The sequence below is a fragment of the Aotus nancymaae genome, unplaced genomic scaffold, assembly GCF_030222135.1.
Source record: "Aotus nancymaae isolate 86718 unplaced genomic scaffold, 86718_ANA_hifiasm-v0.15.2.pri h1tg000106l, whole genome shotgun sequence".
Taxonomy (NCBI): domain Eukaryota; kingdom Metazoa; phylum Chordata; class Mammalia; order Primates; family Aotidae; genus Aotus; species Aotus nancymaae.
Window position 1 is genome coordinate 2,128,855 of NW_026988521.1, and position 70,731 is coordinate 2,199,585.

Sequence of the window (70,731 nt, forward strand, 5' to 3'; positions counted from 1 at the left end):
ATCTTTAGCTATTCTTGTTACATTGATCCTTTTACCATTATGCAATGTCCTTCTTTGCCTCTTTTGATCTTTGTTGCTTTAAAGTCTACTTTATCAGAGGCGAGAATTGCATCTCCTGCTTTTTGTTTATTTGTTTATTTTTACTCTCTGGTTGGTAAATCTTCCTCCTTCTCTTTGAGTCTTTGTGTATCGCTGCATGTAAGATGGGTCTGGATGCCGCATACCGATGGGTTTTGGCTTTTTATTCAATTGAAATATATATAACTTTAATACTGGCGTTTGATGCTAGCTGGCTGTTTTGTCCATTAGTTGATGTAAATTTTTCACTGTATTAATGTTCTTTGTTTTTTGATATATTTTTGGAAAGGCTGATATTGGTTGTTCCTTTATATGTATAGTGCTTCTTTCAGAAGCTCTTGTAAAGCAGGCCTGGTGGTGGTGAACTCTCTAAGTGCTTGTTTGTTCGCAAAGGATTTAATTTTTCCTTCGCTCATAAAGCTTAGTTTGGCTGGATAGGAAATTCTGGGTTGAAAGTTCTTTTCTTTAAGGATATTAAATATTGGTCCCCACTCTTTTCTGGCTTGTAGGGTTTCTGCTGAGAGATCTGCTGTAAGTCTGATAGATTTCCCTTTATGGGTAACCTGACCTTTCTCTCTGGCTGCCCTTAGTATTTTCTCCTTCATTTCAACCCTAATAAATCTGGCAATTATGTGCCTTGGGGTTGGTCTTCTTGAAGAATATCTTTGTGGTGTTCTCTGTATTACCTGGAGTTGAATATTACCTTGCCTTGCTAGGTTGGGAAAGTTTTCCTGAATGATATCCTGAAGAGTATTTTCCAACTTGGATTCATTCTCTTCATCACATTCAGGTACACCTATCAAACGTAGATTAGGTCTTTTCACATAGTCCCATATTTCCTGGAGACTTTGCTCATTCCTTTTTATCCTTTTTTCTCCAATCTTGTCTTCTCGTTTCATTTCACTGAGCTGGTCCTCGACTTCTGATATCCTTTCTTCTGCTTGATCAATTCGACTGTTTAAGCTTGTGCATGCTTCGCGAAGTTCTCGTGTGGTGCTTTTCAGCTCCATCAATTCACTTATATTCCTCTCTAAATTGTCCATTCTCGTTAGCATTTCGTCAAACCTTTTTTTAAGGTTCTTAGTTTCTTTGCATTACGTTAGAACAAGTTCTTTTAATTCACAGAAGTTTCTCATCACCCACGTTTTGAAACCTGCTTCTGTTATTGGAACACACTCGTTCTCCATTAAGCCTTGTTCCGTTACTGATGAGGAATTGCGATCCCCTGTGGAGGGAGAGGCATTCTGATTTTGAGTATTCTCTGCCTTTTTAGGCTGCTTTCTTCCCTTGATTATATATTTATCCATCTGTCGTCTTTGTAATTACCGACTTTCTAACTAGGTCTCTGAGCGGACGTCCAACTTTTTGATTCCCAGCGCCGAAAACTGAGCAATCCACTGCCGCACCGGCCACAAGAGTCGCACTGGCGACCCGTGGGGCTCCTCCGCTGGGAATCTCCTGGTCCGTGAGCTACAAACATTCGTCCGAAAGTGTGGCGTCCTCTCGTTCTCTGCGCTTTCACTGGGAGCTACGTGCCCGAGCTGCTAGTGATCAGCCATCTTGGATCTCTCTCCTTATTTTATTTTTTCTTTTACTTTACGCTCAGGGGTACAAGGTACAGGTTGGCTATGTTGGTAAACTCATGTCACCAGGGTTTGTTTTACAGATGATTTCATACGCAGGTATTTGTTCTCTGCTAGTAACCCCGATACCATGAATCATGTCTGGCAATAATGAGCATTTCCTAATATTTATTCAGTAAGGATTTGGCAGTCTTGGAGGGCAGAAAGAGGGTGGGGAAGATTTTAAAACAACATTTTTTTTAAAGGAACAATGTCTTACAATACCAAATTCTCTTGTATGTTTAGGAAAATTTAGGGTTGTTTTCAAAAACAGGCTGACATCATGGGAAATAAGATGCAAAATTTGCACGAATGTTTAAGACAAAGTCTGAGGTTTCCAAGCGATGTTATGCTGGGGAGGCTGCGTACTCCAAGCTCGCCATGCTCTGGGAGGACAGCTCTTATCCTCCCTCCGTGGAGCCTGTGAGGGGAGGAACCCTGGGGAGCCCCGAGCCTCAGACTTTTAGCATAGAGGGTTCAAGTTCTATAGTTTGGGCTCATGGCGCAGGCAGGCCTTGGGTCTCTGGCTCCCTATGACTTTTACTCTCCTTGCCAAGGGAAAATGTGACCCTCTAAAGCAAGAAACTCAAGGGTGTGGTTCACCCCAACCCTGGCATCTGCCCAGAGCCTGAGAAGGAAAGGAGTGATTCTCCAGCTCCCTCATAAGGCTGGGTGACACAGGCTAGTCAAGAACCTTGCCCTAGGCCAGGTGCAGTGGCTCACCTGTAATCCCAGCACTTTGGGAGGCCGAGGTGGGTGGATCACCTGAGGTCAGGAGTTCAAGACCAGCCTGACCAACATGGTGAAACCTCGTCTCTACTAAAAATACAAAAATTAGCCCCCGCTTAGTTGGTGTCTTCTTTTCCAACCGAGACACCCCAAATCTGGAGCTCCTCCCGCAGGCAACAGCAGACAAACAGAATGCAGTGCGTTGTTGTCCCTGTTGCATTTTGCTTGTTTCTCAGCGTTCTTTCTATTTATGGTAAAGGCATTGGCTCTCCGTTGGTAGCATGAATAGAATATTTCCTGTTTACAGTAACTCTGTTTCATGAGAAATAGTGACGGGATTTGCAGTCGAGGTTTTCAGCTGCCAGTGGCCTGAGAGAGTTTGGGCACAGTCTGCCATCAGGCAGAAGAAGGCATTTGGGAAGTTTAGCTGAGGACAGACCCAGTGATGGTGATGGCCAGTGGGAGTCTGTCCTGGTCACTGGACCCCTGGGTGCTGCCCCCTGCTGGGCACTCCCCACTTATCACTCCTGGTGCTGCCAAGCCCTCTGGGTACAGTGGGCACATCCCCCAGGAGAGACGTGATGAACTTTTTCTCTGGAAATGCACAGATTCCTTGGACATGCCTGGGAGGTCAATTGCGAGAGTCCACTTGGTTTCCTTCCCCTCATTAGGGTTCACGGTGTCAAGTCCACGCTCACGGGCAGCAGGATGACATAGTAAGTGACATCATCACCCCGTTTCAGATGTGCGGATGTCTAGCTGGGTTTGGGATGATTTGAGACCATGCAGCCTTGTGCCACAAAGTCGAATTCCCAGGCCAGAGGGAGACATTCGATTGCCACATTACAATCCTGTCATTGAGGGCAAAGGCAGTCTTGTTTCATTTTGGACTCTTTCTTAAGTTTATATCTTACTTATGTGGGCTGTTTAAATTTCCAAGCGTGTAAGAATTTTTGGTTAGCTTTTATCATTGACTTTTGGCACAATTACATGATCAGAAGCATGCTACGTGATTGGAGTCCTCTGAAATATATTGAGATTTGCTTGATAAACAGCATAAGTCAGGTTCATTTTTGGAAGTGAACCACGTGTGCTAAGAATGGATGCATCTGCAGCATGAGTTCCCAAGGTGGAAGGAAGATGGACGGAGGCGACGTGATGTGAGGGAGATGGCGACTGCTCAGTCCTTCTGTGCCCCGCGGGTGTTCTGTGCTTAGGCTATGAATGGCTGATGGGGAGCCTCCACTCCGCTCGTGTGTGAGCTTCGTCCTGCCGTCCTGCTGTCGTATTTTTTATGTGATGCAGCCGAGACTGGCCATGAGGAACGCTGGGAGCTCAGGAAGGAAGGGGCGGCCCAGAAGCAGGGACGGGGAGGACCAGAAATCAGAAGGTCCCAGAAGGTTCCAGAGAGGACCAGTCCTTGGGATGTGCATGGGGGCCAAGGTGGGGGAGAGGCGCTGGCAGAACATGGGTACCTCATTGAATGTCCACTGTGAGGCACCAGCCACCAGGACTGCAGATTGGTGGAGGAGGAGTACAATGCCCCAGGGTTGCCGAGGCAGCGCCCAGATAGGAGCAACTTTGGTGGACACCAGGGCCCTGGTCTCCATCCAGCTGCCCCGGAGCCTCCCACTGACCACCCCGCGCGTCCTGCTGCTTCTCTGATCGACTTTCCTGGTGACCTGTAGCTAAACCTCCCATCCGAGCTTGAGGACTTAGTTTGAACCTGATCCTTTCCCAGACCCTGTTCTCCTCCTCCTCTCCCTCCAGAAGCCTAGCAGCCCCCCTTCCCACTCCCCCATCTCCTCCCCTCCATTCCTCCCCTCCCCCATTCTCTCCCTAAGCCACCCCTACCTCTGTCCTGGCCGCCAGAACACGCTGCTGCAATGGCTGCCCTTTTGGCTCCTCTTGCTGGGGTTTCCCAGCCATCAGTCCAGCCACGTGTACAGTGGACCTGTGGGGTTCCTTCCTTTTCATTGACTGTGCCCCGGGTGTGAAATGACACGGCTGGAGTCTGTCACCCCAGCACTTTGAGGGGGTCAGGTGGGCAGGTCTCTTGAGTCTAGGAATTTGAGACCAGCCTGGGCATCAGAGCAAAACACCATCTCTACAAAAAAATTAAAAAAAAAAAAAAGAGTTGGACCTGGTGGCGTGGGCATGTAGTCCCAGCTACTGGAGAGGCTGAGGTGGAAGGATCGCTTGGGCCCAGGAGGTGGAGGTTGCAGTGAGCTGAGATCGCCCCACTGCACTCCAGCCTCAGCGACAGAGGAGACCTTGACTCAAGCACAACAAAGTGAAATGTCATTTGAGTTCGGCGTCATCTGGTTTGATGACTTTCTAGGAACTTCGGAGTCATTGTGTCTTCTGCTCCTGGGAGCTGCCTCCAGGAAATCTGTGTCCAGTCAGAGTGATGGGAACCCCAGAAGCCCATCAGACGGGAGAGAAAAGGGCCACACCCTGCGAGGTGTTTGCAATGGGGGAGTCACCAGAAGTGACATGACCAGAGTGTGAACAAGGACTGCATTGCCCTTTGTTCTGTCAACTGTGTCTCCTGCAGATCATTGATTTACCCAAAGCAGAACAGGTCTTAATGTCCTTATGATTATCCAAATAGAAAGAAATCGCAGGTTTCTGCTTTGAAAGTTTTCACCCTCACATTCTAAAACCTCTCCACTCTGCTCAGGAGAGGGCACCTTCTAGAGAAGAGAGTGTTTGTTCTGAGAGGCATGCACCTGATTCTCAGAGAGGGGTCTGGAAAAGTCTAGTGATGGGGAGCAACCACTGCATGGAGGCAGAATCGCCCACAGGAATGCCTCCAATCAAAGGAGAGCCTCTTGATTCTTTTCAGTCTATGAAGGAGGAAATGTCTTTATTATCTTTGTTGGAGTTATTTCCCTTTACCTGGCGGCATTTTCATAAATCAGTTAAACTCTCTTTCCCTCGCTCACCTTTGAAGGCTTGGATAAAGGTTTCTCATTGCATTTTCCACCTCTGCCCTTGCTCATGGCCATCAACTGTCAGAACCTAAGCTTTTCCTGGCCCCATGGAACCTAATCTGGGTAGGAGCCCACTGCTGATAACCTGCCTCCAGATAACTGTCAGATGTGACAAGAGTGCCCAGGTTGGGGGATGTGTTCCTGGTCAATGACAAGATGGCCTTTGTCTTTCTAGTGCATTTGATCCACACCTTTCACCATTGTGCCCAGAGCTCCTGCTTCCTTCCCGAGGGAGGCTCCTCAGGGACAGCACATCCCTCCCAGGAGCCAGGCTGCGGTCACCTCCACTGTGAGGCGGAAGACGAAGGTGCCACAGAGCTCAGAGGCTGCTTTCTAGAGAGGTTTCATTTGCACAAAACTGAGTCTTGGTATGTGGATCGGTCTGAATGGCACTTTGAATTTATTTTGTCCCCCAGTACGTGTAAGTCCAGTGTTTGTAAGATAATGTGCGCCTTGTGTGGTGGTGGCCTACATTCCAGAGTTCATATTGTTTTCCATGAGGATTCCCAGCGTTGCTCCTGAGTGCTTTAGGCGCAATACTCTAAAATATGAAGGTGAACTCTTGCTAGCGTTTACTTGGTACTGTGTTTTTAACTGACCTAAATTCTCACAGTTTTAATCCTAATTCCAGGAAGACTATGTTCTGCAAATGTTTCTGGATTTTGAAAATCTGACATGAAGTGCTCCATTTCAGCAGTAGTTGACATTGATTTTCAAAAGTTAATGTTTCTAGAAACTTGGGCTAAACAACAATCTGTGATTATTTCTGCTGGAATATAGCCTAGGCGTTCTCATTACAGCAGCTGTCCACGCTCAGCTTTGTGTGTAGACAAACATATCTTTATGTAATATTTTCATCTATAACTTTGAGGCTTTTTTCTTATATTTTTCTCATTTTTCCATACAGTGTGGGCATATTTTTGGATATATTTCAAAGAGTGTAATACAGATTTCTAAATATTTAAAAGAAGACCCTGGCTTCCTGGGCAGTGTTTGTGTTTTCTTACCTCCATTTGAAATTGAATTATAATTTCTAGGTAAAGTTCTATAATTATTTAAAAATATTCACAATGTTTTTTCAGGTACTTTAATAGTTTGTGTCTCATTTCCTTCCTACTGTTTAAGTGATGTACAGTCCTGTGTATTAAGTAGCCTCTTTGTAAAGAATATGATTTGCTGACCTTTACATATGGATACAGCAGTTAAAGCATCACCACATTCCAGATTCAAGATCGTAAACACATTCCTCCCTCTTCAAAGTTTCCTCCTGCTTTTGAATCCATCTGTCCTTCTCCCTCCATCCTACTGTCCTGCCCCTGCACTGCCATTTCATGGCGTGGAGTCGTACAGGAGAGGTGTTCTTGCTGTGCTGAATTCTGTAAAGTCAGCAGGATCATGTTCACGTTGATCCATATTGTTTTAAATATTTTTGTTTTATTGCTGAGTAACATTCCTCTGTATGGACACATATATGCCATTGTGTCTGTCCTCTCCCTTGGAAAGAGCTATAAGGCTTGTTTTTCCCATTTGGTCTTCGTCCTGGGAATGAAAACCCAGAAATCAGCACCTCTGCGAGCTTTCCCTGTGTGTACTTGCATTTTGCAACACTGAGACCAACTGACAGAAAAAACATCCAACTGATGTTGCATGTGAAATTGTTCAAACACATAGAACATAAATAATAATTATTCTGGGACTCTTGTTTAAAGGGAGAAAATTACTGACATGACAAGTGATTTTGGCAATGACCATCAACATTTAATTGTAAAAATGTTTCTAAATACAGCGTCAATTTGTTAATGTTTTAATGAACATGACAACACATATGGACCCATCTTTCCATCCCTCCATCCATCAGCCCATCTTATTTTAGATGTATTTCCAACTGAATTGGAGACATCAATGTACTTTCTGCTGAACGGTTTAGCAAAGCTAACATTAACTAGGATTCAATATTTCTTTAGAAAAATTTCTTCTCAAGACGAATGACATAGAACAAACTACACAAATCTTAAGTAACGTTGCTCACTCTGAGGAGTACACACACCGGCATATCCCAACCCCCTTTCAAGATCTACAATGTTATGTCACCCCAGAAAGTGAAAGCCCCCTCTTCCCAGCCAGTCCCTTTCTCATCAGAGGCTGATTTTGCTTCTTTGGAAATGACGTCTATAGATGCATGCCATGCCCTAGGTTCTCTTTTGTGTCTGTCTGATTCTGCTCAACACAACGTTTCTGAAATCCTTCCCATTGTTGCGCGGATCTCTAACTCAGTCCTTTCCATTTCGGACTCTGCATATGCTCAGTCTAACTTGTTGAATACCTATCTCTATTTAATTCACCATCTTGAAAGAAACACTTAAGGTGTTTTCAAGAACATACAGTTCAATCCTGAGGAATCTATGTAGCAATGTTCTCAGAAGTCCTCTCAACTTACTCAGGGTAAGTCTTTGTCTTCATTCACATAAGAGTCTAATGGAATTAATATGAAGAATCTTGGATATTCATGCCATTTTCATGATCCCCACTTTGGCATTTTTAAGCACTAAAATTGATACTTATTTCTAAATGAAGTCATCTCTTTATTATAGTTTTTTGACTTAGGCTGATCTTTTATTTTTGAGACAGAGTCTTGTTCTTTCTCCAGGCTGGAGTGCAGTAGCATGATCTTGGCTCACTGCAACCTCTGATTCTCTGGTTTAAGCAGATTCTCATGCCTCAGCCTCCTGAGCAGCTGAGACTACAGGCATGTGCCACCACACCCAGCTAATTTGTGTATTTTTAGTAGAGATGGGATTTCACCATATTGGCCACAATGGTCTTGACCTCTTGACCTTGTGATTCACCCACCTTGGCCTCCCAAAGTGCTGGGATTACAGGCATGAGCCACCGCGCCTGGTGACTTATGCTAATCTTTGAATGGCAGAGATTCACATAATCTAAGAAAGAAGTGTGATTCACAGGGATTCTTTTATCAGGTGACACATGATAAATACTCCCAATGTTATAGGTCAATTTAAAAAGTAACTTTAAAAAATGATAATTGCTTTATACCTAGCTTGTCCAACCCACAGGTGACAGGCCGCATGCAGCCCAGGACAGCTTTGAATGTGGCATAACACAAATTTGTAAACTTTCTCAAAACATTATGATTTTTTTTTTTGAGACGGAGTCTCGCTCTGTTGCCAGGCTGGAGTGCAGTGGCACGATCTCAGCTCACTGCAACTTCTGCCTCCCGGGTTCAAGCAATTCTCCTGCCTCAGCTTCCCGTGTAGCTGGGACTACAGGTGTGCGCCACCACACCCAGCTAATTTTTGTATTTCTTAGTAGAGACGGGGTTTCACCATGTTGGCCAGGATAGTCTCGATCTCTTGACCTCGTGAGCCACCATGCCTGGCCAACATTATGATTTTTTTTTTTACAATTTTTTTTTTAGCTCATCAGCTATTTTTCATGTTAGTGTATTTTATGTGTGGCTCAAGACAATTCTCCTTTTAATATAGCCTAGAGAGAAGCCAAAAGATTGAACATCCCTGCGTTAGACAAAGATAAAAAGACACCCCACATTCACAATGCCTCAAAACACTACCAGCCATGCAAGAACCATGATACTGTTAACTTCCAATCCTGCTCGAAGCAGTGGGCTCCCTGCTGGTAGCTGGGGGCTGTGGTTCCCTCTTGGAGGAGGTTGAGGGTTTCTAAGGATGATTCCTTGGGACTGGAATATGGTAAATGTCATTTAGCCTTCCATTATTCCAGGTCATTGATGTGCTGCTTGGAAGTTTGCACCCCGGGCCTGGCTTTTCTGAAATTCCCTGGATGCTTATTATAACTACTATTTCCCTGGGAATTTCTTCAGTTGCTGCTTTGCTGTGGATAACTGCCCTCGGTGTGAGTATACTAACTTCCTGTGGAGGTACACTTGTAACCACAAATCAGAAGAAAGTATTTACAACAATTCATGGTTCTCAACTTTACTGTGAATATTGCGTTTTATTTTAAAAAATCAGGGAAATTATTTACTACCCAAAGAATAATGAAACTATCTACCATCTACAGTATGAAAATTAAGTAGGTTGATGATTGTTTAATAGGATGTGAACAGAGCTTTTGGTGAAAAATGCGTTTTTTACCTTTGTGCTGTTTTATCAGAAATGAAGAAAAGGTGAATCCTGGAGTCGTTTTCATTCTGCTTATCACAAGACACTTCTATCTTTTCCCACGCCGCCCTCTCCTGGCCTGGCCTCTCCTCTGCGGGTTCTGGGTGCCTTTTCTGTCTGGCCGTTTTCTTTTCTTTTTCTTTCTTTTTTTTTTTTTCATTATACAGTTATTTTTATTGTATACATACCAGGTACACAGAATAAAAACCTTACTCTCTAGAACATGAGAAGGCCATAGAAAAAAAGATACCTAAATGGAATTAACATAAAAATGACTAAGCATGTGATCTTCAACCACATTCATATAGTTTTTAAACTAATCTTTTACAATTAAAAAGTCACTTATTTGAAACCGTAGAATTGACAGATGATGTGTGCCATGTATTAGTTTAGAAACTTACAAAACAATTTTAGTGGTGGTATTTTTGTGTGAAGAGAAAAATGTGTAACTATCAAGTATTTTAGAAATGCTTTCTAACTAGAATGACATTTATTCAGTATGATATATTCTTTCCCTACTCAATTCTAATTGTTTAAAAACTACCAAGTGAAGTTATAGAAGTTAAACCAATAAATCTGGCAAGTTTTCTTTCTTACACAAAGTATCTTCTCTTACAAATGGGGTTAATTCAGCATCCTTCTTGGTGACCCCAGTTAAAATCAAAAGAGGCCATGAGACCACAGACTACTACCGACAAAAAGAGTGCAGACACTTTCATCAATCAATAGGCAGTCCAAGGGACAACAGAACACAAGTCTGGGTGACATGAATTTGGTGAGAAAGCAAGCTAAACCTCCTGTGTCTTAATATTCAAAGTAAGTCATTCTATACAATTTTTAACTTTCATACTAATCCAAGAAAGCCCCCCCAAAATTATTCTGTTTAAAGGCAGGGAGATGTATCATAACTTTTAAAAACATGTCAGTACAAACATACACATTTTAACTAGAATAACTCATTTTCTAATGATACATCATTACTGTACTTATAGTTGATAAAATGAACAGCCTAGTATTATAACCTATTTATATTCAAGGAACATAGTAAACTAGCTGACAAAATTTACCTATCTTAAAAGAAAAAACTCAGTCAGTTGAGATTGAAACAGTAGGATTAGCTTTCTAATGCAGAGGACAACTCTTGCCATAACATGAATGAAGCTCACTGCTGTGAATACTTAGGATACATAGGTACTTGGCCAACTCCAGACCAAAGGGCAATATAAAGCTACTCCAAACAAAACACCCCAGAAATCCTTTTCAAAGCAACGTCTTCCCAAGAACTTCAGGCTTCTCCATTCCCAGCTGGTCATCTTTGCTGGCACTGCCAGAAGCTGTGCATGCTTACGTGCCAAGGACTGAAGGGCTTCCAGTGTTCTATTTGCAGAAATAACACGAGGCGATGCCACTGAGCTCCACTGCTGGAGGGCTCATGGCCCAGGGAACCCTGACTGATACAGTTTACTCCAAATATTGTGGGGTCCCCTTTTCAAAACATGTAGGGTTTTGTTTTGTGCTGTGATTTTTTCTCTTGTCCTGTAAGGTAGGTGATTAACATTTAGAATATCTGCTGTAATTCCAGAAGTGAAAAAAAGTCAAAACTCATTCATCCAACATGAGTATGTGCTGTGTGTCATTTTGAATACTCTTTGACAGAGTCGATTCCATAATTCATCAGAGTCCCATCTGTCGGTAACTGTGTTGTGCAAAATCGCTCCCATCCCCACCTGGTGGCGCCCTAGATCTAATATTCTAGGTGTAAGAGCTTCCACATTTGTAATAGAAAATGTGCCCTGGCTGTGAGGTAGTGAAGAGTGAGCGTCACTCATTACCTACAAGGACAGTTCCCAATGAAGACCTTCAGCGATGCTCAGTGAAGCTGGTTCCCGTTGGCTTCTGTGGTTTCAAAAGCTACTGAGTCCTCTGATCACACATGATGAGACTTGCACACCTGCAGTGAAACACATTTTTAAAACTTCTGTTGTTTCAAATTCCCACCTCCTTTTTCCAGATAAAAAATTATTATGTTTTATGTCATAGTGCACTTAAAAGTTGGTATTCCCTGGAAATTAAAAGAAACATGATAGCTGTGCCAAACTAACATCTGGACATAGGATTATTCTGTCAGAAACCCTCTCCCAGTGGCTGGTGCCTCACAGTGGTCCTTTATTCACCATGGCCTCTGTGTTGTTAGGTAAAAACAGCAGAGTTGGCTCGGGTGCTGTTCGAGGCTGCTTAACTCCCAAGATCGATGAATGCTCCATAGTTACCCCCAAACAAGCAGTTTTCTCTGACTTCAAGTGAAATGTAGGAAGGTAAAGCAAAGTTGGCAGATGAATGAATGTTAGAAGCAAATGCTTGTTCCTCAGTGCCAAAAAGAAGAACTAGCATTCAGACAAAGAATTTTCTCATCAAGGCAATTTTACTTCCTATGGAAAGGGTGCTTCTCGGAAGCCCGATTGTCACGAGAGCACGTGCGAACAAAGGAATCAGGGGTTTTACCATCACTAATGCAGCTCATCCCAGTTACCATGTCCTGCCTCCATTGGCTGGCATTGGACTGCACAATCTAAGCTAAACCTGGTTGGTTAACTTGAAAAGTGCAGGAATGGGGTTATACTGGTGGGAAGGTGGGAAGATCAGTTTCCAGTTTCAGCAGGAGTTGCTGTTGCAATGAGAGGGACAATTCACAGTGTGGGTAGCAGATGTGGAATGTGGGCTCTGTAGATAAGGACTGGTGGGAAGGTTTTTGTTTTTGTTTTAGTCAGGGCAGGGGCAACACAGGGAGTGAGGAATCTGGCCTTGAAAGCAGGAACAAAGGACAAGGAAACTTATGCAAGCTAAACCTTTGGAGAAGAATTTCTAACTGTATTCAACAATGAATCACCTCCAGGAGCTGCCCTGAGACAGAGGAGCCAGTACTGGTCCTGCAGGCTTTCTGGGAGAGCAGGGCCACAGTGGCTCCAGAACAGCACCCTGCAGGCAGCCTGCCATTGTTCCTGCGGGCACCTGTTGCTGACTTGCACCATCCCTCCTCACCTGCATACTTCTGTCTATCCGCCAATATCAACTGACACGTGCAGCCCCTTTTCCTTCCTTTAATAACCACCTCCAACAAGGTTCACTCCAGCTGACTTTCCCAGGAGTTGTGGTGTGAGTCCTGAGAAGAAGGCCCCACGCCTGTGCTCTACACCTGGGAAGAGGCACGACCCATCGATTTCCTTCCCGTCCTCCTGTCATTACAGATCTCTGCCTGGTTCTTCACACAATGACAGAGGAGATGGCTGAAACACTCCCTTCTGGGCATTTATAAACTGCTGTTGCTGCCTATCTGTGGGTGGAAATGCTCCTGGAGCTGGGAGGGATGTGCTGCCCTGTGAGGCTCCCATCCTCTGAGTCACCAGCCTGCCGTCTCCCCTGGGGACCACAGGTTGCACAAATCTGCATCCATCCATTACCATCCATTATTAGATGGAAGCCTTCCAGTGCCCTAGTGAGAAGCCACAGAACATTAACGTCCACATTGGTACAAAATTATTGACCATGAACTGAGGAAATGTATTTTTTTTCCTTCCCACTTTGATCGGAATTACTAACTTCATCAACATGCAATTCAAATGAAACACTGGGGGAAGGGCCTCTTGAAGTCCAATTTCTATCCCTGGGCTGAGACCATATTATGCAGTGAGCATGCCAGGTTATTTCAAATTAGCTGAGTTAATGGATCTAACTCAGTCCTTGCCTAGATTATTCATGTGTTTTAGGACATTATGAGAGAAAGCATGTGACTGTTTCAGCATAGTGCATTTAGATGAACCCTACAGGCAGGTGGCTTTTTTCTGCCCCAAGCTGGTGTTTTAAAATCTAAGCCATAATAGGGTTCCCTCAAATACACTCACAGTACATTTCACAGTTTCTTATTTTATTTTGTTTGCATTTGAAAACATCTACCTTTCTGCTGTTAAGACTGCAAGAAGTGTTACTTTTTTCTCAAGCACTCAAATGTGTTAAAAAGACTGTCTCATATGCAACCCACTTTTATGATCGTTCTCTTCTAAGTGCCAGAAATTCACAAGTATATACCCAAGAAGAGATTTCTGTGGAAGTCACTGATGGACTACAGTAATTCTAGGTTCTCCAGAAATGCTAAAAGCTGCCTCACTGGTAAGGAAAGAAGGTGAGCCACACCAAGCCCACCTACCAATGCCTCACTCATTGTCTGGAATGAATCCAAGACCACGGGCTCTTCCTGCACATTTAGTGATTGTGCACATTGAACTTGCATTCTTGATGTATTCCTCAAAACTTATTGGAAAATGCTTTCCAGGGAAAAATAGTGATGGTGCTGAGACCAGGTACCGTGGGTGGATACGTAGGCTGTGTAAAGCAGGGTCTGTCATTTTCACCATCTTACAGATTAGAAAATCAAGGTGAGAACTCCCAGTCATCTCATCATGATGGAGCAGAGGGATCACTGCAGGGAAACATTGTTGCTGCCCCAGAACACTGAATTTCTGTGTAATCAGGTAAAATCAGGCCATCTCGGTTGTCACCTTCCTACACAGAGTGTGGAAATAGCTGTTATTCATAGAGAAGGGCTGTGTGGAGGGGCAGAGGTCACAGCTATGGCAGGTCCTCACTTCTGGGCTCCTGGCGGGGTCTGAACTGGGTGCTACATGCAGCCATGGAAAATGGCCTGGACTCTGAGCCAGGAGCTCTGACGTCTTCCCTGCCTTGGCTATCATCTTGCGTCAACACCGCCGAGCCCATGTTGCAGGTCCTGTTGGAATTTGGGATCAGGGACTGGAAAGGACTCAGGGGTTCATGCCATTGCACTGATTTACAAGAAGTGTTGACAGCTAGAAGGAGGATCTAAGTTCATGGACATCACACGGCTACGCTGGGCTCACCTCCTGGTGCCCTGGGCAGCGTCTCCCACTCCAGAGACTGTGGGAGTGCTGGGCCTCCCAGGGAGGTGAGTGCTCAGCCCCACCCTTGGGATCCCTCCGTGTGATGTTTTAAAACAGCCCACCAGTGGTCCTGGGTCCTGAAGGGTCTTTGTCAACAATGGGCAACTCGTTTGGGAGGCCAGGCTGATGCCCAGACCAGGCAGTTTCTTTCCAGAGGCGTCATGGCTTTGTCCTTACTGAGCATGGGAAGTCCAGCCCTGCCATTCCCTCAGTGACCCTGGGGGTGTTGCTGGCTGCTCTGAGCCTCGAGTACTGCTTGGTTTCCTCAGTGAGAACACAGACAGCTGTATTCAAGGCATTTGTAAACAGGAATGGTGTAAATAAATATCTGGTACTATTATGATGCCAGGGCAATTGTTTCTGCTGCAAAAATGGAGATGTTTCTTAACTTGGATAGCAACTGGCTTTCTGAGATTTAATAATCATTGTAACTATATCACTTTAAAAAATATAGCATTTTTCACTCATGGGATGGCTTGATGGGTCTCATTTAATGTCATTTTATGTTTACAAAGTTCTACCTACATGAGCTCGGCAACACTGTGAGGAGTTGCCACCACTTCTGTTTACAGAGGAACATGATACCCCATGAGATGTAGGATGTATCCAAGGTCACACAGTGGCAGAGTCAGGGAGAAATGGGGGACTCCCCAGTTCCAGACCAGTGTCCTCTGTGGCAGACCCCAAACTGTAACTTCCTCAGACTGGAAGACTCCCGTGGCCATTTGCTGCTTTACCTTGGGTGATCTTGATCAAGTCATGGCAAATTGAGGACTAGGCAAGCTGGGGTTCAGGGGTGCAAGAGTTCTTTCCAGATCTAAAATTCTGGATTTCTCTGGTGTTATGTTTATAGATTTTGCCCCTGCCAGCGCTTTATAGGGCCTTGTCTTCCTGCTACGCCAGAAATAAAAGTGAGGACAAGAGCTGAGTCTTGAACATGACTGCTGCACCTCTGTCCACCCAGGGTGGGCTACACACAATATGCTTTTCTTCACTGTCCATTTTAAAGGTGAGAGGTGCCTTACTGGCCATCCCGTGACAGTTTGTTTTGAGTTGTTATTGCCTGTTCTGCGCTCATTAGCAATATGCACGTATTGTGGTGTGTGACCCTGCAAATAAGAGTTTATTACCTCAAATGCTCACACTGCTTGTATCAAAAAGTAACATTAATATCTTACACTTTCCCTCCCTCTGGCTACTGCTAAACCAGCAATCTGTGTTCACCATTTGCTGATGTTCTCACTGGGAGGAAGGAAAAGGACCTCTTAACGCTTCTTGCGAGTATGGCAAACAGCAGAAAGTTAATGGAAAGGTAAATGGAGATTTCAGGGCTTTTTCTTTTTTCAGCTGTGCAGAACCCTTGTGGAAATTCTTGCTGGCCACAAGAGTTGGAGTAGAGAGGAGATGGCTGAAACCTCCTTTCTGGGCACTTACCAACTGCGGTGGCTGCCTATTTTCAAGCAGAAGTGCCCCTGGAGCTGAGAGGGATGTGCTGAGTCTGACTTTACACAAACTTATCTTATTGCCCACACTCAGCTTTGACATGGGATGTCCAGACAAGGACATGGAAAACCATCTGCTGAGAAATGCAAACCCAGAGTCTACTAAACACCAGCAGTGGTCCTGCCCTTTGTGGTTCTGAGCTCTCTGGGGCTGAGAAATGCCAGTCAAGGAAATCAGAGGCAATCTACCACCAGAACTTCTGGAAAGATTATGGAGTGACTTGCCAATCTTAAAGTGGGTCAGGAGTTTTGAGGAAAGGTCAGAGGTAAAGCCTGCAGCATTGAAGAGGCTGGGCTTAGAATCTCAGAGCTCAGGCAACTGGACTTGGAATCTCCAAGTGATGTAGATCCAGTGGATAAAGTAATAGGTAGAAAGAGATCTGCCTGGGCTCCCGTCTTGGTTCAGCTCAGCCAGTGAGTAATCTTGGTCACTTTTTCCTCTTTGAGCCATGGTTGGTGCATTTGGCAAGTGGGAGTGGCACAGCCAGCTTGCCCAGCCCCTCCATACTACAGAGCAGGATACTGTAGCTGACTTGCTCAAATTTATCTAGTGGAATAGTCAGAACCAGGGCTACAACCCACATTCTCACACCCAGGCCAGGACACCTCCTGGGACCTGGTATTGTTTAATTTCAGTGATTCTCCGTCAGGTTTTCTATACCCCTTTGGAGGCCCTTCTTGCTTCGGAGAGTCTACTTTTAATGCATTTTGTATTTTGCTGGGGACAACCACAATATGAGTGACCACAGGAGGAGTGGTTGGGGAGGTGTGAAAGGAAATATCTTGGGGCCCCAAAATCACTAAGGAAAACTCAAGCTGGAAACTTTTTAGGGCAAACCTGCCTCCCATTCTGTTCAAAGTCACTTCTCTGCTCAGGGAGATAGATGCCTATCTGATTTGCCTCCTTTGGAGAGGCTAATCAGAAACTCAAAAGAATGTAATGGTTTGTGTATCACCTATCTATGACCTAAGTTGTCCCACCTTTCCAGAACAAACCAATGGGCTTCTTACATATATTGATTGATGTCTTACGTCTCCCTAAATGTATAAAACCAAGCTGTGCCTTGACCACCTTGGGCACTTGTGGTCAGGACCTCCTGAGGCTGTGTCATGGGCATGTCCTCAACCTTGGCAAAATAAGCTTCCTAAATTAACTGAGACCTGTGTCAGAGTTTCTGGGTTCACAGAGGCCTAGGCGTGAATCGTGACCATTGCTCTTTGTTGGAGGCTGAATTGTGCCCTCCAAATTCATGTCTTAAAGTCCCGACCGCTAGCAGGTGATCATGTTTGGAAACAGGGTCATTGCCAATGGAATTAGTTATAAATATTTATTAGAAATAAATTTTTATTTATAAATATTTATTAGAAATAAATTTTTATTTATAAATATTTATTAGAAATAAATTTTTATTTATAAATATTATAAATATTTTAAATATAAAATATTTATATATTTATTTTATAAATATAAAATATTTATATATAACATATATTTATAAAATATGTATATATGATAAAATTTTATAATTTTATAAATTATAAATTTTATAATTATAATTTTATAATTATATAATTATATATTATATTTTAAAAATTATATAAATTTTATATAATTATAAATTATAATTATAAATTATAAATTTTATAATTTATAAAATATATGTAATATTTTATAATATATTTCTATAAATATAATAGTTATAACTATTTATATTTATAAATATATAAATATTATTATAAATATAATAAAATAAATATATAAATATAAATAAATAAATAAATTATAAATATATAAATATAAATATAAATAAAATAATAAATATATAAATAAATAATAAATATATAAATATACATAAATATTTATAAATATATAAATATATATAATTATATATAATAAATATATAAATATAAATATATAAATATAATAAATGTAATAAATATTTATAACTATATTTATAAATATTTATATAAATATAGAATATATTCATACATTATAAAATTTTAAAATCTTATAATATATGAATATATTTTATAAAATTATAAAATTTATAATTTATAAAATTAAAATTTTATCATAAATATATATATTTTATAAATATATAATGTTATATATATATTTATAAAATAAATATAAATATTTTATATTTATAATATTTTTAAATAAAAAATTATATTATAGTTATAAATATTTATTAGAAATAAATTTTTGGTGCCACAAAAGAAAGGGCACTTGAACATAAATTTTCTCAGCAAGGCAAATTTACTTCTAGAGAAGGGTGTATCTGTTGGATGGAGTGATTGTGAGAGCACCACAAACAAAGGAAAGCGGAGGTTTTGGTTCCTGACGCAACGGGTTTCTACTACTGTGTCCTGTCTCCATTGGCTGGAACTGGACCGCACAATCTAAACTGGTCCTGGTTGGATAATTTGAAGGGTGCAGAGAGGGGGTTACACTGGTGGGAAGGACAGTTTGGGTGAGAGGAACTGTGGTGGCAGGAGGGGCAATTTGTAGAGTGAGTGGAATATGGGCCTTATAGCTAAGGCCTGGCAGGGAAGTTGCTTACTGAGACCAGGACAGGGAGATACAGAGTAAGGAAATCTGGCCTTGAATGCAGGGAACAAAGAACAAGGAAACTTGAACAGGCTAAACCTTTGAAGAATAACTTCTTACTGTATTTAACAGTTAAGGTGAGGTCATAGCTGAGTACGGTGGGGGTCTAATTGGATATGACTGGTGTCCTTATAAAAAGGGGAATTTGGACACAGAACACACACACAGGAAGAAGACCATGTGAAGATGAAGACAGAGATTCAGAGACTGGGATGATGCTTCCACAAGCCGCAGGACATCAGAGATTGCCAGCAAACCTCCACATGCTGGGAGAAGAGCAGGGACAGATTCTCCCTTGAAGTCCTCAGAAGTAAGTGTTGACTTAAATCAGTAGGCGGCTGTTGGCCTAAGGCTGCCTCCATACTTAGAGTTCCTAGGCAGACAGACACAACCTAACTTGAATACATTTTTGTTAAAAAAAAAAAAAAAAAAAGCCACTTTTCAGCCAGTCAGAAGCAGCCAGTGGATCACACCATGCCAAAATAAGGCAAACGCCTAGCTGCTGCCAATCAGGTGATTTCTCTACTTACTTCCTTTGGCCTATAAAAGCTCTCTGATCACACTGTTGGGTGGGGCTGTCTGACCTGCTTAGTCTGAGGGCTGCTCTATTCATGAGTCATTCTTTACGCAAGTAAACTGCTAAATTTAGTGCAATTGAAGTTTACCTTTTAACAGAAGAAACCCTACCAACACTTCTATCTTAGACTTCCAGCCTCCAAAGCTGTGAGTCCGTCAATGTCTGTTGCATAAGCCTCCCATCCTGGGCCTTTGTAACCATGGCCCTGGCAAACTAACGCTCTCCCCTTATTCCATGCTCTTCTCAGGGGAGTCCCTCACTGGTTGTTTACAGTATTGTTTTCTTCAGCTATTTTCTCACCCAAATATGTAATGCTCTCTAATTTTTTTTGTACTGAAAAAGTTTGCTAACAGGCAAAAAAATAGTAATAATAAAATTTTAAAAATTAAATTAAAAAGTAAACACCCCATTTAATTTTCAGATTTTTAGTTTTATTTTAGTGCGGTTTTTTTTAGACGCTGAAAATGCAAACACTCTTTCTGAAGCAATGCATTTGACACTTTTTCTCAGGGACTTTATTGACACTCTGCTACTGAGGTGAATAACCTGGGGTTACTGACTCCCCAGTCCAGTCTCAAAGTTGTTATTGCCTCAAGATTTGTGTCAATCCTACCTAACAGGGAACACACTCTTTTTCTTCTGCCTAAATATTCCCTTCTTCCTAGCCACATCAGAAGGGCTGCTGGAGCACCAGGCTGGCTGGTTCTTGTGCCACAGCTGCTGAGGGGTCCTACTTCTTGTCCTGGGTCTTTCTGAGGTCCAGTCTCCTCACTGTGCCTTTAACTGGTGCTGACCTCTCAGGAATCATGTCACAGAGAGCCTGGCTGCCCCTCGTGCCCCCACAGGGGAGGTGCTAGCATGTGATGTCACACACTTAAGGGTTACCCATGGCTTTGTAGGGCCTGAAGCATAATGTTGTCTACTCACCAACAACTCTTCCAGCTGTGCCTTTTTTCTTTTTTTTTTGAGATGGAGTCTTGCTCTGTCACCCAGGCTGGAGTGCAGTGGCATGATCTCAGCTCATTGCAACCTCTGCCTCCCAGGTTCAAGCAATTCTCCTGCCTCAGCCTCCTGAGTAGCTGGGACTATAGGCACATGCCACCATGCTCAGCTAATTTTTCATATTTTTAGTAGAGATGGGATTTCACCATGTTGCCCAGGCTGGTCACAAACTCCTGAGCTCAGACAATCCACCCACCTCAGCCTCCCAAGGTGCTGGGATTACAGGTATGAGCCACTGCACCTGGCCCCAGCTGTGTCTTGCTAACAAAACTCTTCAGAGAAGGATAGTAAGGCTGCATGCCAAGAGATGCATATCTTTCCAGGGAAGAGGGTCCCCATGGTCCTATCACCAGTGCTGCTTAGGCTTAGTAAAGTTGGGATTAGAGCAGAGGGAGCTGGTACCCCTGAGAACATCATCATCGTGTCTGCCTCTCAAAGCCATTGAGTGCTTGGAACAGTCACTGAATTGCAGCTGTCCTACCCCATGCAGACCACTCCAATCAGTTGCCAGAGCCCTTTCAGAGAGGTTCGAACACAATTCAGTTACAGCCTTCCTCAAGACTAACTGTACACTTAACTATATGAGGTTGCCATATTTTGGATCCAAAACAGCCCAATATCGACAATTTTATGAAGTTTAACCTTGTTGGGAAAAGCAGCAAAGGCAAAAGGACTTACAGAGTGCCTACATAAATTGGTCATAAGTAACATATAAACAACAACAAACTGCGGAAGACAGCAGGAGGCCTCTGAGGAGGAAGGCCTCTCCATGCCTCATGTTCCCGTGCAGGGTGACCTCGGCTCTGTTACCATGAACATTGTGCTCAAGGACATAAAACCCCTTCATAGCACTATGACATAGCCAGACTTGTAGGCTCCTTCCAGACCTGACTTCCACCAGCTGCACATAGGTAACAGGCTAAAGACAACCACATGTTCTTGTTTTGTGAAACTCCTGAAACTGCCACTGTTATCAATCTTTAGAATGATGCATCAGTTCCAGCTCACTGATTCACTCCACCATCACATCACCCTCTCCCCACCATCACTCCACCCCTACCCTATAGATCAAAGTGATTGTAACCAATAAATAGTGTGGATGATCAGAGCTCAGGGCCTTCACTGTCTCCTCAAGTAATGAGTGATGGCCCCCTGGTCCCGCTTTCTCTCTTAATCTGTCTTTTTCTCCTTCCTTTGTCACCACCAAACTTGGGGTGCCCATGGGTGTGATGTGGGGTTTGTTCCCTACAGGTTGGGTGGACCTAAGGGAGCTCCTACCACTCTCCCAGTGTTAAAGGGTCCCATACCAATTTTCTGCATTTGCCCCAGATTGGAGAAATTTAAGAAGAATCAAAAGGCAAAGGTGACAGTGAGACAGCTGACATTACCTGGAGCAATGCTGAGGCAAATTAAGAGAAAGATTCACAAAGGGCCTGAGTCTCCTGGCTCAATCTCCTGCTGGGAACTCAAATCTTTTCTCACCAGGAAAGGTAAAATGGTCTTGGGGGGTAGAGAAGAAAAAAGTTCCTGGGACCAGAACATAAGAATGTGAGGGATGATAGAATTATGAATTTTGAGATGTTTAAACAGGTTTTATGTAAAGTAGTTGTGACTCCTTTACCTAAATGTCTTATGAAAATAGGTATTGTATCTGTAAACAAAAAATAAAATTCTAGGCCAGGCACGGTGGCTCATGTCTATAATCCCAGCACTTTGAGAGGCCCAGGTGGGCATATTACTGGAGATCAGGAGTTTGAGACCAGCCTGGGCAATATGGTGAAACCCCATCTCTACAAGAAATGCAAAAATTACCCAGTTGTGGTGGCACATGCTTGTAGTCCCAACTACTAAGGAGGCTGAGGTGGGAGTATCACTTGAGCCTGGGAGGTTGAGGCTGCAGTGAGCTCAGATCATGCCACTGCACTCTAGCCTGCATGGCAGAGTGAGAGCCTATCTCAAAAAAGAAGGAAGGAAAGAAAGGAAGGAAGAAAGAAAGAAAGAAAGAAAGGAAGAAAGGGAGAGAAAAGAAAGGAAAAAGAAACAGAGATCTTAAGATTGAAAAAACAGACCCTTTAAGTCTGATAAGAAACATTTACAATCTATTCTCACTGAAGACTGCTACCCGGAGGCTTCATCTGCATAATAAGAACCCTGGTCTTAGCCTGGCATGGTGGCTCACACCTGTAATCCCAGCACTTTGGGAGGCTGAGGCAGGCAGATGAGGTCAGGAGTTCGAGACCAGCCTGGCCAACATGGTGAAACCCTGTCTCTACTAAAAATACAAAAATTAGCTGAATGTAGTGGCCTGCACCTGTAATCCCAGCTATTGGGGAGCTGAGGCAGGAGAATCACTTGAACCTGGGAGACAGAAGTTGCAATGAGCCAAGATCACACCATTGCACTCCAGCCTGGGTGACAGAATGAGACTCTGTCTCAAAAAAAAAAAAAAAAAGAACCTTGGTCTCTACAACCCTTATCTTAACCCAGACAGTCTCTTCTGTTGAATCCACATCTTTAGATAAACTCAGCCAGTTACCAATATGATAATTGATATCTACCTGTCACCTGGAGGCCCCCACTTTGAGTTGTCCCTCATTTCCAGACCAAACAAGTGCATATCTTACATGTATTGATTGATGCCTATGTCTCCCTAAAATGCATAAAGCCAAGCTGTAGCTCAACTACCTTGGGCACATGTCACCAAGACCCCTGAGGCTGTGTCATGGGCATATCCTTACCCTTGGCAAAATAAACTAAATTGATTGAGAGTTGTTCCAGATACTGTCTGATTTATATATCTGACTAGGGGGTGTTTCTCCTACCTAGTACTAAGAAAATGAAGGCATGTAAATCTGCCCTTGCAGAAATGTTAACTGGGAACTGGTAAGATTGCCTGAGCCCACAGAACGTAGGGTAGAAGCTGGGGTGCTAGTCAGAACAGACCCTTCATAGCCCTCCGTGTTCATTGGGGCTTACGGCAAAAGCCTGTGAGCACTTCCCAATGACAACTGCTGGGACTCTGGACCAGAGAATTTCCACCAGAGGGGCATTTTCTGGCTTGCTCTGGGATGTTAAGTGAAGCTAACCCCATGCAAATGGAAATAAAGGTGCTCAAAAGAGTTCTATGATAAAACAAAAGTGGTTTCTACAGGCTCTTGCTGCCTGGGGAATGCAAGGGGGAGATATTCAGGAGCAGAGAGCCTGTTTTTCCCCAGGAATGACTCAATGTGAGGAGCTGCTGGATTCTACAGTGCCGACAGACAGCTCCCATCTGACTGACAGCTCTCATCTGACAGACAGCTCCCATCTGACTGACAGCTCTCATCTGACTGACAGCTCCAATCTGACTGACAGCTCCCATCTGACTGACAGCTCCCATCTGACTGACTGACAGCTCCTATCTGGCTAACAGACAGCTCTCATCTGACTGACAGACAGCTCCCATCTGAGTGACAGATAGCTCCCATCTGACAACTCCCATCTGACTGACTGACAGCTCCCATCTGACTGACTGACAGCTCCCATCTGACTGACTGACAGCTCCCATCTGACTGACAGCTCTCATCTGACTGACAGACAGCTCCCATCTGACTGACAGATAGCTCCTGTCTAACTGACAGACAGCTCCCATCTGACCGACAGCTCTCATCTGACTGACAGCTCCTATCTGACTGACAAGAGTGGCTTGGCATGTGAATGGCGGCTCCAAGGGGAACACATGACAGCTTGTTCAGAAGCTGCTGCTCTGGGTAAGGAAATCTCAAGGAAATCTTTTTCTTTTGAGTTATTTACAGTTTAGAGCAATTGGGTAAAGTTTCTGTGAGCAAAGGTAACTTTCTCCCGATATGAATTCTTCAAAATTCAGAAACTATGAGTGAATATTCTGATTTTATGGCATATAACTGTTGACATAGGTTTAGTAAGAGTCTATTCTTTTGGAGACCCTGGTTATTTTACCAAGGCTTTCACTAGAATAATGTATTTTTAGGTAAAGTTCCCGCAAAGTCAACTTGAAAGGAGCCTGCATGGCCAATGCAATTTATGCATGTAATCAGGGAATACAAGAAGCCTTGTTTTGAACACAAATTGGTCTCACTGTAATTTCTCTTTAGTAGAAAAGGAGGGCTAGAGAGAGGGGAATTGTTACAGAGGAAAACTATAATACACCCGCTACTGGATTCCAGCCCTGGTTTTTGTTTTTCAGTGTGGATTGAATCATGAATTATTTCTTGGCTGTAATAACTCCCTAAAGATGAACCAGGTTATAACTTTCTTCACGATGCTTTTAGTCGGTACCCTAATGGAATAGATTCCTTTTTCTCTTCTGACACACACATTCTCTTTTGATTGTCAAATTATTAATGTGTTTATCTCTCCTCGTCTTACTTCTGAGGAAACCAGAATATGGTATTCTGAAAAACAGAGACAGGACACTCCCTCGTTTGGCGTCCCACTGGGCCCCATCTGTTTCTCACCGCAAACGCCCTGCTGCTACAATTCTATGGGCGCCCTTCCTCCGGGCCCAGGGACTGTCGCTGAAGAGGCAGGCACGTGAGATTGGAAGGGCCAGTTTTGGGGGATAGAATTCGTTCAGACCCTCCAAATCAAGGATGGGCACAGAGATGCCTAAACAGCCAGCAAAAAAAGGGACTGTGTCCTGGGTTATGATGTGGCCGTTTTCACCATCTCAACCATAAAGAATTCACTGCTTCCCATAGGATTCAAAGAATATGACTGAGAAGATACAAAGATCCCTCATGACAAAGCCTCCTGGGTATAGTACTCCCAGTTATGAGATTTATGCAGGCAGATATAGCTGCATAAATTTATATGTATACATATGTATATATTTGTGTGTTTGTGTATATACACACACACATATATGTTTATATATTTATAAATTTATATGCATAAATGTATATATATGCATATGTATATATATGCATATGTATATATATTTTTGTGTGTATATATATACATATATAAATGTATATGTGTATATATACACACACACAAATATACATATGTATATATATAAATTTATATACATAAACATATAATATTGTGTGTATGTATATATGTGTGTATGTATATATATAAATTTATATATATATTTATATATATACATACTAGATACTTATTGGAGAGGAAAGTGTTAAATTATGAGCTCAGTGTTTTCATATATATATTATATATATAAATTTATATGTATACATACACACATTTATAAAACTTGGTGGAATTGTAAGGGTTGATGAATGCCTGCACACCTCCATTCCCATCTGGCCTAGAATGTTTAAATTGGCTCTAAGTCTCTTGGCCACAGGAGTCCCACTGAGTGTCAGGATGGACCCACGGTAGGCAGACGTAACACCCCAGCAACACGATGGGACAAAATAAAACTTTGTGGTCACTGATGTTGCTTTTGTCAAATCTTGGTCAGAGGAGGAGAATATAAAGCAAAAAGAAAACTCTAAGTCCCCAACCAGCTAAAGGGAAGGGCCTTCCTCCTAAAGGAAGCCTGAAACACGAGTGGAGGCCATGACGAGAATTGTGGGCAGACATGCCGCAACCTTCCTCCCTTTGGAATTAAGGCACAGCCGACCAGCATTCACATTAAAGCAGAGAACTCAAGGCTGAGAAGACGGACCTGTGTAGCCATAAGATACAATGTGAGATAGCAGGCCCAACAGAAATCAGAGCATTTTACCCTTTATTATATCCCAGGTATCCCTGCCTGTTGATTCCAGGTCTTTAGACAATAACTGTCTTAACCAGTTGCCAGTTAGAAAACCTTTGAATCCACCTATGATCTGGAAGCCCCTCGCTTGGACTTGTCCCGCCTTTCCAGATTGAACCAATGTACATCTTACCTGTACTGATTGAGGTCTTATGTCTCTAAAACGTATAAAACCAAGCTGCACCCCGAACACCTTGGGCACATGTTCTCGGGATTTCCTGGGGCTGTCACAGGCCGTTGGTTATTCATAATTGACTCAGAATAAATCTCTTCAAGTATTTTAGAGTTTGACTCTTTTTCTCACTAACTGGTAGATCAGTACAATGGCTAAATACGAGGGGAACTCTAGGAAGCTTTTGAAAGGCTCAAGAGGAAGAGAGAAGTCTTCTTTGGAAAAAATGCAGTGAAGGAAAAGGGAGGGAGCAATTTGGTATTTTGCAAGACAAAAAAATCAAAAGGTTGAGGGACAAAAAAACCTCTCCTCTCACTGTGCCCCCACCAACCTGCTCTTTGCAAGACTGACCGACAAAGAAGCTCATAAACTGGCATCTTTTAAACCACTCTATCTTGTCGTTTTTATGCACAAAAATGCAGAGACATAGTCTTCATCTATACAAAAGTTCCGGAAGAAAAAACAGAATACTTACCTGGCAGGGAACATACCATGATCACGAAGGTGGTTTTCCCAGGGCAAGGCTTATCCATTGCACTCCGGTTGTGCTGAGCCCTGCAATTTCCCCAAATGTGGGAAACTTGACTGCATAATTTGTGGTTGTGCGTTCATGCTTTCCCCTGGTAAAATAAAAAATAGAAAAAGAAAAGAAAAAGCAGAAAAAAGTCCAAACAATTCAGCTGATATAAATTCCCTCCCATTAAAAAAAAGCAAAACCCCAGCTGCAGCTTATAAATCCTTTATCATTTTAAGATAAACTCAAAGGGCTTACAATTCTTCCTTATATTTTATGAAGTGTTTTGAGCCTACATTCATGAGAATATTGGTCTGTAGTTTTTTTGTTCTTAGAATGTCTTTGTCCAGTCTGTATATTAGATGATTAGATTAATGCTGTCCTGCTAAAATGAACTGGAATGTTCCTTACTCTTATTTTCTGAAAGAGTTTTGCAGGGTTGGAATTATTTATTTTTTATCTATCTTATAGATTTGCCAGTGAAGCAATTTGGAACTAGATACTTATTTGAGATAAAAGTGTTAAATTATGAGCTCAGTGTTTTCATATTGAGAACTATTCACGTTCTCATTGTGTCTTTCAAATAATTTGACCATTTCATCCAAACTGTCAAGCTCATTGGCATACAGTTTATTTCTATATTTCACCTTTGCTCAGGGTTCAGGTGCTCGGGTGGTGTCTCCTCTTTTGTTAGCAATACACTAGGTGATTTGCACTTCCTCTTTTTTCTTTTTTTCTCTTCTTCTTTTTTTGGGACCGACTCTTGCTCTGTCACCCAGGCTGGAGTGCAGTGGTGCAACCTCCCGGGCTCAAGCCACTCTCCTACCTCAGCCTCCCTCTCTTGAGTAGCTGGGACCACAGGCATGCACCACTATACCCAGACAATGTGTGTGTGTGTGTGTGTGTGTGTGTGTGTGTGTGTGTGTGTGTTTTATAGAGTTGGGATTTTGCTATGTCACCCAGGCTGGTCTCAAACTCCTGAGCTCAAGTACTTTTTGTTTTCTTAACCAGTCCAGCTACGCTTATTCCATTTTATGGATCTTAAATAAAACACCTTTGGTGTCACTGCTTTTCTCTACAGCTTGTCCATTTGCTGTTGTCTTTACTGCCAGTCTTACCTGTATTGCTTTCAACCTTCTCCTTATCTGGCATTTAACCTGCTGAGCCCCTTTGCCTCCTCTGCCCTGCGTTGAAGTCAGGAAGCCACCTCCAGACAAAAGTCAGGGGGTGAACGTAGGGCTTGCCCATCAGCTTCCATTTTCTTGGGACCACAGTCCTGCTTGGCCTGTTGTCTAAATCCACAAACCGTGTTTTAGCTTTCTAGTTTTTTATAATGGGAGGGTGATTCCAGCCCCTATTGCCCCTTTAGAACAAGAAGTGAAGTCATCATCCTCTTTCTGGAAGCTCCAATGCTGCCGTGCCACAGTGCTCCTGGTCCCCACTAATGTTATATGATCAAGTCCAACAGGCAAATGGTCCCCCAAGGCGTCGAGGTCAACATAAGCCATCACAAGTGCCTGTTTGACTGATGATGAGCCATAGCGTGGCATGGGTCACTGGTGTCACTGACCAGAAACTCATCACAACAGTCAAGGTCAAGGACATGACCAAACCAAGCCCAAATTACCACATTTCCCCTAGGACCTTTCTGGGACCAATTTCAGTACCAGCGGGGACACAGTCGGCAGGCAGAAGCTTCCTGTAATTTTGAAGGGATGCACTTAAAGTATTGTTCACTAGATACTGAAAAACAAAACACATACAAAGGGTATTAGAGGTAGGATATTAGATGTAAGGTATTAGACATAGGATATTAGATGTCAGGTACTAGATGTAGGGTATTAGACATAGGATATTAGATGTAGGGTATTAGACGTAGGATATTAGACATAGGGTATTCGACATCAGGTATTAGACTTAGGATATTAGATGTAGGGTATTAGATGTAGGGTATTAGACATAGGATATTAGACATAGGGTATTAGAAGTAGGGTATTAGAGGTAGGATATTAGACATCGGGTATTAGACGTAGGGTATTAGACATAGGATATTAGACATAGGGTATTAGATGTAGGATATTAGATGTAGGATATTAGAAGTAGGGTATTAGAGGTAGGATATTAGACATCAGGTATTAGACGTAGGGTATTAGATGTAGGGTATTAGATGAAAAGTATTAGATGTAGGGTACTAGACGTTGGGTATTAGATGTAGGGTATTAGACATCGGGTATTAGATGTAGGGTATTAGACGTCAGGTATTAGATGTAGGGTATTAGACATAGAGTACTACACGTAGGGTATTAGATGAAGAGTATTAGATGTAGGGTACTAGACGTTGGGTATTAGATGTAGGGTATTAGACATCGGGTATTAGATGTAGGGTATTAGACGTCAGGTATTAGACGTAGGGTATTAGACATAGGGTACTACACGTAGGGTATTAGATGAAGAGTATTAGATGTAGGGTATTAGATGTAGGATATTAGACATTGGGTATTAGACGTAGGGTATTAGATGTAGGCTATTAGAGGTAGTGTACTAGACATCGGGTATTAGACGTAGGGTATTAGACATAGGATATTAGACATAGGGTATTAGATGTAGGGTATTAGAGTAGGGTATTAGAGGTAGGATATTAGACATCAGGTATTAGACGTAGGGTATTAGATGTAGGGTACTGCACATAGGGTATTAGATGTAGGGTACTACATGTAGGGTATTAGATGAAGAGTATTAGATGTAGGGTACTAGACGTTGGGTATTAGATGTAGGGTATTAGACGTCAGGTATTAGACGTAGGGTATTAGACATAGGGTACTACACGTAGGGTATTAGATGAAGAGTATTAGATGTAGGGTATTAGACGTAGGGTATTAGATGTAGGCTATTAGAGGTAGCATACTAGACATCGGGCATTAGACGTAGGGTATTAGACATAGGGTACTACACGTAGGGTATTAGATGAAGGGTATTAGATGTAGGGTATTAGATGTAGGGTATTAGACGTAGGCTATTAGAGGTAGCATACTAGACATCGGGTATTAGATGTAGGGTACTACATGTAGGGTATTAGATGAAGGGTATTAGATGTAGGATAAAGTAAATTCCTCTTTCCAGTTTAGCCTGTTAACTTCCTTTAAAATTCTAGAGGGAGAAAAATTGTTGAGTACAGTGAGTTCTGCGTTCCTCTTCAAAGAACCAATGTGTCAGTATGTTCAGCTTCCTGTTCTTTGTTCTCCATTTTAAAGTTTAACTTCCTTGTTCTTTATGCCTCCCTGCCCCTCCTAGCCTCTAGCACCTGTTCTGTCCTCAGGCATCCTTAGTCACCTGTTCTGCAACCATCCTTCCTGCCAAGACTACTCACCCCGCCACTCCGGCTCATACCCTTGCTCTCTTTAAAATAGCCAATCAGAATTAGCTTAGACTGTGCTGTCCAACCCCAGTCAATAGGGAAAAGACACAGCAGTAGAGGCTACGTGCGTCAGGAGTGAGAACCCCTTCCCTTCCCTCGCCCACTGTGCTCTCGCCACTGCTCCATCTGTGAGATGAGCCCATCTATAGAAGTAAATTTGCCTTGCTGAGAAAATTTATGTTCAAGTGCTGTTTCTTTTGCGGCACCAAAAACTTGTTTCCAACATAGAGAAGAAACAACTGCAAAAGACCACCATCCAGGGAAGGGGGAACAAAGGAAGGAAGTTAAAACTTTGAAATTTAGGACCAGTGGGGACCAACAGAGTGTAACTCAGGCCCCTGAGGGACTCCCAGCCAGTTAGTGGCCAGGGTCTCTAACAGGAAACAATGGGCCTGGTTTTTCAAGTGCTGGGAAAACTGCAAAAGTCCACTGCTGCTGCCAGGTGGAGAAAGTTGCTGTGGGGCATGCATGGTGGCTCACAGCTATAATCCCAGCACTTTCCAAGGCCAAGGCAGGAGGGTCACTTGAGCTCAGGAACTGGTGACAAGCCTAGGCAATATATCAAGACACCATCTCTACAAAGTTAAACATTTAAAAATTAGCCAGGCAAGCTGCTGGTAGCCTGGCACTTGGTACATGCCTGAAGTCCCAGCTACTCAGGAAACTGAAAAAGGAATCCTTCCACTTGCAAGCTGGAGGCTGCAGTGAGCTGTGATCATACCACTGCACTTCAGCCTGGCCAACACAGAGTGACATTCTGTCAAAAAAGAGAGAGAGAGAGAAACTTGCTGGGGCAACACTGACGGAGTGAAAAGTGAAGCTCAGAAACGTAAGGGAAGATGGATAAATTGGAAGGAGTTAAAAAATAGAAGGGGTGGGGGAATTAAAAGGAGTGAGAAGATAGGAGGCATGGGGCAATTGGAAGGGTGGGACAATTAGAACAGGTGTGGCAATTGGAAGAGGGGGACAATTGGAGGAATGGGACAATTGGAAGGCTGGGACAATTGAAAGAAGAGTGGGAAAATTGGAAGGCGAGACAAAGGGTAGGACAGTCGGAAGGAGTGGGACCACTGGAAGCTGGGACAATTGAGACAGTGGGACAATTAAAATGGGGAAATTGGAAGGAGTGGGACAATGGAAGTGTGGGGCACTTGGAAGGAATGGAACAGTTGGCAGTGGTGGGACATTGGAAGTGTGAGGCATTTGGAAGGAGTGTGACACACGGAAGAGTGGGATGAGTAAAAGGGTGGGCAACTGGAGTGGGACAATTGGGAGGGTGGGACAATTGGAGGGGTGAGGCAGTTGGGAGGGGCAAGGCAGTTGGAAGAGGGGGGCATCCGGAAGAAGTGGGACTATTGGAAAGTTGGGGCATTTGGAAGGGAGGGATAACTGGAAGAGAGACAATTTTAAGGTGTCAGACAATGGGAAGGCATGGCACTTACGAAAGGGTGGGACGGACAACTGGAAGGTGTGGCACTATGGGACCTGTGGGACAACTGAAAGGAGTGTGGCAATTAGAAGGGTGAGATATTTGGAACCTCTGGGCAGTTGGGAGGACTGGGAGCACTTTCCCTCACCACTGGGCCATCCTCCGGCAACTGCAACTGGCAGGGCCTCCCAGAGCGGTGGCAGAGCCCAGGCACGGTTTGCAGAGCCCCGGGCGCCTGGCAGCTGGGATCCTGGTTTAGGAAAGGATTCAGAGCTGAGGGACGACTCAGGAAGCGGCACAGACACCAGCGCAGCACGGCATGGACGGCAGGCGCCAGCGTGGCACACACACCACACGACCTGCGCCCGGCCCCTGTGATTCAGTGATGAAGGAGGATGCTGGTGCCCGGGGGTGCCTGCTGTAGGGAAAGGTCAAAGCCCACACGTGGGAACCTTGCTCTCCAGACTCCTCCGGAGTAGATGTGAGGCAGCAAATCCGGGCTGTTCCTGGCTCTTCGGTACCTCGGAGACTTTTCTCAAGACAAACATGAGGAAAGACTTGCTAGGACCTGGACTCTGGGAGGAACAGAGGACAAAAATGACCTTGTTTTCTTTCTCTTTGCTCATCAATTGTAATGTCCCTTAAGGCAGGGTACTGGAAGGAAAGGTGCCGTCTGAAATGGGATTTTTTCCTTCTGAGACATGCGGAAATCACTGAATTCATGACGTCTAACGGAGCCTGACGCTGCCGGATGCGTTGGAGTCTCCTCTGCCAGGCACCGCGGGCAGCTTCCTGACACCAGCCATCTTCTGTGTGCCTGTGAACGAGGCCAGAGGGACGGCCTCACGCACACTCCCGCTCCTCCCCACAGCACCCGGCGCTCCCACGGTCCCACGCTGCCTCTGCTCTGCAAAGAGACGAACATATTTTTCCTGCGAGGACAAGCCCCGCTGGTAGCTGGCCCTCGGCCGACCACCCTGAGGCACAGACAGAGAGAAGTGGTCCCTAAACTGCCCTACAGGGGCTGGCGCTTCGAGCCGGGAGTGCCGATGAGGTCACAGCTTGGCTGCGCTCCACCCAGAGACCTCGTGGTTTCCTCTGCCTGTCAGGCCTGCCTGGAAACCCGCAGGGAGGGTTGGGGTTTCTCTTGCTGTCCACACCCGGGCAAGAGCTGAGCGGAAGGGAAGGTGTCCTTCCTGACCGGCTCCATTCCAGGCGGACACCACGTGACTCGGAGGAGTCGGTGGACACTGAACCAGAGCCCCCAAGAGGCTCTGAGGACAGGAGCCCTGGGCGGTGGCCAGGGCAGAGCCAAGGCCCAGGATCAGAGCAGGCAGGATCGGCCGCTCATCTGCCCCCAACGGTGAGTAGGGCAGGTGGCTGGATCAGGGTGGGTCTCTGGGGCTGGCCCAGGCGCTGGGCATTTTCTGGGCTCCTCTGCTGGCCAGATGGGGCAGGGGTGGGGCGGGGTGGGGGCCGTAGTGGGTGCTCTCAACCGGGAGCTGTCCAGGTTGCATCCACCGCCCTCTGACTGGCCGTGCCACCTGGTCTGCAGCCAGCCCTGGGCTGACGCTGGAAGAGGACGCGCGCTTGGGTGACGGCTCCCCCATCCGGTAGCTCTGTCTCCCATCTGCCCTGCTTCCCCCATGCTGTAGTGTGTTCCATGCAGGTGCAGACTCTCCAGGGGGTCACGGGGACAGCCGGAGACAGGCCTGCTCCTCCCTGCCACACCGGGCACTGATTCTGGACAGCCTCATGGCTCCTCAGTACTGACCGTCCAGGCAGGACACAGAGCCGCTCCTGGACCACCCAGGGACAGGGAACGCCTGGTCTTCCTCCTGTTATCTCCCATGGCCCTTCCTGCCCCTCCCCTCCTCCTTCTCCCTCTCCTCCCCTCCTGCTCACCGAGGATGCAACCAACTCCTCTGCTCCCCGAAGTCCTGTAACCCAACTGTGGGGACCCTTCCTACGGAGCTCTGCCTCCCTCCTGAGCCCCACAGGGAGACCTCCTCCGAGGTCACGGCAGAGAGAGGGCAGCGGCGGGGTCTGGCCGAGCTCCAAGGCTCTACCCCCACATCCCCCGTTCTCTTCCCTGTTTCCTTCCCCGTCCCCTGTCTCTTCATGCCTCTCCCTTCCCTGCCATGCCCTCTCCCTGGGGCCCACCCAAGAGGCCCGTGTCCTCTTCAGCCATGCAGGGGGTGATACAGGAGAGGGACCACAGGCTGGAGAAATCCCACCTGCTGCTTTGGGGCCAGAGCTTGCTGGGGTCTCAAGCTTTTGTGAGGTCTTAGGTCCACAGACTTAAGACCTCCCAAAACTCATCTCCTCCCTCCTGGCCTGAGGGTTGGGAGCCCCCAGGCTGTCCTGAGTGGAAGAGCAGCCATCCATCTCCCCACCCCTCCCCACCTGTCAAGGCAGTGATGCCCCATCAGCCCCACTCTAGGCGTCCTCCTGATGATGCTGGCCCAGGTGGGGCTTCACCCATCACCTCACCTCCCACCCAACACCTGCCTTCCCGGGGCCTTGGGTGCTAGGACGGGCACAGGGCCAGGAGGAAGAGCCCTTTATCTCCAACCAGGCTTGACCTCACCTGCAGGAGATCCCGGCTGGACTACAGGCAGGACTCAGCTTCCTGAGGTGCCGTGACTGGGGCCTCCTTTTCACTGAGCACCCCACCCTCTGTGCCCACCCCTGAGGCGGGGACAACCTCAGGCTATCATTTCATCCCAGTCAAACGAAAGATCACAGAGCTGAGGTGTAAGCAGAGGGAGATGACCGGCACCTCACTGGGCGGCTAGCACCTCTGTGCTCAGAGATAGCCCCGCCCTGGGTCACCTCTTCCAGCATCCCAGCACCACAGCATCCCCCTGCGTGGCCTCGGGGTCTCCTGTCCCTGGAGGGAGAGAGCAGGGTCTGAGCACAACCTTGAGGTGGGAAGAAGCTGCTAAGACCAGCCATGGGGGTTTCTGCTTGTAACCCCACCCTCCTCATCCCAGCTCCCAGCCCTCCCATGACACAGGAGGACCAGCCACCAACAAGCTGGGAAAGACACCTGGTGTTGGCTCCTGACCTCAGTCAGCCAAGCTGCTAAGACCAGCCATGGGGGTTTCTGCTTGTAACCCCACCCTCCTCATCCCAGCTCCCAGCCCTCCCATGACACAGGAGGACCAGCCACCAACAAGCTGGGAAAGACACCTGGTGTTGGCTCCTGACCTCAGTCAGCCTCTGTGGGGAGGCAAGGCCCCATCCTGTCTCCCCCAACCCCAAGAGGAGAAGCCGGGGTCACCAAACACTCAGGGACACATGAAGGGCCAGGTAACCACAGGGGCAGCGTGAACTACAGGTAACCACAGGGGGCAGTGTGAACCACAGGTAACCACAGGGGGCAGTGTGAACCACAGGTAACCACAGGGGGCAGCGTGTGAACCACAGGTGACCACAGGGGGCAGCGTGTGAACCACAGGTAACCACAGAGGGCAGCGTGAACTACAGGTAACCACAGAGGGCAGCGTGAGGCCACAGGTAACCACAGGGGCAGCGCGTGAACTACAGGTGACCTCAGGGGGCAGCATGGGGCCACAGGTAACCACAGGGGGCAGTGTGAACCACAAGTAACTACAGGGGGCAGCGTGTGAACCACAGGGGGCAGCATGAACTACAGGTAACCACAGGGGGCAGCGTGGGGCCACAGGTAACCACAGGGGCAGTGTGAACCACAGGTAATCACAGGGGCAGCGTGTGAACCACAGGTAACCACAGGGGGCAGTGTGAACCACAGGTAACCACAGGGGCAGTGTGAACCACAGGTAACCACAGGGAGCAGCGTGTGAACCACAGGTGACCACAGGGGGCAGCATGTGAACCACAGGTGACCACAGGGGGCAGTGTGAACCACAGGTAACCACAGGGAGCAGTGTGTGAACCACAGGTGACCACAGGGGGCAGCATGTGAACCACAGGTGACCACAGGGGGCAGTGTGAACCACAGGTAACCACAGGGGGCAGTGTGTGAACCACAGGTAACCACAGGGGGCAGTGTGAACCACAGGTAACCACAGGGGGCAGTGTGAACCACAGGTAACCACAGGGGCAGTGTGTGAACCACAGGTAACCACAGGGGGCAGTGTGTGAACCACAGGTAACCACAGGGGGCAGTGTGAACCACAGGTAACTAGAGGGGGCAGCGTGTGAACCACAGGTAACCACAGGGGCAGTGTGTGAACCACAGGTAACCACAGGGGGCAGCGTGAACCACAGGTAACCTCAGGGGGCAGCGTGTGAACCACAGGTAACCACAGGGACAGTGTGGGGCCAGGTCTCTGCAGGTGTGTCTCTGGCTCTGAGCACCAGGGAGTCCTATCATGTCTATTACTTGCTGTATCTCTGGCAGAGCTGTGACGAAGACTCCTAGGTCCCGTGGGATTTGTGCTGGCTCCCAGGGCTCAGCACCCCTCTCGAAGGACCTGCTCCCATGAGCCAGCTGCCTTGGGAGGGGATGGAGGGAGGCTGGAGACACCATGGAAGCTCAGGGCCCCTCCCAGCCCCATCACCAGACAGGTCCCTTTTCTCCCCATGGGGAAAGGGCAGGTGATGTTGAGCAGGATGCAGCCCCTCCATGTACCCCCTATCCCGCAGAGGCTGAGTCCTGCCATAGACCCGCTACCCCGCAGAGGCTGAGTCCTGCCGTAGGACAGCAGGGACATGGCCAGGGGAGAGACAGATTTCCTGGGTCCCGATGTGGCTGCATGGTGTACTAAGCTGGAGGGCTGGGGACTGGGAGCCCGCTGGCAAAGCCCCTCATGTTAGGTCAAGGAGAGGCTGAAAGAGTTGAAAGCTGCTTTAAGATGAAGACAGAAAGTCCACCCAGCCACTGCAAGCGGTCCCTCTGTGGTCACACCGCTCATTAGACATGGGCGGTGCAGCCTACTCTGCCTTTGACTTTAAGATAAGGCTGTTCTGAGCATTAAGGCACCTCTAGCAACAGGGAGCCCCAGGGATCTCGGCCCTTCTTCCCACATCTCCTGGTCCCTGTCCCCACCCCGGCCTGCAGGGACCAGCTCCACAGAAGGCCCTTGAGGCCAGGTCACCATAGGAAGGGGAGGAAGGAGGGAACATCCCCCCAAGTGTCTCAGGGAAGAGCAGCTGAGGTCAGGTGGCTGAGGGTGGAAATGGGAGAGGAGCCTCCTCCTGGGGGGTCTGACCATTCCCCTGGCCACCCACCCACACCTTAGCTATCTCCTCTCCCCCGATGCGGGGAGGGGCAGGGGGCACGGCTTCCTGAGCCCCAGACTCAACTGTTGTGGTTGCAGGGGCATCAGGAGAGAGCCGAACACATGCCCGCAGCACCCCCTGCCCCCCACCCCACGATGGACCCCAGAGAAGCCGGGCAGCATGGGGGGGCCGCCGACGGCACCCAGGAGGATGTGGCCTTCAACCTCGTCATCCTGTGCCTCACCGAGGGGCTCGGCCTGGGTGGGCTGCTGGGGAACGGGGCGGTCCTCTGGCTCCTCAGCTCCAATGTCTACAGAAACCCCTTTGCCGTCTACCTCCTGGACGTGGCCTGCGCGGACCTCATCTTCCTCGGCTGCCACATGGTGGCCGTGGTCCCCGACTTGCTGCCAGGCTGGCTGGACTTCCCGGGCTTCGTGCAGACCAGCCTGGCCACGCTGCGCTTCTTCTGCTACATCGTGGGCCTGAGCCTCCTGGGGGCCGTCAGCGTGGAGCAGTGCCTGGCCGCCCTCTTCCCGGCCTGGCACTCGTGCCGCCGTCCACGCCACCTGACCACCTGCGTGTGCGCCCTCACCTGGGCCCTCTGCCTGCTCTTGCACCTGCTGCTCAGCGGCGCCTGCACCCAGTTCTTCGGGGAGCCCAGCCACCACCTGTGCCGGACGCTGTGGCTGGCGGCCGCGGTGCTGCTGGCCGCGCTGTGCTGTACCATGTGCGGGGCCAGCCTGCTGCTGCTGCTGCGCCTGGAGCGTGGCCCCCAGCGGCCCCCGCCCCGGGGCTTCCCCGCGCTCGTCCTCCTCACCGTCCTCCTCTTCCTCTTCTGCGGCCTGCCCTTCGGCATCTACTGGCTGTCCCGGAACCTGCTCTGGCACATCCCTCACTACTTCTATCACTTCAGCTTCCTCACGGCCACCATGCACTGCGCCGCCAAGCCCGTCGTCTACTTTTGGCTGGGCAGTGCCCAGGGCCGCAGGCTGCCTCTCCGGCTGGTCCTCCAGCGGGCGCTGGGAGACGAGGCTGAGCTGGGGCCTGTCAGGGAGACCTCCCGCCGGGGCCTGGTGGACATAGCAGCCTGATCCTTGGGGGCCCCGACCCCAGCTCAGCCTCTGGGAGCCAGGAGGAGTCACCCTCCTGCCTCCGGGAAGACAGTGGGGTCAGAGGCTAGGGCCAACCGGACCTGGGGGAGGTCTTGGTGGGTGACCGGGTCATGTGCTGCTGAAGCTGTGACCCTGGCTCCGGGGCACGAGGCTCCCCTGGGAGGCAGCTGGAAAGGCGAGGTCTCTACATGCCCAGGCAGCTGGGCCGGGTCTCTGGGGAGAAGGCCCAGGAATGTGCGTTTTTGGGAAATCTCCCAGACAGTTCATTCACAGGCACCCATTCCCTGCTCAGCTGCAGTGAGGAGACTCCGGAAAGGAAGCCAGGCCGGGCACCAGGTGAGGGGCAGGTGCAGACCCTCCCACAGTCACCTCCCCTCCCGCCCCTGCTTCCTCACGCTGCAGGTGCACCCACGGAGAACATGACCACCCCTCAGCTCACCATGTCCCCTTTGTGGCAGCTAAATTGACCCTAAAATTGAAGACTGCCCAAAACTTGACTGCCGGCCCCGATGAACCGTGTCCAGAGTGGCCTGAAGCCTTTTTGTCCTGGGCCCATTATGTTGTCATGGGTTTTAAGCAGGAAAATGCAGTGATGCCACAAAGCCACTCATTCTGTCAGCATAGGGTGTATGTGGATCCAAAGCTCTACCCCCAACCCCAGCACACGTGCTGTGAGGAAAAGCAGGGCTGAGGCTGGCTTCTGCAAGGCTGTGGGGCCGTCCTTGGTCATCGGCCCCTTGCTCAAGGCACGCGACTCAGACCTGAACGATACAACCCTCACCTGGAGTTTCGGAAAAGCCGGCCCCATGGGTGTCCCCAGATATTGCACCCCGGGTGGGCGGAGAGGCTCCTTACAGCCCCACCCAGCAGCCTGCAGCCCTGTCTCCCCATGGGACCCAGGCCTTCAGCAACCAGAAAGCTTCCCGCCCGCCCTGTGTGAGGCAGCCCACCCTCCGTCCCAGGCCGGTCGGCTCCAGAGGATCCCTCTAAGGAAGGAACCCGGGCTTCATCCTCAGCAGGCTTCTGAGCTTCTCCTGAGTGCCGAGCCTGTCTGCCACCCCGGAGCACCTGCCAGGGGGTGCTAGGAGTAGGGGCTTTGGAGCCCACAGCCTGGGCTGAGCCCTGCTGGCCACCCCACTGAGTCACTAAGGCCCAGTCTCTGAACGCCCCCCGCCTCTGCTTGCTCATCTGTGAAATATGAGATCCAGTGCTGTGAAGCCTGCCAGCCTCTCGTGAGCCCAAGAGAAACGGGTGTCGATTCTGCTGCCACCAACGCCCCACAAGTCTGCAATGCCAGTCTGAGCTGCAGACTGAGGCATCCGAGAGGTTAGACTTCTGACTCTGGCCTCCACGCCCGATGACGAAGGGACATTCCCTCCCGGCCATGACTGAGCCTGTCCCTGCTGAGTCTGGGTGAGGGTCGCATTCCCCTGGTCCGGCTCCACCACCCTCCTCACCCCCTGGGGCCTGCACTGGGCCCTCCCCAGCTGACACAGTGAGTTCACCCCCAGCTCCCACATGTCCCTGGCAGGCCTGGAGACTGGGAGCCCCAGGGGCAGGGCCCACCTCTCCTACAGCCCCTCCAGCCCAGGATCTGGGCAGGGCCCTCTCTCCCTGCCTCCAGGACAGGATTAGCAACCTCAATAATTCCTCAGCTGGCGAAAGGAGAACAGAAAGGGAAGTGGCCTCTCCACAAATTCCACTTTCAGCCCCAGGACAAGGAAGAGCCAGGAGGAAAAGCTCAGATGAATCTCACAGACGTGACCTTGCCGTGGGCGTGATCCCGGGAATCCTTGTAATAATGTAGGAAGTCGCTCCCACTCTCCAGATGAGACCACCGAGGCCCAGAGGGGCTATGTGGCCGCTCAGGACCACATGAAAGTGGCAGAGCCAGAAGGTGACTCCCAGCCCACCCTCCCACCCCACACCCTCCGCCACACGGACCAGGGCGGGCTCAGGGTTCCTCAGCCCCACACTGGCTCCCCAAACCCTGGCCCCATCCCCACCCAGACCCCTTTGCCGCATAAGGGTCCAGAGAGACTGGGGACCGTTCGAATGCTCCCTCCCTCCCAGAGAGGCTGCCTTAGCATCCAGGGGATCGGGGCAGCTCTAGATACCTGCGTATTAGCCCTTCCCAAGGAGTCCGGGAAATGTGGCTTCATCCGAGGTCTCCAGGGAAATTGGGCCCAGCCTGTTCCCACTCCAGCAGCAGGCATGGCCGCAGGGGTATGGCCTGATGGCCCAGGATGCTGGCGGGGTGTCCCCTTGGCCCCAGATCTGCCAGCTTAGCCTCCAGTTCTGTGGTCCCTGAGACCTCAGGACATTAGGACTGTGTGGGCAGGGCTCCAAACTGGAGGCCGCGCTTCCGTCCAGGCTCCCACCTGCCTCTGCCCAGCCTGCTCCTCCTCTTCTGCCCCCAGAGCTACAAGGCTCCACCAGGGACCCCTGGCTGACCTCAACCCCTAGACCCCACCCTCTAGGACCCTGGGGCCGCCCCACTCAAAGGATGCCTCCACCCGGGTGACAGGCAAAGCTCCTCCGCCAGGGCCCAGCCCACCCTGCCCACTTGCACCCCCAGGTCCCTGCACGGCTGCTGCAGCCAGCAGAGTTTCCAGGAACAGGCGGCTCCCGCTGGGGGCAGCCAACATTCCAGGGAACCTCTGTAACCCGCTCCCTCCTCAGGGGCCAGGGAGGCTGCGTGTGAGGCCTGCGTGTGTGACGACAGGGACAGAGACAGGCCCGCGGCAGCATCCCCGTCCCCTCCCCAGCACCGGGTGCGAGTCTAAATCAGCGTGCGCTGCGTGGCGTCCTCACGGGGCGAGGCCCGCTCACTTTTCGGCTGGTTCAGCAGCTCACACGCTGGAAAAATGAAAGCGAACATACCTAAACCATGACGTCGGCTTCTGTTTTGTTTTTCTCGTGAAATTGCACAATTCTTCCGCAGCCCTGAAATTTTCCTCTGAAGCACACCCCACCCGCCCGCCCTGACAGTGCCCGCATGATGCCCAGCTGGCCATGGGGCTTCCTGTCCGTTCACCCCCAGCTTCCCCGCCACCCACATGTGTGGTCACTGATGCGTGTCAGACCTGCTGATTTCGTGAAGGGGTATTTTTCTCTTCAGCTACCAGATCTCACTAGCAGCAGAGCCAGTGCGTTCCAAGTTGTGACTCTGCCTTGGGCGCTGGCCACGCGTGTAATATGCATGGGGTCAAGTGAACTTCTCAAGCACTGAGGCTTCGAGATACTGAGAGCACCTGGCAGGAGCCACCGCCGCAAACGGCCGAGCCCAGAGCTGGCTGCCACTGAGGGGTTCTGCTTTCTAAGCTGGGTGTCCCCTGATGGGAGCCCCTAGCTCCCAGCCACACAAGACTCCGACCTGGGAACAAGGAGGGAGGGAGGCAGGAAGAGGGCAGCCTCAGATCCGGTGCACCAGCCCCCAGCAGCCCCCGGTACTCCCTGTTCCACCTGCGTGGAACAGGGAGTTTTTTTCTCTGCGTGGAACAGAGTTGTTTTCTCTGTTTTGAAGCTTCAGCATCTAGGCCCTTGCAGACACAGGAGGGGTGGCCCCTCCCAGGGTCAGTCAGTTCCCAGAGAGTGACAACGCCTTCATGAGCTCACCTTGCAAATGCACCCCCACCCCCACCCCTCCTCTCTCTGGCTCCCACACTCCTGGCCACTGTCCCTGCCCTCATGGCCCCAGAGCCAAGTTCCAGACCACCAGGGACAGGCTGTAGGACCCAGAGCTCTGAAAGTATTCCCGCTGCAAACCCTCCACCCAGTGGCACTGCCTGCTCGCCTGCTCCTTCCCACAGAAACCGTGGTGAAGCTCCGAGAAGTTCCCCTCTTCCTCCCTCTGCCTTCTGACCCACCCGGTACTGCCCACGTGGTACCGGGGTCAGCTCCCCCTCCTCCTGGAAGCTATGAGTTAGCAACCATCTCTTCCATGCCAGGGTCTCCTCACCTGCTGGCCTCGCCTGGCTGAATAATAACGCCCGTATACAACACTCTCCACATCGAGCTCCTCTGCAGACCAGCAGGGGCGGGGGTCTGTCTTCCACATGCAGCTGGGCTGGGCTGGAGACTCTGCTGGACCCCCGGTCCCCACTCTCCATCTGCTCTGGTGGACCTGGGCAGCCTTGGGCTGAGTCAGGCCAATTTTGTTCTGAAGGTCAGATGGGATGGTGGCATGAAAACCATGTAAACTGAGGCAGGTTCCCGGCGGCCAGAACCTCCCGCATCCCGCGCTGTTCCTGCTTCCTCAGGGGCCCCCAAGAGCCCCCACAGAGACCATCACTGAGTCCCCACAACATGCTCGATGGGATCAAATCATTCCCGCACTTTCAGGCTAGGACACTGGCCAGGGCACAGAGCTGCTGCAGGTTGAGCAGTGAGGTCACCATGTCACGGAGTGGAGCCTAGACACGGGCGGGACAGCCCAGCTGGCAGCTCTAACCATCACACGTGCTCAGGAAGGCTGTGTCCAAACAAACTGCTCTTGGGTGTCCGCACCACCCGGACAAGCGAGTTAAGTGTCCGGCACCTCAGTTTCCCCAGCTGCAGGCAGGGATGAGGAGGTCGGCATCTCAGACAGCGCTGTGGGGCACGTGAGAGGCCCAGTGGGGTGGCACGCACGCACTCAGAGCGCTCACTCAATGGCACCAGCACGGCCGCCTGCCCTGCGGTCATTGCTTGTAGCTGCCGGAACAGATGACCACACATCAGGGGGCGGCAGGGCTGTGCTCCCCAAAGGCTCCAGGGGCAGGTGCTTCCTCGTCTCTTCCAGCTCCTGGTGGCTCTGGGTCCTCCGTGACCTGTGGCTGTGTGACCCGTGCTTGCCTCCAACCTCACGTGGCCTCCCCCTGCTCTCCAGTGTCCCTCCTCTCCCTTCCCATATAAGGACACTTGTCATTGGATTTGGGGCCCATACAAATTCTCCGGGATGAGCTCGTCTCAAAGTCCACCCATCTGCAAAGGTCCTTTTCCCAGTCAGGTGCCAGCAACTGGGACTGGACACGTGGGCCACACCATGGATGGGGCGGGCTCTCGCTCAGTCCTCCTCCAGCACTGGGAACATCTGCTCCCCTCCCCCACCGAGGCTCCCTCCATGCACTGCACCTGCACCAGGCCCCTCCCAGAGAGAATAAGACGGACTGAAGCCCGGCCTCGGGGGGCCGACACCCATGCTCCACAGGGGACACCTGGTCAGGTGAGAAAGCCAACACACTGCCTAGGCGGTGGGCAGACGTGAGAAGGGGCTGCAGGAGGGCTCAGGGATGACGGAGAAACCATGATTGGCGGCTGCCTGGGCCTGGCCGGGGCTGGCCAAGCTGCATGGATGTCCCTCCAAAGAGCTTCACGCTTCACTTCAAGCTGCCTCAAACAACCGCCCGTGCCCAGCACTGTTTGAAGTGCCCCGTAGAAAGCGACCCCAGAAACTAAGGCACCCCACCCCTCAACGGCCCTTAGACAGGGGAAGCCCTCAGGGGCCAGGGTTGCAGCCGCTGCCTGAGACCTGGGTTACAAGACAGCCCTGCCCCGCTCCCGGGCCCTGCCTGGCTGGAGAGTCCGCAAGGAGCCAGAATTTTTCAGCTCTCACGTTGTGGTTGCGTTGCTGACACTGAGCCCCCCATCCCACCCGATGGTGAGGTGGCCAGGAGGGACCCGACTGAGTTAATAGAGTGCTCGACGTTTCTCTCAAACTGGAGGCGGGTAAGGAAGCCTTGGAGAGGCCAGGTGACACAGCAGGCTTGGGCAGTGACCCTGAGGCAGAGGTGGAGCTGCGCGGGGAGAGGGCCAGCATCTGGGGTGGAGCTAGCAGGAGGCGCCCCTAGGCCATAAGGGGCCTTTCAAAGCCAAGTGCAATGTTGGAAAGAGATGTTCGGTGCCACGAACAAAAGTCAGCACTGAGACAAAGGCCCTTTCAGCAACGCAAGGTATACTTCCTGGACTGTGGCACCCTCACTAGTTCATTGTACAGTGAACAAAGGAAAACACACAAATTTATCCCTTACACATCTGGGGTTGTCCTTACCGCTGTGTCTGATCTCCGTTGGCTGCAGCCAGACCTCACAATCTAAACTAAAACCCAATTGGCTACAACTTAAAACTTTTCTAAACAGGTAAAAACAGTGCAGAGCTGGGACATGCCCGTGAGCACGTCTAGCGCAGATACCTTGGTGAAAGTACGAGGACACAGAATGTGCCTGTAAGCACGGCGTGTCTAACAGCTACACAGGACAGGGCTTCACAAAGTTATTAGCACTTGTATTCTGTAACAAGAAAGGGAACTTTGAAAAGGAACTTTTCTACTTCCCATGTGAAAGTGCTGGCGGCAGGGTGGCCTCCGCCTAGAGCTCCACGGACCTCGGATTTGTGCTTCCGAAGTGATTTCCGAAGCCAAGTCCGTTTGAGAAACTTGAGGAGAAACATCATCTTTATGACCTAATTTGTGACTTGAGCTAACACACTCTGCACCCCAGTCAGGAGCTGTGGAATGCAGTCCATGAAAGGAAAAAGTCTCTCTGGTCTGGGGCAGATGGGTGGACAGTAAGTGGGGTCCCTTTAGGAAGTTGCGGGGCCACCTCTCAGACCACCCACAGAAGCCCTGGTCGGCTGACCCATCATGGGAGCCAGTCCCAAGCCTGGGCACCCAGGCACCAAGCTGTCCATAAGCGGTCAGTCCAGTGAAAGGGGGAAACTGAGGCACAGAGAGGTTAGGTCATTCTCTTAAGGCCACACAGCCAGGCCCCTGCCCACAGTTCTAGGCCCCCTGTGCCCGCGGCAAACCAAAGGTTGGCAGGAGCAGCCCAATATCAGTGGGGCAGCTGGAAGGTGCTCCGGCCTCCCTAGGCACAGAGGGTCCCCATTCTGCTCCCTCCCCCCTGGTACCAGGTGAGGTGGGGGGCAGGGGGAGGGTGCGTGCCTGGTACCCTCAGTTTCCCCTGCCAGCCGGGCTAAGGAGGAAGGGAAAGGCTGCCCACACGGACATCTCTGTTTTAGCTTATTCCTGAAATTTCTGTGAACGGTGCCACACCCTGCCGCTTCCAGGGAACTGGTCAGGTGCCCTCCATCCAGCCAGCTGGGCCCCAGAGGACATAAAAGGATTTAGGAATCAGGAGGAGCCTCCAGGCAGTGAGTGCTGGTCTGAGCAGAGAAGGGCCTGAGAGAGCGGGGCAGTCTCGCCACAGGTGAGAAGGCTCTGCCGCCCCCGCAACCCCAGGTGATGCACTGGCGACCTCCGCCGCCCCCTGCAGTGGCCTCTGCTCCCGCCCTGGCTCCCAGGGGGATGGGGCTGGCTGGGACATCTGGATTTCCTTTGGGAGGGGAAGGCAGGGCGGGTTGAGGGTGGGAACATGGACTGAGTTGAAACGTGTGGACCCGGAGCTCTCAGAGCTCAAGGGCATTGCTGGAGCTGCTGGGCAAGTGACCTGCTCTGATAACAATGAAGACGGCCCTCCTGCCGCCCTGCCACTCCTCTCTGTAACTCTCTCCAGAAACAGAGCCCACCTCATCCCAGCACTGGCCTCACCCCCACCCCTCAGACTCCGAGGGAGCACAGCCAGGAGAATCTGGTTAGCTCCTCGGGGAAACTGAGGCTCACAGAAGGGTGGAAACATCTGGTCACGACGGTCACCACCACAATCCAGGGTCCGGCTGAGGTCTCCCACTCCCCGTGGCTGGGCCCGGAGGACAGGCCACCATCACCGTGTGCCCAGTCACGACAAGCCACAGGAGCTGAGGCCCGAGCCGCAAACCCTTCCCACTCGACCGGGGACAAGGACAAAGAAGGTGCCGGTGGGGGGGGGGCTCGGGCGTGAGGCGGGACTGGGGGGAAGTGGAGGAGCTGCAGAGGGTGCAGGCCTCTGAGAAGGAGCAAAGCCTTGAAGTAGGGCAGGACCTGGGTCAGCAAACAGGTGGGAACACAGCCCAGGCAAAGGTGCAGCGAGGGGCTCAGCCGCGCTCTCACTGTCTGTCTCTTCTCTGTCTCTCTGTGTCTCTCTATCTCTGTCTCTCTGTGTCTCTCTTCCTGTCTCTGTCTGTCTCTGTCCCTGTCTCTCCATGTCTCTGTCTACATCTCTCTGTCTGTCTCTCTCTCTCTCAGTCTCCTTTCTCTCTCCCGTATCTGTCACCCCTGACTCCCTCACTGCAGAGCCTGGGTCCTGATGCGTCTCCTGGAACTAAGAACAGGACCCGTGTGGGTCCTGCGGGAGGGCCGCCTGGAAGGGAGGGACTGCTCTGAGACCCTCAGCTGTGGCCGCTCCGCTGAAGCTTCTGGCAGCCACTCTCTCTCCGCCCCAAGAACATCCTCAGTGACGCTCGGCCTTGCTCCTTGCAAGTGGCCGCTTGTACCCACCCCTCCCCTTGTGTCTGCGGCTCCCGGAGAGGCCCCAGGGCCCTGCCACTGCCACCAAAGCCCCTCCCTTGGTTCGAGGCTTCAACGCAGCCTCCCCGTGCACCGCTGGCAGGGTGAGCCCGGGATTCAGCCTCTACGCAGGCCGGGAGAGAGCAGGGAAGGCTGGGGCTCCCTCCAACTCCTCACACCCCCACACCCCATCTTTCCTCCTCAGGCCACCTGAAGCCTCTGCCTTTGGGCACTTACTTCCCTGGACACCTCCGGAGACCCTCTGGGGAGGGGACTTCAACAGGAGGCCGGTCTAGGCCCACTGGTGGGAGCCCCTTGAGGGTCCACTGTGGAGAAGCTCCCACCTCTGTGGGAGGATGAGGGCCCCACCAGTGGGTTCCCCACGCATGTCCCTCTGCCTGCAGAGCCTTGTCTGGCACACGGTGGAGGGTGCAGCATCGCCCTCACCACATCCACGGCGGGACGTGGACATCTTTTGAGCACCTTAGTGCACCCTCCAGGAGCCCGGGGCCTGCCCGAAGGCATGGGGGGGCATTAGGCACACCTGACCTGAGATGCAGAGGGCTGAGCCCCGGCTGAGGTCCCACTGTGGGGAAGGGTGGTCCAGGGGCTGCACCAGGTGGGCACCTGCAGGGCCACAGATGCCGCTCCCTGCACCCCCAGCAGGTGCACAAAAGACGCCTGAGGACCACGTCTGTCTCCGCCTCGCAGGTCCCTCAGGAGCGCCCTCTGAGCCGGCCAGGATGTTCGGGCTGTTCAGCGTCTGGAGAACCCTGGACAGCGTGCTCTTCTACCTGACGCTGATCGTGGCTCTCGGGGGCGTGGTCGGTAACGGGCTGGTGCTCTGGAACCTCGGCCTCCACATCAAGAAGGGACCCTTCTCCGTCTACCTGCTGCACCTGGCCGCCTCGGATTTCCTGTTCCTATCCTGCCACATGGGCTTCTCCGTGGCCCAGGCTGCCCTGGGCATCCAGGACACACTCTACTTCGTGCTCACCTTCCTGTGGTTCGCAGCGGGGCTCTGGCTGCTGGTGGCCCTCAGCGTGGAGCACTGCCTCTCTGACCTCTTCCCTGCCTGCTACCAGGGCTGCCGGCCCAGACACGCCTCAGCTATCCTCTGCGCCCTGGCGTGGGCCCTGAGCCTGCCGGCTGTGCTGCTGCCCGCCAGCGCCTGTGGCCTGCTGCGCACCAGCGTGCGCCCCCTGGTCTGCCTGCGCTACCACGTGGCCAGCATCACCTGGCTCCTGCTGCTGGCTTGCGTGGCCTGTGTGGCCGGCGTGGTCCTCTTTGTCTGGGTGGCCTGCTGCTCCACGCGCCCTCGGCCCAGGTTCTACGGCATAGTCCTGGGCATGCTGCTCCTGCTGTTCTTCTGCGGCCTGCCCTTGGTCCTCTACTGGAGCCTGAGGCCCCTGCTGAGCTTCCTGCTGCCCATCTTCTCCCCGCTGGCCATGCTGCTGGCCTGCGTCAACAGCAGCTCCAAGCCCCTCATCTACCTGGCATCGGGCCGGAAGCCCGGGAGGCGGGACCCGCTGCGGGTGGTGTTGCGGAGGGCCCTGGAGGAGGGCACTGGGCTGGGCACTGGGACAGTACTGCCCATGGGCCTCTTATAGGTGGGCTTGCCTGGCCCACAAGGCCTGCCAGGAGACGCCCACCCTCGCCCACCCTGTACCCAGACGCTTCCAGGGCCGGAAGGAGCCCCGCCCACCACCAAGCTCTTACCCGAGCACCTTGGTCCTGACCACCCACCAGCCAGGCCTGCTGAAGGTGAGGGAAGCAGGAAACCGGAGCTGGAGGGAGGTTGGTCCAGGTGGGGGAAAGGAGAAGCCTCCTGAACAGGGGTGAGGACAGGCACCACACCCCACAGGCCCCGCCTAGGTCCCCTCACCCAGCCCCTCCCCACCCTGCTGCACCGGAGTCACACAAGAGAAAACTGAAGTAAAACAGAGGCAGCCCCCAGCCCGCCCACGATGGGGGGCTGCTGGATCGGAACCCGGGCCTCCAGGCTCCTGCCACCCTCCACGCTGCCTGCTGGCTGAGGCGCTGATTCTCCCACTGCAGAGTGTGTGGGGGGAAATGCTCCTTGCTCCCCGCCCCCCTCGGCCATCATTGTCCTGCCCACCCTACATGGGCTACAGCCAGGGCTCTGTCCCTGTCTCTGAGGTCCAGGACTTGCAGGTGCCCGATGTCACCAGCACAGGCCACCAGGTGGTGCTGCTTCTGCACAGAACAGACCCAGCCCCGTGGGCCACCGGGCCAGGTGCCTCCATCGTCCCCTCCCGTCCCCTCCTCTCCCCTCCCACACCTGTCCCCACTGGGCCTCTCCTGCATCCCCAGGGCCATCCGCTCGCTGTCTGCCGGGTACTCGCATCTCCCACCTCTGTTCTCACTCTCCCTCCTCAGCCTTGGGTCATCTGGAGCTTTTGCCCCCAGGGTTTGCTTTGGAAAGAGGGGGAGTGAGAAAGGGACTGAGGGAGGGAGGGGCGAAGCCAAACTTTCAAAGCACAAATCATTTGATGTGTTTTCTGTCCATTAAATAAAATACTTTCTGGTCATTGTTAAAATATTCAAGCTCTACAGAAAATACTAAAAAGATAAATCGCCAAAATTTTTTCCATCCAGATGGGGACATTTTTGGTGAAAAGCACCCCAGTCATGTGTTTTTTTTTAAAATAAAGACCTGCAGAAATTTTGTTTTTTGCCCAAATGAAAGCATTCAATGCGCGCTATTGAAGCCGGGTGGGACATTCTGCAACCGCCTTTGAATACAGTTGTTCTTTTTCCACCAGAAAAGTAATATGTTGTTCACTTATGGGAAGTTTGAAGAATGTTCAAAAATGGAAAGAAGAAAAGCTTACATATAGTCCCCAGCCCCCCAACCCAGAGACACGTGCCTTTGCTGGTTTTTCTACCTTCCCCGGGATGAACGTGGTTCTGGCCACGCCAAGCCCTCCTGCCATTGCCCACTGCCAGCTCTCCCCAGACTGTGCTCAGGACTAGGCAGCTCAGCAGGGAGTGTGGAGTGTGGGCACTGTTAGTCTGAAGGCCGTCTGGTAGGCTCAGGAGGAGGGGAACCTGAGCCCTGGTGGCCAGGGGAGACGGGCTTTGAGGGGCAGGGTGGGAGGGGTTGTCCATTCTTCTGACACTTCACACAAGACCCCAGGAGCCGTGTGGCCTCCTTCCTGGAAGATCTGGAAACGGGATAAGGGTGGGGACAGTTTCAGAGGTGAAAACGCTACAGGATCAGTCCCATCCTCCCAGCCCAGGAACTAGCTGCAGGGTCCCCCGTGGGGCCATCCATCTGTGTGCAGCAGCGGGACAGGAAGGCAGCTGGCTGCTGATGGTGTCTGGAGTGCATGACAAATAGCCCAGTCTAGACAGATGGAGAGTGAGGGGACTCTGCCCTGGCACCACTGCTGAGCCCAGAGACAAGCAGGTCGTGTCCTGGGCCTGGAGAAGCTACAGCCCCATGGAGGGACATGGCTGCCCTGGGCTGGTTGGGGTCTAGGCAGCCGCTGAAGCTGGACTACAGCCCAGGCAGAGCTGCGCTCCGATCCTGCCCACTCTTCTCTGGCTGGGTGACCTCCAGCGTGTCACCTGACTGCTCTGAGCCCAGGGCTGTGAGAGACGTCAGGGCAAGCTCTCCTTGCCAGGATGGCAGGGAATCCAGGCCTTGGCAGAGGTCGGCCCGCCTGAACCTTCAAGGCTAGACGCATTGCCTGTCCCACCTCTGCAGAGCTCCAAATGTGTCCTGCCCGCCCTGACCTTGGCACACCCACCGCGCTTCCTCCTGGTGTCTCTGCCCCTGGCACCGTCTTGCCCAGCTCTCAGGGGCCCGTCCTTGTGATTGCCTGGCCTGCTCTGTGATGCCCAGGGCTTCCTGGCAGCAGACGCTGAATTCTCAGCTCCTCTAGTGTGCACCTGCCCTGTCGGCACCCACGGTGACCACCGTGTCCAAGCAGCCCCCGCCGCAGCCAGCACAGTCCAATGCGTTTCCCGCGTGCTTTCCGCCCCTGCATATTCGCTCCTGTGTTTGCCTCTTCAGTGTCCTTGTCTCCCTAGAAGGTGAGCTCCGTGAGGGCACAGAGCCAGCAGCCGATTTGCCGCTGTCTCCCTGGAAGTGGCGGGTGAAGTGGCTTGATGAGTGCTTGTCAAATGGGTGGACAGGTGGATGGATGGATGGATGGATGGATGGACGGACGGACGGATGGACAGACGGATGGATGGATGGATTGATGGATGATTGGATGGATGGATGGATGATTGGATGGATGCGTGAATGGATGGATGGATGGATGGATGATTAAATGAATGGATGGATGGATGGATGGATGGATGCGTGGATGGATGGATGGATGGATGGATGGATGATTGAATGACTGGATGGATGGATGGATGGATGATTGGATGGATGGATGGATGATTGAATGACTGGATGGATGGATGGATGGATGATTGGATGGATGGATGGATTGTTCACAGACATCACTAAGTCAGCTCCATGCTTGGGCACCGGGCCTAGTGCTCGAGATGTGGACCCACTGTGTCTGACCCCTGTCCCCAGCGAGTTTGGTGTCTGGAGAAGGGACAGATACAAACACAATTCAGACACATGCTGAGGGTGCACATGGCATACAGAAGCCTTAGAGCCACCATTTGTCCCAGCTGGTCCTCAGCGCTCCCAGTTCACAGCTGTGGCCCAGTGGCCTTAGTGCCCCCTTTACTGGCGAGGGCCCAGTTGGACGTTAAATCATCCCATGGCCCTAATTTAGAGGAGCAGGAGGGTCACATGTCCCCACTCAGAATGAAAAGGAGGCTGCGTCTGCGCCTTCCAGGGGCTCTGTGGGTGAAGAGGAAGGGGTGACCACCTAGCACAGCCAGGTCAGTCTAAGAAGAACCTTGAAGAAAAGGCACAATCCTCCCAGGGAAACAGAGCCAAGGCAGGCTCAGGTACAGAGGTGCGCCCTGGGCACCATGAGGAAGAAGGAACCCCGACGCCAAAGCGCGGTAAGGAAACCGAGGCGGCCAAAGACACAAAGGGGAGATTAGAAAGGACAGCGGTGAAGGGCTCTACGGGGGATTGCAAATGGATTGCACGCAGGAGAGGGATGATACCAGACACACGTGAAAGACATCAAACTAACAGCCGAGAGGTGGCCAAGCAACGGGGGAGGGGGTCCACGCTGGGCAGGGGACGCACAGGAAGCTGTTGCAGCAATTCGGGGAAGGGGGAAGAGCTGGTGCAGCCTCCAAAGAGGACAACGGCAGGAAGGCTGCAGGGAAGGATCTGAGGCCTGGGGGAAGGGGGAGGCTAGAATTTGCAGTGGAACAAGGTCAGATCAGGAAAGGAAGAAGTCAGGAGGCTTCACAGAGGGAAGGTTAGGAAAATAAAACACAGGCACCTACTGAGAAGGACAAAAGGACCGGGGTCCTGAGAGGGGACTCTGGATCCTGAGAGGGGGCTGTGGGAACTGAGAGGGGGCTGTGGGTCCTGACAGGGGGCTGTGGGACCTGAGAGCGGGCTGTGGGATCCTGAGAGGGGGCTGTGGGTCCTGAGAGGGGACTGTGGGAACTGAGAGGAGACTGTGGGAACTGAGAGGGGACTGTGGGGTCCTGAGAGGGGACTGTGGGAACTGAGAGGGGGCTGTGGGAACTGAGAGGGGACTGTGGGTCCTGAGAGGGGGCTGTGGGACCTGAGAGGGGGCTGTGGGAACTGAGAGGGGACTGTGGGTCCTGAGAGGGGGCTGTGGGACCTGAGAGGGGGCTGTGGGAACTGAGAGGGGACTGTGGGTCCTGAGAGGGGGCTGTGGGTCCTGAGAGGGGGCTGTGGGACCTGAGAGGGGACTGTGGGACCTGAGAGGGGACTGTGGGGTCCTGACAGGGGACTGTGGGAACTGAGAGGGGACTGTGGGTCCTGAGAGGGGACTGTGGGTCCTGAGAGGGGGCTGTGGGACCTGAGAGGGGGCTGTGGGTCCTGAGAGGGGACTGTGGGATCCTGAGAGGGGACTGTGGGATCCTGAGAGGGGACTGTGAGTCCTGAGAGGGGGCTGTGGGACCTGAGAGGGGACTGTGGGACCTGAGAGGGGACTGTGGGATCCTGAGATGGGGCTGTGGGTCCTGAGAGGGGACTGTGGGTCCTGAGAGGGGACTGTGGGTCCTGAGAGGGGGCTGTGGGACCTGAGAGGGGACTGTGGGTCCTGAGAGGGGACTGTGGGACCTGAGAGGGGGCTGTGGGACCTGAGATGGGGCTGTGGGACCTGAGAGGGGACTGTGGGAACTGAGAGGGGACTGTGGGATCCTGAGAGGGGACTGTGGGATCCTGAGAGGGGGCTGTGGGATCCTGAGAGGGGGCTGTGGGACCTGAGAGGGGGCTGTGGGAACTGAGAGGGGGCTGTGGGAACTGAGAGGGGGCTGTGGGAACTGAGAGGAGACTGTGGGAACTGAGAGGGGGCTGTGGGAACTGCGAGGGGACTGTGGATCCTGAGAGGAGACTGTGGGACCTGAGAGGGGACTGTGGGAACTGAGAGGGGGCTGTGGGAACTGAGAGGGGGTTGTGGGAACTGAGGGGCGACTGTGGGACCTGAGAGGGGACTGTGGTATCCTGAGAGGGGAGTGTGGGACCTGAGAGGGGAGTGTGGGACCTGAGAGGGACTGTGGGAACTGAGAGGGGACTGTGGGACCTGAGAGGGGACTGTGGGATCCTGAGAGGGGAGTGTGGGACCTGAGAGGGGACTGTGGGAACTGAGAGGGGACTGTGGGAACTGAGGGGGGGCTGTGGGAACTGAGAGAGGACTGTGGGATCCTGAGAGGGGGCTGTGGGATCCTGAGAGGGGGCTGTGGGATCCTGAGAGGGGGCTGTGGGACCTGAGATGGGGCTGTGGGAACTGAGAGGGGACTCTGGATCCTGAGAGGGGGCTGTGGGAACTGAGAGGGGGCTGTGGGAACTGAGAGGGGGCTGTGGGAACTGAGAGGGGACTCTGGATCCTGAGAGGGGGCTGTGGGAACTGAGAGGGGGCTGTGGGAACTCAGAGGGGACTGTGGGATCCTGAGACGGGGCTGTGGGTCCTGAGAGGGGGCTGTGGGACCTGAGAGGGGACTGTGGGACCTGAGAGGGGACTGTGGGAACTGAGAGGGGACTGTGGGACCTGAGAGGGGGCTGTGGAAACTGAGAGGGGACTGTGGGAACTGAGAGGGGGCTGTGGGATCCTGAGAGGGGGCTGTGGATCCTGAGAGGGGACTGTGGGTCCTGAGAGGGGGCTTTGGGACCTGAGAGGGGACTCTGGATCCTGAGAGGGGACTGTGGATCCTGAGAGGGGGCTGTGGGACCTGAGAGGGGACTGTGGGAACTGAGAGGGGACTGTGGGAACTGAGAGGGGGCTGTGGGATCCTGAGAGGGGGCTGTGGATCCTGAGAGGGGACTGTGGGTCCTGAGAGGGGGCTGTGGGAACTGAGAGGGGGCTGTGGGTCCTGAGACGGGGCTGTGGGACCTGAGAGGGGGCTGTGGGATCCTGAGAGGGGGCTGTGGATCCTGAAATGGGGCTGTAGGACCTGAGAGGGGGCTGTGGGACCTGAGAGGGGGCTGTGGGTCCTGAGAGAGGCTGTGGGTCCTGAGACGGGGCTGTGGGTCCTGAGATGGGGCTGTGGGACCTGAGAGGGGGCTGTGGGAACTCAGAGGGGACTGTGGGTCCTGAGAGGGGGCTGTGGGACCTGAGAGGGGGCTGTGGGTCCTGAGAGGCGGCTGTGAGTCCTGAGACAGGGCTGTGGGACCTGAGAGGGGACTGTTGGCAGCTGGCCCTGGGATGGGAACAGGTTCATATCACACTTGGAGAAAGGACACCCAGGGGGCCAATGGGGAAACCCCCAGGTTTGTGTTTCCTATGTTCATCTCTAAATAAATGTAGATGGTCAGAGATGGTGATCAAAGTCCATTTTGTGTGTCTCCTTCCCATGGGCACCCACTTGTTCTGGCAAGACCCCTTTTCCCACTGGATCGCGTTGGCATCTGTGTGGCAGGTCAGCTGGCTGACTTCTGGACTCAATTCTGTCGACTGCTCTATCTCACTATCCTTCCGTCAGCGCCCCACAATCATCATTACTGTAGCTTCACATTAAGTTACGAAATCAAGTGATGTCACTCCTACAATTTTATATTTCTTCTTCATGACTTACATTTCTTTCCTTTTTTTTTTTTTTAAAGGTAATCAGTTATTTAATTAGATTATTAGGACATTTAAAACACCAATTTGTGAGGATAAATTCCATTTGTCAGGGCAAACACAGATTGCAGGTAGCCCTGGAGCTGAGGAATGGCTTTGAGTTTTGGTAAAATTTGTGAGTCCACAGCTTTCTAATCAATCTTGCGCTGCTCTGTAATCTCGTATTTCTCTTTTTCTGTGTCGAAGATCTCACCTTCCTGGGGTCTGGGCTTCCGCAGCTGCTTCTTCTTGAAGTAAGCATCAGTACGATGTTTTGGGATTTTTACATTGCTGATATCAATTTTGGTTGAGGTGGCAATGACAAATTTCTGGTGCGTTCATCACAGAGGAACTCTATTGAGGACCAGAGGTCCAGTCACAAGTAACAAGCCACTAGCCAGCTGCTTCAGGAAAACCACCCTCTTGCCCCTGTGGCGTCCAATGAGGATGATCAGAATGGTCCCGGGGGTGATGCTGGCTCGCACTTTTCTCACGTGCTGACTAAGGGGTTTTTGCCGTGGCTCAACAGCTTTCGAGGCACATCTTCAGTAGGATGATACCTGGGCATTTTGCGAAGTTTAACCACCCGGGTACCGCCGTTTTTGTCACCACCAACTGGTTTTGTAACAGTTGCAAGAACCTTCTCCTTTTTCTTTTCAACCTTGGATTTAGCCGCTGAGTACTTCCTCTTGTACATGGCCTTTCTGGAATACGTGGCAGATGGGGAATACCTGCCAATTCCTCTGACGAGAACAGGATTGCGGCTGCAATGGGGCTTCCACTTCTTGGGCTTTTTAGCCTTGAGGTTAGCCTTTTTCACTTTGCCACCAGCATCAGCCTTCTTGGCTTCAGATTTCTTCTCTTTAGTATCCGGCTTCTCAACTTTTTCACCCACCATCTTGCAAGATGGGGAAGAGAACTAAGGCCCCGGCTTCCGGTCTCTAAGCAATCCTCTTTCCTTTTTTTTAGACCTAGTCTGGCTCCTGTCCACCAGGCTGGAGTGTAATGGCATGAACTCGGTTCACTGCAACCTCTTCCTCTCGGGTTCAAGTGATTCTCCTGCCTCAGCCTCCCAAGTAGCTGGGATTACAGGTGTCCACCACCACGCCCAACTAATTTTTGTATTTTCAGTAGAGACGGGGTTTTATCATGTTGGCCAGGCTGGTCTCAAATTCCTGACCTCAGGTGATCCGCCCGCCTTGGCCTCCCAAAGTGCTGGGATGACGGGCATGAGCCACCGCGCCCAGCTCGTTATTTAAATTTCTATATAAATTTCAGAATCAGCTTGACAATGTACCCAAATGTCTACTGGAATTTTGACTGGGATCGCGTTGACTCTATTCAGTGACTCTGGATAAATTTATGGAGAACGGACGTCTTCGCAATATAGAGTTCACCAATTTATGAACATGGGTTTTCTCTGTTTATTGCAGCCTTCTTTCATTTCTGTCTGCTGTCTCTTGTAGTTTTCATTGTACGTGTGTCATACATTTCTGGTAAAATTTATTGCCAGTTATTTAAGGTTCCCCAATGCTATGTTAAAAAAATCTTTTATTTGCTTTTTTCAGTTGTTCATCGATCATTTGTATATTGTTTGTATGTTGACAGTTTGTATAACTTTTGTATATTGACTTTGATTGTTTTTATATTTATCTGACAGCTATCCTGTGAACTTGCTAAATTCACTTAAATAGTCTTTTTGAAAACTGCTTAGGATTTTCTATGTATACAATCATACCATTTTCATGACATGAAATAATTATTATAAATACTGAATAATTATTGTAAATAATAATTAAAATAATACATGATGATTAATAGTTATAAATAAGCATTAGGAAGAATTTTAATAATTATAAATACCTGATTAATAGTTATCATAAATAATAATAATTAGAGATAATTTCACTCATTCCTTTCTGGTCTTTGCACTTTTTTTCTTTGCTTTATGTCACTCACTAAGAACTCCCATACGATGTTAATAGAAACAGTAAACATCGACCTCCTCCCCTCATTCCCAGCCTTTCAGGAAAGTGCTCAATGCTTTGCCATTAAACGTGGTAGCTGCAGGATTTTTTATGTGCCCCTCATCACAGTGATATGATTCTATTCCTAATTTTCTGACTTTTTAAAATCACATGAGTATTGAACTGCATCAACTTTTTGTTCTTTCATTTACTAAGGCGACCATGTGGTCTGTCTTTTTGGTCTGTTAATGGGAAGAATTACACGAATTTGTTTTCAAATGTTAACTCTGTATTCCTTGGATAATCCCCACTTGGTCGTAAAGTATTATTCTTTTCCTATACTGGTGGGTTTGATTTTAGAATGTTTTGAAAAGGGTATTTGCATTCGTGTTCATGAGAGATATCGGTGTCTCATTAATTTTCTTGCAACGTCCTTCTCGTGTGTGGGCACCAGTTATTCCCTCTTGCTCAACTCTGTGTAAGAGTTTGGATAAAACCAATACTATTTCACCAGTGACGCCAACTGGGTTTCTGTGAACAGGTTCTAAAATGCAATTTCAATTTCTTTAACAAGTATAGGGCTATTCAGATTTTCTTTTTCTTCTAGTGTCAGTTTTGTTTTTCAAGGAATTTGTCCACTTCATTTTATCTGAGTTTGAATTTGTTAGCATAAAGTTGTATACGACATCTCCTTATTAATCTTTTATTGTCTATCACTATTGAATTCATATACCTCTTTTTTATTTTTACTATGGGTACTTTGCCTATTCTCTTGATAATTCTCATTAGGGCTTTATCAATTTTAGTAATCTTTTCATAGAAACACTTTTTATTGATTTTTCTATAGTGTTCATCTGTTTTCTATTTAATTAACTTCTGTTTATCTGTATTATGTCTTTCCTTCTAATTCATGAAAGTCATATTTGTTCGTTTTTATAGATTTTTGAGTTAAGCAGCTTAGATCATTCCTTTTAAATCTTTTCTTATAGACTGAATAATGCTCCCTCCAAAGATGTTCACCCACTTGTAATACAGAAACACTCCATATGAAAGCACTGATTACCAAAATAGGCATTTTTTCATGAGGCAACAATATGCTGCCTGCAAGAGACACACTTTAGATTCAAGGGCACAAATAAGTTAAATGTAAAAATATATAAAATGAGGCTGGTCACATAGTTTATGCCTGTAATCCCAGCACTTTGGGAAGCCAAGGCAGGAGGATCACTTGAGCTCAGGAGTATGAGACCAGCCTGGGCAACATAGTGAGACCTTGTGTTTACAAAAAAATAAAAAATTAGCCAGGTGCAGTGGTGCACATCTGTAGTCCCAGCTACTTGGGAGACCGAGGCCAGAGGATCCCTTGAGCCCAAGCGATCAAGACTGCAGTGAGCCGTGATCACACCACTGCACTCCAACCTGTCTCAATAAGCTAAAAAAAGATATGAAATGATATTCCATGTAAACAACCAAAAGACAGCTGAAATGGCCACAACAATATCAGACTAAATAAACCTACTAGAGACAAACAAGGACATTCTACCATCATAAAAGGGCCAGTCCATCAAGAGACACCACAACTATAAATAGATGTGCTTGTGGTGGGCTGAAAACAAAGTCCCCCTAAACCATATCCATGTGCTAACCCATGTAACCTGTGAATATGGCCTTCTGTGGCAAAAGGGACTTTGTAGCTGTGATTAAATTAAGGCTCTTGAGATGCATAGATCATTTTAGATTCTCTGGGTGGGCCCAAGGTAACCTCAAGTGTCCTTGTAAGAGGGAGGCGGGAGACCAGGGTGAGCAGGAGGAGGGGTGATGAAGGAAGAAACAGGCTAGAGTGATGTGAGGACGGGATTTTGAGTCAAGCAAGGCAAGCAGCCTCTGGAAGCTGGAAAAAGCAAAGAAGGGCCTCTCCCTTAGAGCTTCCAGAGGGGGTGCAGCCCAGTGGACACCCTGGCTTTAGCCTGGTGAGGCTGGTTTCAGACTGCTGGCCTCCAGGACTGTTAGATGATAAGGCTGTGTCGCTTTAAGTCACTGAGTTATGGCCATTTGTGACATCAGCAGCAGGAAATGCATACAGCCCACGTCCCTTCCTGCTCCTGCCTGCTCTTATTTGCTCTCCTGTGTCTTCAAACAGTTGCTTTGGATTCTTCCTGGTTTGGTTATTTAATAGCAGCGGGGCTGTTCTATGCCAGCTTCTCTGCCATTACCGGAAACAGAACTCATGTTACCCTTTCTAAAATGAAAAGGATATTCTTTGCTCCCAAAGCACGTGGGTCCCCTGGGTTTGCAGCTCTGCACCTATGTCACAGGATGTGTGGGGGTTAAATGAGAAAATTCAGCACGCAGGGGCGTTACAGGAAGCTGGCATGAACTGGGCCTTCAGGCATGTTGGTTGTGGTCAGAAGAATAAAAGGGACACATGCAGGCATGTCATTTCCAGGTGAACCCACAGGACTTAATGACAGGCTGTTCCTGGAACGGCCCCCTGTTCCTTTCTCTTTGTCGGTCAGCGCCTCCTCCTCCATGCAGCCACAGGGCCAAGTCAGTTTCTCCCTTCTGCCGACAGCTGTGGAAGCACAGTCCCAGGCAGGAGCTGAGGGTTTGCAGAATAAATAGATGCTGGATCTGGAGGAAGACTGTTCTGAGGTCCAGGGACACCCTGTGCCATCCCACCTGCCTGCCCTGCCCTTGCACTGCGTCCTGGCATCCCACCTACTGGCTGACCTTAGCCAGCCGGAGCTTCCCGGAGACCCATCCGTCTGCACTGGATCCCCTCCAGCAGCTATAAGCCCCACAGCAGGGGCCCTGAGTAAAGACCCAGATCCTCCGTATCATGTGGAGCTGTTGCCAGAAGACACTTCATACCTCGAGACCACCTGGCATCTCTAGTGGGCATCAGAGAGACCCTGTTTGGCCAGAGAGCTCACCAGATGCATCACAGCAAAGGGCAGACCCTCATGGGTCATCCCCCTGGGCCAGAGGTCAGCAATTGTTGACCCGCAGACCAAGCCAGTGGAGCCTGTGGATGTGTACGTGGCTGGCATCCAGTGATTAAAATCTTTTGGCGTTAGCTGCTGAACAATAAGAATATTTTACATTAAAATCCAGCTGTCTAGCCTCTCCTCAACGTCAGAGGCTGGCAGACCTGGGCCTCAACAGCACCCGGCTAAAGAGGAGGGTTTGGAGAGTCTTGGGCGTCAGGCAGGCCCAAGGAAGCCTCTGGAAGCTGGAAAAAGCAAAGAAGGGCCTCTCCCTTAGAGCTTCCAGAGGGGGTGCAGCCCCCGGGACCCTTCCCTACTGTCACCGTGAGTCCCAGGTCACCCATCCCTGTGCTGAGCTTTTCATTTCTAGACTGAAGATAAAATCGAGTGGGGTTTTCTGGCACCATTTTTTGTGAGAGTGCGGAGAAACAGATTCAGAAGCCTCACGTTTCAGGAAAAAATGGGAGCTGGCCTATTTCTTTGTGGATGTAACGAGTAGGTCACAAGAAGTGTCTGGCACTAAATCCCCCTGCCAGGGTAAGAATTCAGCCCCCTCGGTCTGGACCCCATGCTTCTGCAGTGAAGACACTGAGGCCCAGGGAGGGCGAGGCCGGCCCCAGGTCACAGAGCCAGGCAGCGGCAGAGCTACGCCCAGCAGCCGTGCCTGGGAGGCCGGGTATCAGCCACGCCCTCCTCTGACTGATATGTGAGCACCTCGGTGATGCTCAGAGCCACACGCCCCGGGCTCTGACAAGGACGTGTGTGTTTCAGTCTCACAGCGCCTGAGGATCTAGTGGGCTCCGGCCTGCTAGAGATGGGCTGTCCCAGCCCTGTCCCCTAGACAAACGTGTGGGGCTCCAGCAAGGGTGGCAGGTGGCCTGTGGCCGAGCTAATGGCCTGGAAAAGGCTGTCCACGGGAGGAGGGAGGCGGCTGCAGAGACACAGAATAAGAATATTTGACAGTTTCCTGCAGGGAGCCAGGCCCAGTCTCGCCAAAGAGGCTGGGAACCCGGAGCAGACAGATGGAGCTGTCCCCTCCGCAGCCAGCCAGACTGGCCATGTAAGGCTTCCTCCTCTTCAGCACGTCATCACGAGGCTGCTGAGCATATGCCCAGGGAGAGGGGCCAAGCCCCTGCACAGGGCGGCCTTTTAGAGCTGATTTTGCAGACAGGGCTGTCCCTACCCCCAAAATGTCGCCTCCACTGTCTCATGAGATCTGAAATTCCACCATTAACATCACACTTTGGAGGTAAGGTGAGATAGATGGAACCACCAAATTAGAGAGCTAAATGGCCGGTCCCACACATGGGCTGGGACCGGCGCTGGGCAGAAACCATGGGTGGGAAGACCAGGTTTTCAAAGTTAAGTGTCACCCCAGCTGCTGTGCTGAGAGGTAGTGGGGGACCAACTAGGCCTCCGGGAGAGCCCAGGTCAGTGATGCCACTTCACACCAGGTGCTTGACATAGCACCCATCTCTCTTATCACCTCACCACCATCACCTCACCACCATGAGCACCATCACCATCATTATCACCCTCACCATCACCACCATCATCATAACATCATCATCACCACCACTATCACCACCATCACCATCATCCTCACCACCATCAGCACCATCACTGTCATCATCACCATCATCGCCCTCAGCATCACCATCATCACTATCACCATCACCATCACCACCATTATCACCACCACCATCATCATCATTATCACCATCACCACCACCACCATCAGCGCCGTCACCGTCATCACCATCACCACCATCATCATCATCATCACCATCACCACCATTATCACCATCATTATCACCCTCACCATCACCACCATCATCATAACATCATCATCACCACCACCATCACCACCATCACCACCATCACCATCATCACCTCACCACCATCAGCACCATCACTGTCATCATCACCATCATCGCCCTCACCATCACCATCATCACTATCACCATCACCATCACTACCATTATCACCACCACCACCATCATCACCATCATCGCCCTCACCATCACCATCATCACTATCACCATCACCATCACCACCATTATCACCACCACCATCATCATCATTATCACCATCGCCACCACCACCATTATCACCACCACCACCATTATCACCATCACCATCATCACCACCACCACCGCCACCACCACCACCATCATCACCATCACCATCATCACAATCACCACCATCACCATCCTCCTCCACTGCTCAGGCCTCCAAATTCCCCAGCTTTGACCCTATCAGTTTTTACATGCTGCCCTGACCCCAGCCTCCCTGGCGGGTGTACTCACTTGTTTCCAAGTTCAGGTACACTTGGAGTCAGGGGCCACATTTCTACCTTGGGGCTCCCAAGACTGGGCACAGTCCTGCCAAGGCTCAGCCACTGCCCAACAGAAGTGGGAGAGGGAGAGGGGAGGGAGTGAGAGGGAAGCCAGAGGAAGCAAGGGATGGAGCAGGGAAGTGGAAAGGGAAGCAGGGGAGGAGGGATAGGGAAGGAAGGGGGAGGGAGGAGAAGAGAGAATTGCAGAGAAAGGGAGGGGGCAGAGAGGAAGGAAGGGAGGGGGCAGAGAGGAAGGAAGGGAGGAGAGCAGGGAAGCCAAGGAGGAGAAAGGAGGGAAGGGAGAAAGAGAGGGGACAGGGTGTCTGAAGAATAGACTGAAGATTTGCTCTTGGCTCAGACTCAGAAATTCCCTGGAAAGTGAAAATTTCCCACGCCTCACGCAGCCTAAGGGCCCCTGACAAAGCCTGTAGCTCTCTGAGGCCGAGAGAATAAAATGTCTGCTCAGCTCAATAAAAGGAGATGGAAATCACAGTGCATCTCCTCGTGTTCCCCTGTTTACGAGACTGGCAGGTTTTCTCTGTTCCTCAGTGTCCATCGAATCACGGAGGATGCTATGGCCGAAGTCCATTGCAAGAACTCTCAACTCTGGAACTCGGGGCCAGCGAGCCCTGGAGAAAGCCACTTTGCGCCAGCTCTGGCCCCAGCACCTGTCAGTGAGGTCCCGTGGCTGCCGTGGGTGTGAAAAGACGCAGGATGGGCCGCTGTGCTGTGTGCGGTGGGCCAAGCCCCTGTCCCTCAGACCTGCCAGACGGCACTCCCGCCCCTTGTCGCTCCTTGGTGGTGGCCGTCAACCACCTTGTTTCCTTATCGGTGGGCAGAACGCTGGCGATGACCCACACTCCACTCGGTGAAGTTGGTGGCATCTGGAAGGCACCAGCTGGCCCCTCTGGCTTCTATGAGTGCACAGGACGTCTGTCCTGTTGGGTTCTCTGCTGGGGCCAGAGGGGAAGAGGCCATATAGGGACCTTGGAGGCACTCTCCGTGGCTGGGGCGGGGAGCCCCTGGCCCTGGCCAGTGAATGCAGAATGTTCTAGAATGTCAGGATTCCCTGAAATGGACAAGATGAAAATGGACAGATGAAGTCACAGGGACAAGCCCCTTGCTGCACTCCACCTCCTCCCCACATCCAGCCCCACAGAGAAGCCTCCTTCTGCTTTAGCTGTCCCAGCTCAGGTGCATTGGGGCATGAAGCTCGCCATCCCCTGAGCCACCCTCCCTCAGGGACCCAGGACCAGTCAGTGGGCCTCACGGAGACTCGGTGTCCACATCTGTCAAATGGGGAACTGGGTGAATGCCAGGCCGTGCTCTGGTGAGACCGAATGAGAGCGTGTCACTGCCTGTGCTTGGTGAGCCTGATTACACGCCATGAACCGGGCCATACTTCCTTACAGAGATCACCTCCCCTGATCCCCATGAGGTCAGCACAGGGCAGCTGAGTGGCCTTGCCAGCAGATGGCAAAGCCCAGGCCGCGGCCTCCAAGGCCTTCTGGTCCCTCCTTGATGGGTGCGGGCATGGTCTAAGCACCGTGTTCACAGAATGTTCACAGGATGGTGCCTGGCAGAGGGGGCGGGGGCCGGCTGGGCACCGCTCACAGGAGCCAGGGCTGCCTCTTGGAGCCCTGTCCAGCCCTGGCTTCTGCAGCTGCGGCCGCTTCCCACAACACGCTGAAGTGGTCATGCGGCATCTGGACCCGTGGGAGGTCCAGCTGTGCTAAGGAGAGGCCAGCCCTCCCCCACACTGGCACATAGGAGGCAGAGATGCCCACAGCAGAGGCCGGGGATGGCTCAGCAGACATTTTCCCGGTGCAAGGGAGAGGCTCTGAGATGGCCTGTCCACAGGCACCCCCGCCCGTGGGCAGCCTCCGATCACCTGTGTGTTGGGTGCCTGGGTGCCTGCAGCTCCCTGGGCCCAGCCTCCGTGCTCCTCCTCCCAGAAGAGACATCCTGGAGCTACAGGCATTCCCTAGGGACGGTGAACATGGGGGGCGTGGGGGAGAGTTGGGCTGGGCAGGGAGGAAGCCTGATGCCCAGGCAATGGGGAATAATGCTAGAATACAGAACGTCAGCTGAAATGAGGGTGGGTGGGCAGCTAGCTTGCTGTGTGGCCCCAGGCTGTTGCCCACCATCTCTGCTCTGCTGCACCTCCCCTCGATGTGAGAGGCCATGGGTGGTCCTGAGGCACCGTGGGGGTCTTCCTGGCATTCCTCAATGCAACATTTGCTTCCCACTGCAATCCCTAAGTGAGCCTGCCACAGAGACAGAGTTGTTCTGAGGTGTTAGGTAACAGCAGCCTGTACAGCTCCGGGACCGCAGCGGCTGCAGCCAGGTCCGCCCGGTGCCCAGAAGGTGGCTGCAGCAGCAGGTCCTGCGGGAGGGACAGCTGGCACCCCAGGCGAGCGCACGCAGGGCTGGCTGTGGGTGCAGCTCCCATGCGTGTCTCCTGGGCACGCCCTGAGAGCCACTGTCACCTGCAGTGACCCCCCCCATCCAGCCTGGCTCGCGGTCCTGAAATACCCACCCGTGCCCAAGGAGTCCTGGATACTCTGTCTGGAGCAGCCCGTCAGCCTGGGAGGGAGTGGTCTTGCCTCTGGCACAGTCCACCCGGACAGGCGGCAGAGCAGAGCAGGCACAGGACCGGCCGGAGGAGGGACCCCAGCCTCGCCCCCATGCCCTGCTGCACGGTGAGTCCACCCCTGGGCAGCCCCCAGCCCGTCGCCTGGGAGCCACGCGCCATCTGGGGAGGGGGCTTGCACAGCTGGTGGTGTCGGAGGGGATGCTGTAGAGGAAGCATTCAAGGGTCTGGAATTGTGTGGTGGGGAGGGGACTGGAGCAGCCTCTGTCCGGGAGTGCAGACCAGCCCCTTAGCCCTGCCTCAGCCAGTTTTCTGCCGACTTCTTCAAAGTTCCCGGGGGCTGGCACCTTGGCTAGCAGGGCACAAGCTCTGCCTGGACACCTTGCTTCCCACTGACCCCCAGCAGTGTCCAGCCTGGTAGGAGCCAGGTGGGCAGGCAGGGCAGGCAGCGGGCTCCAGGGCAGCATCCGAGGTGCCCCCAGGGCTGGGATGCTGCATTGCACCCACATCCCGGAGCCCTGCTCACTCCTGGGCAGCACCGCCACCGCGATGGTGAGGGGACTGCCCAGCCCCCTCCACCTCCAGGGGTGGGACACGGGAGATTAGGACCCGGAAGCAGCCCTGTGCCCTGCACGGTCACTTCTAAGCATCCGTTCGCCGCCTGTGCCTTTGACTTTTGAATTCTTTCCTCACAGTTTTTTAAGAAACAGACTTGAAAGGGGCTATTTCTAAACTTCTGACTTAGTATCGAATTGTCAGAATGGAGTCTACGCTGAGAGGTCGGGGTGGTGAGGGAGGGGTCCCCTACACACCCTGGGCTGGCGGGGGACTTGGCCGGACACTTGGGAACAGATGGGGGGTCCTGGGAGCAGAGTGTGGGGTCAGCAGAGCCCAGTCTCCCAGGGCCTTTGGAGAGAGCTGAGCTGTCCAGGACACACTGGCAGGACGACATCCCTCGAGGGAAGCCAGCCTCAGGCCTGAGATCATGGGGGGGCTGACCCTTGGCCTGAGGTCCAGGGTCCCTGGTGTCGTGGGGGCAGGGCAGTGTCACCTTTTTGTCCTTTGGCCTAAAGTCTTCTGAGAAAGGGTGGCCAGCTCCCCATGGCTCTAGACATTTTCCTGAGGGGCACATGAGGAGCGGCGATGCTGGACCCCCAACTGTCCCTGTCAGTCCCACCAGCAAATCCCTAGGGAAGGGGTGGGTGCAGGTGGGAACCCTCCCTCCCTCCCTCCCGCCAGCTCAGCCTCCAGGTCTGGAGATGCCACATCTTCCAGTGTCAAATGTGGATTCCAGCACGCTGGGTAGTCGTGACAAACAGGACCCTGGGTGTGATGGTGTCTTCTCAGGGCCTCATGCTCATGGTGCTGGGAGAGGTCAGAGCCTTGGCCTCACAATGGCCAGAGGCCAGGAGGGACGCTGATGGCAAGCGCTGCACACCGTCTGCCTGCGTCTGCACCACGTGCCCCACAGGCTTAATCCGCTGGGTTTCTGGCCGCCACGCAGAAGCCACTCTGCTCTCAGGTGCTATGCTGCATCTGCTCAGCCGCAAGTCCCAGGAGCCAGCGGAGGTGCCAACACCTGAGGGTGGCCACTGCGCTCCGGCGCTTACGGGAGCGTGGTCCGCAGGTGCAGTCCCTAGACTAGAGGAGGCCTCACAGGGTCCCAGCAGAGCGGCTGGTGCCTCTGCCAGGCAGGCCACCGCCAGGGCTGTGCTTCTCTGACCAACTTGCCTCAAGGCAGAGGGCACCCCGGGGGAGCCCAGCGCCTGGGTGTGAGTCCCAGCGGTGCAGCCTCAGGCGGGGCGTTGAGCATCGCTGTAGAGCCGTGAGGCTGTGAGGACAGGGGCAGGTGGTGCCCGAGGCTTCGAGCAGGGTGCTTTTCAAGCTAGTGACTGAAGTCAATCGGGACCGCTAGTCAGCTGTGCGTTGCAGCGGGGACTGCTGGTCAGTTCATGTGATGTGGTCCGAGGCTGGGACCCACGACCCAGGACCCGGCTGCCGCCATGAGAAAACGGTTGAACTGAGTGGATTAGATGAGGTGGCCACCAGGACCCCCGTTTCTCAGGCTCCGGGAGTCTATGGTGGAGAGCGGCAGCAACTCGCTGCCATCCTCTGCACCGCCAGGAGGCTCCCCCCGCCCAGCGGAACACAAGAGCCAAGTCAGACTCTGCTAACTGAACAGGGGCTTGCGGTGAGGCACAGCAGGGGGAAGGTTGTGCTCACAGGGCCTGAGTTCAAATCCCAGCCCAGGTGCTTTGCAGCCGTGTGTCCCTGTGGTCTTTCTCTGCCTCAGTTTTCCCGTCCATGAAGTGAGAGATGATATTAACAATGTCACCTCTCTGTCTCCCTGAGAACCAAATGAGCCGCCTTGTGTGTGGTGCCTGGCACACAATCTGATGCTTTGTGTGGGTGGCCGATGTTGCTGGATAATGAATTTTGATGTTGCATTTTCTGCTCATCACGGGAGCCAGCAACTTTAAGTCTCAGACATTTTGATACTTCTTGAAATTCGTGTAGACCCAAGGTATAGGAGGTCGGGTAGTGAAAAGCCCAGGGGCTCCAGGGCCATGGCCCCAGCGACATGCTCCATCGTGTAGGGCTCCTGGCATCTGTTGAGGGCGTGTCTGCTCTGGGCTCTGCCCCCAGGAGCCGCTGTGCTCCGCAGTGTCAGTCCTGGGTCTGAGCCTCAAACCCCAGCAGCTAGGAGTCAGGGGACCCAGCCACCATGGCAGGGCACCCCAGAGGCTGGCAGAGGAGGCACCCAGACCTCCCCCAGGAAGCTTCCCTGCTCGTACAGAAAGGGGGCACCAGTTCTGCTCACCTCCCCATCACCCCAGAGGACCCCTGGGCTGGACCCTCCCAGGACGCGCTGTCTGCTGGTCCCAGGAGGCTGAACCCCTGGACACAATCCCTCGAGGACCTTCGTTCCTCAACATCGCCTTTGCCTGGGGCTCCCACTTGCCAGGAGGGGAGGAGGTAAGGAGAGGAATAGCAAGGGGTCCGGCGCACGCCCCGCCCTCCAGCACTTCTGCTTGGTCCAAGGAAGGGGAGGGTGAGCCGCAGGGAAGCGAGACAGCCTGGTGCTCCGAGGGAGAAGGCAGGAGGCAGGAGGCAGGAAGGCCTCCCTGGGTACCCCTGCCAGCTTCTCCCAGGCGTCCCCAGATGCTGCCCCGCCTCAGTGGGCCTCTCCTGCGAGGGACCTGCCGAGCTGAAGTGCCTTTAGTGGAAGCCAGGGCTGCTGAGGTCAAGTCCAGGCTCTTCTCCTGACTGGAACCCATGCTGATGGGCAGGGGTGGGTCTGGGAGCTGGTAAGAGCCAGGGGAAGGTGGAGACTATGGGGGGACTTTCAGGGGTACAACTGGGCTGGTGCCTGCCAGGGAGGAGCAGGGCTTATGGGGGAGGATCTAGAGGAAGCTGAGCAGCCCCAAACCACACATCCAGCCTGGGCTCCTGCCTCCCTTACCCAAGGGCCCCCACAGGCCCCCCAGGGATCCCTGAGCCTGGACAGCCCAATGGGGTACTCACAATCATGCCCCTTCCCTCAGCCCTGGGGGTTCCTCCCCCTTGACATTGCACCGCCTCCGGCCAGACCCTGGCTGCCTCATGGTGCCTGACAGATACTCTGGGTCAGACAAGACCGCACCCGCCTCAGGGTGACCCTGGGACTTGGGACGCAACCTGGGCCCTCCTGGGCCTTCCTTTCCAGCTGGCAAGCATCTCGTCTTGGCTGGCGGCTGCGTCAGGAGCCTGCATTTCAGGATGACTGTCCTTGGCTGGCCTGTGGTTCATCCCTGTGACGTGAGTGCCCATCTCCCCAGAGTCCTGCCCACTCCAGAGCCCATAGCCCCAGCTCATGTCCTGACACCTCCTCCCCGTCCTGGGGCCTCCCAGGCTGAGCGTCTTCTCAACTCCATCTCCGGGTCTGTGGGGGCCCTGCCCTGCCATCCAGGGACTGGCTGCGCTGGAGCCTCCCTGTGTCACTCGGGGCAGTGAGTGAAGCTGCCACGGCCGCCGGGAGCCAGAAGGGAGGGGCTGCTGAGTGCGGTCCCCAGCCAGCTTGGCCTTGCTCCTGAGCTGCCTGTGGCGGCCCCAGCAGGTGGGATGGTCTCGGTTTTGCTCACCGCCAGGCAGGGTTCTCGGAGCACATGGCGCCCGGTCCCAGGCAGCCCCAAAGTCACACCTGACACTGACTGACCACAGGACTGCTGCCCACTAGCCCACCTGGAGAGCAGATGGGGCTGCCAGGACCACACTCAGGCAGAGGAAAGCCGTGCCACAGGGCCAGGCCCACTCAGGTCGGCCCGTCCTGGGCCGGAGCTCTGATGGTCCCCCCGACCCAGGGACAGTGGGAGCCACACCTCTGCAGACCTCGGAGCCCCCTCCTCCCCGCCGGGCCCAGGGACATGCCCCATCACTGGCGCCCTGCAGCCTGCCGCCGTCACAGGCCTCATGTGAGGCGTCCTTGTCAGGGCTGTGAAGGAGAAGGAGGTCGTGCAGTCCTCTTGGCACAGAGGGGACCTGTCCAGCAGCTCACATGCCAGCTCACCCACCTGGCCTCTGTGCTTTCACCACGGAGGTGGTGGGGAGGGCTTGGGCCCCTCCAGAGAGGAGGAGGGGGTCCCCACACAGGGCCACAGAGCCCGAGCCCGATGCTTGGCCCGACCCCTTTCTCTCCTGCATTCAAGGCCCCTCCCACCTTCTCCTGTGCGGCCCGTGGGCAAAAGCCAGAGTTACCTCAGTGACCCACGGCTGTGACCCAAGCCCACCTGCCCTCTCTCTCCCCGCCCCGGCTCACGAGTCCTGAGACCCTCGTCACAGCTTGGTGCCTCTGCCTTCAATCAGTCGTACAGCCTGGCTGTGCACTAGGGCCTCGGGCTGGTCCTCACCAAGTCCATAGCCTGGATGAGCTGGGCCACGGGAGTTTATTGTCTCACAGGCCCAGAAGCCAGAAGCCTGAGGTCAAGGCGTTGGCAAGGCCAGTTCCTGCTGAGATCGTGAGGCGGAATTTGTTCCTAGCCTCGGGGACAGCCCACGGGGCCCCAGCCAGAGGTAAGAGGCAGGGGAGCTGCCAGCAAAGGAAGCCTTTGAGCACCAGGCTGCCGCTGACTCCCAGGGTTGGCCCCGAGGCCACCGAGGCAGACCCCAAGCCCATCCCACTGGCTAGGGAGGAACCAAGGTCTGCAGCAAAGACCTGCCACCCGCCTGCTCTGCTCCCCACGCCAGCGGGGGCCCGGGGCAGGTCCAGAGCCCAGGGCAGAAGTGTCCCCAGGCCGGTGCTTCCTGCAGGTGAGCCGAGCAACAGGCACTACAGGAGGTGGCTTCTGTGCTGTACCCAGCTCTGTGCGGTGACAGGGAGACTTCTGGCAGCTTTTGATGGTCGCAGAAGGCTGGGGCTGTGGGCGAAATCTCCCGGCCAGCCAGGCTTGGGCCTCGCTGGTGCCTGGCAGCCGGCTCTCGTGATATGGGATGTGCGATGAGTTTCTCCTTATGGTGCCTGGCAGCCGGCTCTTGTGATGTGTGATGTGCGATGCGTTTCTCCCACTTCCCTGTTTTTCCCAGAGCAGCTTCCTCTCTCCCCGGCAGGGGTCAGTGTGGGAGGGTTTGGCGAAGGCCGCTGCTGCCGGGAAGAGCAGGTGGGAGAAGCCAGACGTGAGCTTCACAGGAGCCCGAAGGCCACCCTGTTCTCAGTGAGTGACGCTGTGGGCCTGGGCTGGGGGCAACTCTGAGGCCAGACTGTCACGAGGGGGTCTGCTGTGAAGGCCCAGGGCCCTTCCCCGCGCTGGTGCTCACCCTGTTCTCAATGAGTGACGCTGTGGGCCTGGGCTGGGGGCGACTCTGAGGCCAGACTGTCACGAGGGGGTCTGCTGTGAAGGCCCAGGGCCCTTCCCCGCGCTGGTGCTCACCGGTCCCCACCACAGGGGTGAGTGGAGCGTGAACGGAGTGCCGCTGCCTGCTGGGCTCAGGGCCCCGACGTACCTGGCCACCCTCTCAGTCAGACCCACAAAACCTTGCCAAGAAGGTGCTTGGAAGATTTCGGTGTACAGATGGGAAGGCTGAGGCCCAGGAAGGTTAAACAGTCTGCTGGTGTCTGCTAGGCTGAGATCTCGAGAGACCCCCAGTGGGGCATCCCTCTCCTTCTCCTTCCCAGCCCTCAGCAGCTGTTCTTCAGGGGAGGGATGGTCACCATGCACTTTATTTGGGTCAAGGGCCTGAAGGTTTTGTTTCTCAGTAAGAATGCAAAAGCCTCTCAAAGACTAAAGATAACCGAGTAGCAATCACTCACACCCTAGTGAGAATTAGGGAGCACCTCCCCAGTAGTTCACAGCAGAGGAAAAGGCAGGGCAGGCATCTTCCTGGATTTCAAGGGGTCTCCATGTAGAAGGTGAACCCTGCAAGAGAGCCTAAGAGGCAGCCAGAGCACAGCCGGCCCCAAAGGAGAAGAAGCATCACCC

At 51.7% G+C, this 70,731-nt stretch overlaps 2 protein-coding genes and 2 pseudogenes across 13 annotated transcripts; 3 read left to right on the forward strand and 1 right to left on the reverse strand.

Annotated features, from left to right (window-relative positions):
• Window positions 1–26,626: 26,626 nt before the first annotated feature.
• LOC135272150 (U1 spliceosomal RNA) lies at window positions 26,627–26,776 on the forward strand (annotated as a pseudogene).
• A 5,515-nt stretch (window positions 26,777–32,291) lies between these two features.
• Window positions 32,292–40,731, forward strand: MRGPRE (MAS related GPR family member E). Of its 12 annotated transcripts, none has more exons than XM_064370242.1 (4): window positions 32,292–32,880; window positions 33,187–34,832; window positions 34,907–39,737; window positions 40,523–40,731. In XM_064370242.1, the coding sequence occupies exon 3, from the start codon at window positions 36,851–36,853 to the stop codon at window positions 37,817–37,819; it is 969 nt and encodes a 322-aa protein (XP_064226312.1). In that variant the 5' UTR covers window positions 32,292–32,880; window positions 33,187–34,832; window positions 34,907–36,850; the 3' UTR covers window positions 37,820–39,737; window positions 40,523–40,731. The 12 variants fall into 12 exon arrangements, with proteins under 12 accessions (XP_064226312.1, XP_064226313.1, XP_012311566.2 ...); XM_064370243.1 differs by having other exon boundaries at window positions 34,919–39,737; XM_064370239.1 differs by having other exon boundaries at window positions 32,293–32,880; window positions 33,187–39,253; window positions 39,550–39,737.
• A 6,214-nt stretch (window positions 40,732–46,945) lies between these two features.
• Window positions 46,946–47,812, forward strand: MRGPRG (MAS related GPR family member G). Its single transcript, XM_012456049.2, has one exon. It carries the CDS (start codon window positions 46,946–46,948, stop codon window positions 47,810–47,812), a length of 867 nt encoding a protein of 288 aa, XP_012311472.1.
• Window positions 47,813–54,399: 6,587 nt separating this feature from the next.
• LOC110569509 (large ribosomal subunit protein eL6-like) lies at window positions 54,400–55,292 on the reverse strand (annotated as a pseudogene).
• Window positions 55,293–70,731: the final 15,439 nt, after the last annotated feature.

Excerpts from the sequence above, each read along its gene's own strand:
- MRGPRG (XM_012456049.2), top strand. The coding sequence starts at position 46,946 with ATGTTCGGGCTGTTCAGCGTCTGGAGAACCCTGGACAGCGTGCTCTTC.
- MRGPRE (XM_064370242.1), top strand. The coding sequence starts at position 36,851 with ATGCCCGCAGCACCCCCTGCCCCCCACCCCACGATGGACCCCAGAGAA.